Genomic DNA, 67643 nt, shown 5'->3' with positions numbered 1-67643 from the left:
AAGGGGCACGGGCTGGCTACGGTGCCCGTGCCAGGTGCAAGCCTGCCAGCACCCAGCTAGCAGACCCTGCACCTGGCACGGCACAGAGCCACCCACCCGATGCCCCCCAGCCCACCCCCTCTTGCCGGGACCAGGCTGGCGGCTCCCGGGAGCTTGCCCTGGACCGCAAGAGGCGGGCACCTTCCTGGGCTAGTGCGGACATCGTGGACCTCGTCCACGATCTCCGCACTAGGCACAGAAAAGTGGCCGTCTAGGGCAGGAGAGCTGCCAGCCTGGCCACCCAGGACCAGGTGTGCATGAAAATCAAGGGGGTCCACTGAGACCCCCGACACTGAGCCCTGAGCTTACAATGGCCGTACTGGGTCAGACCAAAGGTCCATCTAGCCCAGTAGCCTGTCTGCCGAGAGCGGCCAACACTAGGGACCCTGGAGGGGATGGACCGAAGACAATGACCAAGCCATTTGTCTCGTGCCATCCCTCTCCAGCCTTCCACAAACTTTGGGCAGGGACACCACTCCTACCCTCTGGCTAATAGGACTCCATGGACCCAACCTCCATCACTTTATCTTACTTCCCTTTAAACTCTGTTCTAGTTCTAGCCTTCACAGCCTCCTGCAGCAAGGAGTTCCACAGGTTAACTATTTGCTTTGTAAACAACAACAACTTTCTCTTACTAGTTTCAAGCCTGCTACCCATTCCTTTCCTTTGGTGTCCTCTAGTCCTTCTTTATGGGAACTCAGGAAGAACTTTTCTGAATGCACCCTCTCCACCCAACCCCTGCTTTTAGAGACCTCTATCCTGTCCCCCCTCCGTCTCCTCTTTTCTAAGCTGAACAGTCCCAGTCTCTGTAGCCTTTCTTCATCTGGGACCTGTTCCCAACCCCTGATCATGTTAGTTGCCCTCCCCTCTTCCAGCCTTTCTCTTCCCCTCTCCCACCTCCTTTTCCCAGTCTCCCCCAGTTTTGTTCAATAAAGACAGAGTCAATGTTGGAAGAAACGTTATCTTTATTTTGTACATCAATAAGAAGGGGGGCTAGGGAAGGGTAAGTGGAAGGAGGTGAGGGAGGAATGGGGTACGAGCCCCCGATGGGGAGGACTGGGCTGGCTCTGCGGGCTTCTGGGGGTGGAAGCTCTCCTGCAGCCCCCCAATTACTCCCTCTCCCCAGATGGCAGCCTGCGGCAAGTGCAGCCGGGCTGATGGCCGAGTGGTTTGATGTGCCCAGTGTGGGCACTCAGGGCACTCCAAGCCAGAACTTCTTTGCAAGCGGGGCACCCCTTAGAACTGTGTGTCCGGGGTGGGGGTCGGGACCCTTTAAGCGCAGCCCTCGGCTAGCCTGAGACAGCATCTCCATGCTCTAAGTCCTCCTTTTATGCCCTGCCGGCACTGCTTCCGGCCATCCTTAAGCCCTGTTCAGAGTCCACTCAATGTGGACTTACTAGTTCGAACTAGCAAAACGCTAGTTCGAACTAGTTTTTAGTTCTAGATGCGTTAGTTCGAACTAGCTTAGTTCGAATTAACTAATTCGAATTAAGTTAGTTCGAACTAACTTTGTAGTGTAGACATACCCTAAGCTATTTTGAAATTACCTCAAATTGTGTAGCTTATTTTGAGGTAAGAATGCAGTGTAGGCAGCACCCAAACACTGACGAGAATTGAAACGGGAAAAGTTCATATGTGGGTGTTTCTTACGGAGACGTTCTGCTCTGGGTGTCTGCGACACAGCTCATAGATCCCAGGGCCAGCCGGGACCACTGTGGGCACCTAGCCTGACCCCTCTGTGGAGCACACGTCAGGGAATCTCCCCAAATCTCTTGTAGGGCTTTCAAAATCATTCCAGGCATATGCAAGTCCCGGGGTGAGTCTGACGTGCGAACCTTCCTGGTGCCAGGAGTGTCCATGCTGCATTGTCCAGTAAGCAGCTCAGCATCTAGGCCTTGGTGCGCCCTGACAGGCAGGCAGGCACGGTGCGGAAAGGGGGGTTCCTGGGGGTTGCAGGACAGGGTGAGGTAGCAGATCCCTCTACACAGGGGCTCAGACACGACCACTTCAAAGGGAGAAAAAGTCGGTCGTGCTTAGATCCCAGGCAAGGCAAGAGTCCAGGTTCTGCAGATCCAAGGTCTGGGGTGTCCCGTCCAACAAACAAACGCAGGGCTCTGGGCCAGGCACAGTCTCTGTCTCTCATCGGGGCCCTGCTGCCATGCGACCCTGCCGAGCCGTTACTGCTGTGCTGTAAGCCCCACATGGACGCCTCTGCTCCCCGCCCTGCCAGGGGCCCCATCCCGACCCCATGTGTCTCCTCCAGGGCCCCCATCCCAACCCCACGTGTCTCCTCTACCCGCCCCTCCAGGGCCCCCATATCAGCCCCACGTGTCTCCTCTACCCCGCCCCTCCAGGGCCCCCATATCAGCCCCACGTGTCTCCTCTACCCCGCCCCTCCAGGCCCCCCCCAACCCCATGTGTCTCCTCTACCCCGCCCCTCCAGGGCCCCCATATCAGCCCCACGTGTCTCCTCTACTCCACCCCTCCAGGGCCCCCATATCAGCCCCACGTGTCTCCTCTACCCCGCCCCTCCAGGCCCCCCCCAACCCCATGTGTCTCCTCTACCCCACCCCTCCAGGGCCCCCATCCCAACCCCATGTGACTCCTCTACCCACCACGTAAACGCATCCACATTTCCTGGAGCTCTTCTCCCACTCTCTAGTGCCGTGCTATTCCCACTGCAAAACAGAATCCAGCCACCTTTTTCTTCAGCCTTTCCCTTTCTTGGCCAGGGATGTGAAACGTACCATAGGAGGGGACCTGTGGCTATCATAGCGGCTGCTCAGCTGGGACACGCAGTGGACAGAGGGCTGACGGCAATTCCCTGCTTTGCAGCTACAACACTTGGTTTACAACTTGATCTTGTGCATTCTTTTGACATTGTACCTATCCAAAAAGTATTTAAGCAATTATATAGCTTAGTATTTTCAGCTTCTTATTAATAAATTGTCTTTTCAATGTGTTAAAAATGGCAAGCGCTACGGTGCTTATTTATTAGCTGAACTTTTTTCTCATAATTTACATTAGGGTGGTAACTGGAATTCAATTAAACACAGAAAACAACATATGAAATTAGATATTATTTTACAAAACAATCCTTTCATGCAGAGCATTACCTGATTTGCCATATTTTATATAGTTTAAATTCAAAAGTTTAATATATTCCCCTGATTCTTTATGTTAAAAAGGCCCCATGGGAAGAAGAGGAGACGCCAGGGATTGCAATGGGGGCCCTGGAGGGGTGGGGTTGAGGAGACACATGGGGTTGGGAGGGAGGATCCTGGTGGGGGTTGAGGAGACACATGGGGTTGGGAGGGAGGATCCTGGTGGGGGTTGAGGAGACACATGGGGTTGGGAGGGAGGATCCTGGTGGGGGTCGAGGAGACACATGGGGTTGGGAGGGAGGATCCTGGTGGGGGTTGAGGAGACACATGGGGTTGGGAGGGAGGATCCTGGTGGGGTTGAGGAGACACATGGGGTTGGGAGGGAGGATCCTGGTGGGGGTCGAGGAGACACATGGAGTTGGGAGGGAGGATCCTGGTGGGGGTTGAGGAGACACATGGGGTTGGGAGGGAGGATCCTGGTGGGGGTTGAGGAGACACATGGGGTTGGGAGGGAGGATCCTGGTGCGGGTTGAGGAGACACATGGGGTTGGGAGGGAGGATCCTGGTGGGGGTTGAGGAGACACATGGGGTTGGGAGGGAGGATCCTGGTGGGGGTTGAGGAGACACATGGGGTTGGGAGGGAGGATCCTGGTGGGGGTTGAGGAGACACATGGGGTTGGGAGGGAGGATCCTGGTGCGGGTTGAGGAGACACATGGGGTTGGGAGGGAGGATCCTGGTGGGGGTTGAGGAGACACATGGGGTTGGGAGGGAGGATCCTGGTGGGGGTTGAGGAGACACATGGGGTTGGGAGGGAGGATCCTGGTGGGGGTTGAGGAGACACATGGGGTTGGGAGGGAGGATCCTGGTGCGGGTTGAGGAGACACATGGGGTTGGGAGGGAGGATCCTGGTGGGGGTCGAGGAGACACATGGGGTTGGGAGGGAGGATCCTGGTGGGGGTTGAGGAGACACATGGGGTTGGGAGGGAGGATTCTGGTGGGGGTTGAGGAGACACATGGAGTTGGGAGGGAGGATCCTGGTGGGGGTTGAGGAGACACATGGGGTTGGGAGGGAGGATCCTGGTGGGGGTTGAGGAGACACATGGGGTTGGGAGGGAGGATCCTGGTGGGGGTTGAGGAGACACATGGGGTTGGGAGGGAGGATCCTGGTGCGGGTTGAGGAGACACATGGGGTTGGGAGGGAGGATCCTGGTGGGGGTCGAGGAGACACATGGGGTTGGGAGGGAGGATCCTGGTGGGGGTTGAGGAGACACATGGGGTTGGGAGGGAGGATTCTGGTGGGGGTTGAGGAGACACATGGAGTTGGGAGGGAGGATCCTGGTGGGGGTTGAGGAGACACATGGGGTTGGGAGGGAGGATCCTGGTGGGGGTTGAGGAGACACATGGGGTTGGGAGGGAGGATCCTGGTGGGGTTGAGGAGACACATGGAGTTGGGAGGGAGGATCCTGGTGGGGGTTGAGGAGACACATGGGGTTGGGAGGGAGGATCCTGGTGGGGGTTGAGGAGACACATGGGGTTGGGAGGGAGGATTCTGGTGGGGGTTGAGGAGACACATGGGGTTGGGAGGGAGGATTCTGGTGGGGGTTGAGGAGACACATGGGGTTGGGAGGGAGGATCCTGGTGGGGGTTGAGGAGACACATGGGGTTGGGAGGGAGGATCCTGGTGGGGGTTGAGGAGACACATGGGGTTGGGAGGGAGGATCCTGGTGGGGGTCGAGGAGACACATGGGGTTGGGAGGGAGGATCCTGGTGGGGGTTGAGGAGACACATGGGGTTGGGAGGGAGGATCCTGGTGGGGTTGAGGAGACACATGGGGTTGGGAGGGAGGATCCTGGTGGGGGTTGAGGAGACACATGGGGTGGTTTGCCAACTCTCTGTAACTATGAGCATTTCTTTTGCTCTTTCGGAGCTCAGCGAGAACGGGTTCTCTCCCCACAACTCGCTGAGGACCCAGACCTCCTGCACACTCCATGCAGATGTTTTTGCACCACAGGGGACTGGAGGTGCCCCCTTGAGCCATGTGAGCTGCCGCCTTGTGCAGCCTGCTCTGAGGTTGCTTGAAATGCTGGCCATACAGGAAGGAAAAGTAAACTTTCCCAGGGCTTGCCTGTTCACCTAGAGAGCAAAAGAGGCACCAGAGCGGTCAGTGTGGGGCACTGTGGGATGCTTCCCGGAGGCCAAGAACCTCCACTTTCCCCAACACTGTGTCTACATGGCCATAAATTTGACCAGGCGAGGTTGGAAATTGCACTATTCCTCATAAAAGCAGGAGTACCCAAAATCGGCCTCAGCAGCCATTAAGGTCAATGGAATTGACACATCATTGGAAGAGTGGACACATCATTTAGAAAATCAGCTTTATGCACTAAATTCACTCTAACCTCCTAGTGTAGACCAGGCATTAACAGAGGTATTAGGGCAGGGGTTTTCAAAGCTGGGTCACGGACCCACCAGGGAAAGCCCCAGCTGTACCCGCGTTGAGCTTTATTTATTCTAAAGTTCCACCTCCATGGAGCCTCGCAGTTTTGCCGTTACCCGATCCCAGTGTATGCCGCTTCCCGCAGGTCCCAGGTTTGAAAACCACTCTAATAGGCTTTCATGGGTAAAACCCACTTCATCAGATGAACTGGAGTGGAAGTGTCGGGGACTCGAACCCAGACGGCTTCAGTTCGTTGTCTGACCGCAAAGAGACAGGCAACACCAGCAAGGTCTAATCACAAAGCTCTTTATTGAAGAGTGCACACGACAATAGAGAGCAGCCTGTCTCTACCAAGAACCAGCCCCCGATTTCTATAGCAAGTAGGGTTATATAGACAGTTCCGTCGTGTCATAGACTATTTACTTAAGCAACCCACCCCCCTTTGTTAGTTAGAAACTTCTAGCGTGGGTGCATACCTTGCCAACTATACAAGGTGTCCTTGATGCATTAGCAACTTTGGGTATGTCTACACTACAGCGCTAGTTCGAACTAACTTAGTTCAAATTAGTTAATTCAAACTAAGCTAATTCGAACTAACGCGTCTAGAACTAAAAACTAGTTCGAATTAGCGTTTTGCTAATTCGAACTAGCAAGTCCACATTGAGTGGACTCTGAACAGGGCTTAAGGATGGCCGGAAGCAGTGCCATCAGGGCATCAAAGGAGGACTTAGAGCGTGGAGATGCTGTCTCAGGCTAGCCGAGGGCTGCGCTTAAAGGGTCCTGACCCCCACCCCGGACAGACAGTTCTCAGGGGTGCCCCGCTTGAAAACCAGTCCTGGCTTGGAGTGCCCGGAGTGCCCACACTGCGCACATCACACCACTCGGCCATCAGCCCGGCTGCACTTGCCGCAGGCTGCCATCTGGGGAGAGGAAGCAATCGGGGGGCCCCCTTGATTTTCATGCACACCTGCTCCTAGGTGGCCAGGCTGGCAGTTCTCCTGCCCTAGACGGCCACTTTCCTGTGCCTAGTGCGGAGATCGTGGACAAGGTCCACGATGTCCGCACTAGCCCAGGAAGGTGCCCGCCTCTTGCGGTCCAGGGCAAGCTCCTGGGAGCCGCCAGCCTGGTCCCGGGAAGAGGGGGTGGGCTGGGGGACATCGGGTGGGTGGCTCTGTGCCGTGCCAGGTGCAGGGTCTGCTGGCTGGGTGCTGGCAGGCTTGCACCTGGCACGGGCACCGTAGCCAGCCCGTGCCCCTTTAAGGGGTCTGGGGCCAGGAGGGGGGCATAGAGTTTCCCTGGTGTTGGCCAGAGTGGCCACCAGGGAAACCTGGGGAAGGCTAGCCTCCCACTAGTTCGAATTAAGGGGCTACACACCCCTTAATTCGAACTAGCTAGTTCGAACTAGGCTTAATCCTCGTAAAATGAGGTTTACCTAGTTCGAACTAAGCGCTCCGCTAGTTCGATTCAAATTCAAACTAGCGGAGCGCTAGTGTAGCGGCTATGAATGTTAGTTCAAACTAACGTCCATTAGTTCGAACTAACATTGTAGTGTAGACATACCCTCTCTTATTAAGACAGAAGGCGAGTACCAGACAATGAGGAGACGGAGAGTTTTCTTATCAGTTTCTTAAGCAAGCTGTTCAGCTCAGCAAGTACAAAAATGCAGCTGTTCGCTTGTCTCATGTCCTTACTCAACTCATGTCTCAAATTTTGTTCAGGGACTACCCAGAACCCTTTGCTGACTCTTCTCCGTCTGTCTTAGCATAATCGCCCTAGGCCCAATTTTCTGTGGCCTAACAGAAGTAACAGAGGTAGGGCCTCAAAGGGAAGACGATCCTTGTACAAATTGCACAAGCAACTTTTTCCTTATATGTACTCCTTCCTCCCCTACACTTCCACTCCAGTTCATCTGATGAAGTGGGTTTTACCCATGAAAGCCAATGTCCTAATAAATCTGTTAGCCTCTTAATGTGCCGCAGGACTCCTTGTTGTTTTTGAAGACACAGACTAACACAGCTACCTCTCTGAGATGTTTCACCTAACATAAAGCTCTGTCTCCTATTCTTCACGGGGTTTTCCTGTATTCAGAGGTGTCCTGGCCTGTGTAGGATGAATGTACCCTCACCTCTTCTGATGGCCCCTCAGGTGCCTAGTTCTAGCCATAATACTTCTCCATGTCTTCCAGTAGTCCCTGAACATCTCACCAGCATTAATCCTCTTATCCTCAGTATTATCTCCATTGTACACATGGGGAAACTGAGGCACAAGCAAGGCCATGGGGCCTACAAGGAGTCTGTGTTGTGCAGGAACGTGATCCCAGAGCTTCTGTGTCTCAGGGTCATGCCTTCACCTCAGGGCTATCTTCCCTCTCTGGCTGAACGCAGATGGTAACTGGGCAGCTGTGTAGGAGATTGTGTTGGTGTTACATCTCTGAAGCACTCTCAGGTGCGGTCCCGTGAGCCACATGACAAACATTCCCTTTGAAACCAGGGTCTTAATTTGCTGATCTAGGAAACACTGGGAAAAGTCACCACTGTAATTAACCGCGGGGGCAGTGCAGGAGAAGTGATATAGCCCTGGACAAGGGACAAGGCCTACAACAGTGTTTCTCAACGAGTGGTACGGGTCCCCGTAGGGGTAATCGAGAGAAGTCTGGGAGGGACGTCAATACAACTGAAATTTGGAGAAAACTGAATTTTTGTTGTAAGTTTTACAGCACTTTATTATTTTTGTATTTTTTACACCCAAAAATTTAATCGCCCACCCGGCTATCATTAAGTTGTTTAAACAAATGTGTTGCAATGGTAGCAAAAAAAATTGTGTGTCTGAAAACTGTAGGTACTGGGGACACTTATAATTTTTAAGGGGGGTACTTTATTACAAAAAAGGTTGAGAAACACTGTCCAAAAACATTATTTCAAGACGAGAAAATGCTCAGCAAGTCGCTATGCCCGGGACAGGAGAAGGCAAGGAAAGAAGAACAGCAGACACCCTAAGGCAGCCAAGGAATGTCCATGAAGAAAGACACACTACTCCAACAAGAATGGAAGGTAAATAACCCCTCCCACTCTAACAGGAGCCTTTGGGTATCCAAAGCAGCACAATTCAGGCAAGACCCAGCCTGTGAAAGGGAATTATGCAAAATAGAAGCGGCACCTCTTGTGTTGCTCAGAAGCATCTCAGCATCCGAGCTCAGCCATGTCCCCGGCTATTAGCGAGTGAGATGTAATTGTAGATCCTGTGTGGTACCCAGATACCATGGGAATTCTGAGCCTCAGCTCATTTCACTTATAACTCTCAATTATTTGCCTAGGAGTGGGCACGGCACCCGCCTAGGCATCGTTCCTGAGACTTTTAATGGTATTTCAATACTGAGGCTACATCTAGACTGACATGATCTTGCTTTTGCGCAAAAGCATCCGTGGCCAGTCTAGACATGATTTTGCGCAAGATAGCTCCAGTGGCCATTTTCACCATCGGGGCTTTTTTGCGCAAAACAGTCCTCCCCTGTCTACACTGGCTCTCTTGCACAAATATATTTGCGCAAGAGGGATTATCCCTGAGCGGGAGCGTCAGTGTATTTGTGCAAGAACACTGACAATCTTACATTGGATCGTCAGTGTTCTTGCGCAAATTCAAGCGGCCAGTGTAGACAGCTGGCAAGTTTTTGCGCAAAATCTTGCCAGTCTAGACGCAGCTTGAGTGTCTTTGACTTATGCTGGGAATTGTGTGACTAAATCGTTTAGTGACTTGGAAAATGTTGACCTCTTGTCCTGCTCTGACTTCACCTGAATGCTGCTATTTCCAAAGGGATCGATCTCCCTGGGATGTGAGTGTTTACATTTTTGGGGAACCCTCAGCAGGTATACATGGCAAGTGAAAAACAATCCCACTGACTGTAAGAAATTGCCTTCTTCTTGAATCCCCAGAGTGGGCATCTTTGCTTCTGTGCTTATCTGAATTGAATATGTTGTATTTATTCTGTGAGCCTTTGGCAGGTCCCCTAACCCCACTGCTTGGCCAGAGAGAGGTTGGTGCTGTGTTAGACCCACAGACAGGCAATCACATACTCACTGAATGGTGCAGCGGTACCTGACATCCGTCCTTGGCATTGCTACACAAAAGCTCCTTCACACCTGCTCAGTGAAGGTCTTATCTCCCTATGGGAGACGAACAGTCCACCTGGTTTTGTGGGCTTCAGTCCCTCATCTTTGTCCCTTGATGGGGCTGTTGGCTTTTTAGAGCATGGCCTGGCCCTTGCACTGCTATAGAAACAAGGCGGGCGAGGGAATATCTTTCATTGCCTCTGCTGGTGAAAGAGACAAGCTTGAGACCTTGCACCACGTCGTTCCAATGCCTCACACGTGTGTCTTTCTCCAGCAGCCAACACAAAGAGACTCCGGCACAGGATAAGTTCTCTGCACGCTAGCACAGTGTGTGTCGGGGGGGGGGATGTCAAGACAAACCTTTTTACCAGCAAGTGTCAGTACACCTGACTCCCTGTGCACACCCAAACCGATGACAACCCCTCCAGTGCTCCAAGTAGAACCTCAGAGTTGCAAACATTTGGGAAGGGAGGTTGCTCGTAGAATCATATAATCACAGGGCTAGAAGAGACCTCAGGAGGTCATGAAGTCCAGCCCCCTGCCCTAGGAAGGACCAATCCCAGCTAAATCAACCAAGACAGGGCTTTGTCAAGCCGAGACTTAAAAACCTCTAAGGATGGAGAAAAAATGCTACTTTTAACCACCAGAATTTAACTGAAACAAGCACAGACACAATTTCCTTGTTGAGTCTGCTTGATAAATATCCCTTTATTTTTAAGCAGTTCACATTTCATAGAATCATAGAACACTAGGACTGGAAGGTCATCGAGTCCAGTCCCCTGCCCTCATGGCAGGACCCAGTATTGTCTAGACCATTCCTGATAGACATTTATCTAACCTGCTCTTAAATATCTCCAGAGATGGGGATTCCACACCCTCCCTAGGAAATGTATTCCAGTGTTTAACCACCCTGACAGTTAGAAACTTTTTCGTAATGTCCAACCTAAACCTCCCTTGCTGCAGTTTAAGCCCATTGCTTCTTGTTCTATCCTCAGAGGCCAAAATGAACAAGTTTTCTCCCTCCTCCTTGTGACACCATTTTAGGTACCTGATAACTGCTGTCATGTGCCCCCTCAGTCTCCTCTTTTCCAAACTAAAAAAACCCAATTCTTTCAGTCTTCCTTCATAGGTCATGTTCTCTAGACCTTTAATAATTCTTGCTGCTCTTCTCTGGACCCTCTCCAATTTCTTCACATATTTCTTGAAATGCAGTGCCCAGAACCGGACACAATGCTCCACCTGAGGCCTAACCAACACAGAGTAAAGGAGAAGAATGACTTCTCGTGTCTTGCTCACAACACTCCTGTTAATGCATCCCACAGTCATGTTTGCATTTTTTGCAACAGCATCACGTTGTTGACTCATGTTTATCTTGTGATCCACTCTGACCCCTAGTTCCCTTTCTGCAGTGCTCCTTCCTAGACAAAGCGACAAGGAGTCACGTGGCAACTTATAGACTCTTGGACAGATGTCTTGGAGCATAAGATTTCGTGGGCAAAGACTCACTTCATCAAATGCCACATCTATTAGTCTATAAGGTGCCACAGGACTCCTTGTTGCTTTTGCAGATCCAGACTAACACGACTACCCCTCTGATACCTTCCTAGACAGTCGCTTCCCATTCTGCATGTGTGAAACGGATTTTTCCTTCCTAAGTGGAGCACTTTGCATTTGTCCTTATAAACTTCATCCTATTTACCTCAGACCATTTCTCCAATTTTTCCAGATCATTTTGAATTACGACCCTGTCCTCCAAAGCACTTGCAATCCCTCCCAGCTTGGTATCATCTGCAAGTTTAATAAGCGTCCTCTCTATGCCAATATCTAAATCGTTGATGAAGAGACCCCTGTGGAACCCCACTTGTTATACCTTTCCAGCAGGATTATGAACCATTAATAACTACTCTCGGGGGGTATGTCTACACTACCCCGCTAGTTCGAACTAGCGGGGTAATGTATGCATACCGCACTTGCTAATGAAGCCTGGGATTTGAATTTCCCGGGCTTCATTAGCATAAGCGGGGAGCCGCCATTTTTAAATCCCCGCTGCTTCGAACCCCGTGTAGCGCGGCTACACGGGGCTCGAACTAGGTAGTTCGGACTAGGGTCCTATTCCGAACTACCGTTACTCCTCGTGAAACGAGGTGTACCGGTAGTTCGGAATAGGCACCCTAGTCCGAACTACCTAGTTCGAGCCCCGTGTAGCCGCGCTACACGGGGTTCGAAGCAGCGGGGATTTAAAAATGGCGGCTCCCCGCTTATGCTAATGAAGCCCGGGAAATTCAAATCCCGGGCTTCATTAGCAAGTGCGGTATGCATACATTACCCTCCTAGTTCGAACTAGGAGGGTAGTGTAGACATACCCTGGGGGTATGTCTACACTACAAAGTTAGTTCGAACTAACGGACGTTAGTTCGAACTAACTTTAATAGGCGCTACACTAGCGCTCCGCTAGCTCGAATTTGAATCGAACTAGCGGAGCGCTTAGTTCGAACTAGGTAAACCTCATTTTACGAGGACTAACGCCTAGTTCGAACTAGCTAGTTCGAACTAAGGGCTGTGTAGCCCTTTAGTTCGAACTAGTGGGAGGCTAGCCCTCCCCAGGTTTCCCTGGTGGCCACTCTGGCCAACACCAGGGAAACTCTATGCCCCCCTCCCGGCCCCGGACCCCTTAAAGGGGCACGGGCTGGCTACGGTGCCCGTGCCAGGTGCAAGCCTGCCAGCACCCAGCTAGCAGACCCTGCACCTGGCACGGCACAGAGCCACCCACCCGATGCCCCCCAGCCCACCCCCTCTTGCCGGGACCAGGCTGGCGGCTCCCGGGAGCTTGCCCTGGACCGCAAGAGGCGGGCACCTTCCTGGGCTAGTGCGGACATCGTGGACCTCGTCCACGATCTCCTCACTAGGCACAGGAAAGTGGCCGTCTAGGGCAGGAGAGCTGCCAGCCTGGCCACCCAGGACCAGGTGTGCATGAAAATCAAGGGGGTCCACTGAGACCCCCGACCCTGAGCCCTGAGCTTACAATGGCCGTCCTGGGTCAGACCAAAGGTCCATCTAGCCCAGTAGCCTGTCTGCCAACAGCGGCCAACCCTAGGGACCCTGGAGGGGATGGACCGAAGACAATGACCAAGCCATTTGTCTCGTGCCATCCCTCTCCAGCCTTCCACAAACTTTGGGCAGGGACACCACTCCTACCCTCTGGCTAATAGGACTCCATGGACCCAACCTCCATCACTTTATCTCACTTCCCTTTAAACTCTGTTCTAGTTGTAGCCTTCACAGCCTCCTGCAGCAAGGAGTTCCACAGGTTAACTATTTGCTTTGTCAACAACAACAACTTTCTCTTACTAGTTTCAAGCCTGCTACCCATTCCTTTCCTTTGGTGTCCTCTAGTCCTTCTTTATGGGAACTAATGAAGAGCTTTTCTGTATGCACCCTCTCCACCCAACCCCTGCTTTTAGAGACCTCTATCCTGTCCCCCCTCCGTCTCCTCTTTTCTAAGCTGAGAAGTCCCAGTCTCTGTAGCCTCTCTTCATCTGGGACCTGTTCCCAACCCCTGATCATGTTAGTTGCCCTCCCCTCTCCCAGCCTTTCTCTTCCCCTCTCCCACCTCCTTTTCCCAGTCTCCCCCAGTTTTTTTTCAATAAAGACAGAGTCAATGTTGGAAGAAACGTTATCTTTATTTTGTACATCAATAAGAAGGGGGACTAAGGAAGGGTAAGTGGAAGGAGGTGAGGGAGGAATGGGGTACGAGCCCCCGATGGGGAGGACTGGGCTGGCTCTGCGGGCTTCTGGGGGTGGAAGCTCTCCTGCAGCCCCCCAATTACTCCCTCTCCCCAGATGGCAGCCTGCGGCAAGTGCAGCTGGGCTGATGGCCGAGTGGTGTGATGTGCCCAGTGTGGGCACTCAGGGCACTCCAAGCCAGAACTTCTTTGCAAGCGGGGCACCCCTTAGAACTGTGTGTCCGGGGTGGGGGTCGGGACCCTTTAAGCGCAGCCCTCGGCTAGCCTGAGACAGCATCTCCATGCTCTAAGTCCTCCTTTTATGCCCTGCCGGCACTGCTTCCGGCCATCCTTAAGCCCTGTTCAGAGTCCACTCAATGTGGACTTGCTAGTTCGAACTAGCAAAACGCTAATTCGAACTAGTTTTTAGTTCTAGACGCGTTAGTTCGAACTAGCTTAGTTCGAATTAACTAATTCGAACTAAGTTAGTTCGAACTAGCGCTGTAGTGTAGACATACCCTGAGAATGGTTATCCAGCTAGTTATGCACTCATAAGAACATAAGAACATAAGAACGGCCGTACTGGGTCAGACCAAAGGTCCTTCTAGCCCAGTATCCTGTCTACCGACAGTGGCCAGCACCAGGTGCCCCAGAGAGGGTGGACCGAAGACAATGATCAAGCAATTTGTCTCCTGCCATCTCTCTCCAGCCTCTGACAAACAGAGGCCAAGGACACTATTTTATCCCCTGGCTAATAGCCTTTTATGGACCTAACCTCCATGAAATTATCTAGCTTCTCTTTAAACTCTATTATAGTCCTAGCCTTCACAGCCTCCTCTGTTCCACAGCTTGACTACACGCTGTGTGAAGAAGAACTTTCTTTTATTAGTTTTAAACCTGCTACCCATTAATTTCATTTGGTGTCCTCTAGTTCTTCTATTTAGGGAACTAATGAAGAACTTTTCTTTATGCACCCTCTCCACACCACTCATGATTTTATAGACCTCTATCATATCCCCCCTCAGCCTCCTCTTTTCTAAACTGAAAAGTCCCAGTCGCTTTAACCTCTCATCATATGGGACCCGTTCCAAACCCCTAATCATGTTAGTTGCCCTTTTCTGAACCCTTTCCAAGGCCAAAATATCCTTTTTGAGGTGAGGAGACCACATCTGTACACAGTATTCAAGATGTGGGCGTACCATAGTTTTATACAGGGGCAGTAAGATATTCTGTGTCTTATTTTCTATCCCTTTCCTAATAACTCCTAGCATCCTATTTGCCTTTTTGACCACCGCTGCACACTGCGTGGAAGTTTTCAGAGAACTGTCCACGATAACTCTAAGATCTCTTTCCTGATTTGTCATAGCCAAATTAGCCCCCATCATACTGTACATATAGTTGGGGTTATTTTTCCCAATGTGCATTACTTTACACTTATCCACATTAAATTTTATTTGCCATTTTATTGCTCAATCACTCAGTTTGGTGAGATCTTCTTGGAGTCCCTCACAGTCTGCTTCTCTCTTGACTATCCTAAACAGTTTTGTATCATCTGCAAACTTTACTACCTCACTGCTTACCCCTTTCTCCAGATCATTTATGAATAAGTTGAAAAGGATTGGTCCCAGGACTGACCCTTGGGGGACACCACTAGTTACTCCTCTCCAATCTGAAAATTTACCATTTATTCCTACCCTTTGTTTCCTGTCTTTTAACCAGTTCTCAGTCCAAGAAAGGACCTTCCATCTTATCCCATGGCCATGTAATTTATACAAGAGCCTTTGGTGAGGGACCTTGTCAAAGGCTTTCTGAAAATCCAAGTATACTTTATCTACTGGATCCCCCTTATCCGCATGTTTGTTAACCCCTTCAAAGAACTCTAAGGCTGTGTCTACATTGGCACCCTTTTCTCGAAAAGGGATGCTAATGAGACACTTCGGAATTGCAAATCCGCGGGGGATTTAAATATCCCCTGCAGCATTTGCATGAACATGGCTGCCGCTTTTTTCTGGCTCGGAACAGAGAAAAGCACCAGTCTAGACGCGATCTTGCGGAAAATAAACCCTTTTCCGGAAGATCCCTTATTCCTACTTTCAAGTACTTTCGAACTAGTGTGGTAGTGTAGACATACCCTAATAGATTAGTAAGACATGATTTCCCTTTACAGAAACCATGTTGACTTTTGTCCAACAAATTATGTTCTTCTACATGCTTCACAATTTTATTCTTTACTATTGTTTCGACTAATTTGCCCGGTATTGAAGTTAGACTTACTGGTCTGTAATTGCCAGGATCGCCTCTAGAGCCCTTTTTAAATATTGGTGTCACGCTGGCTACCTTCCAGTCATTAGGTACGGAAGCCGATTTAAAGGATAGGTTACAAACCACAGATAATAGCTCAGCAATTTCCCATTTAAGTTCTTTTAGAACCCTTGGATGAATGCCATCCAGTCCCGGAGATTTGTTAACATTAAGTTTTTCTATTTGTTCCAAAACCTCCTCTAATGACACTTCAATCCGGGACAGTACCTCACATTCATCACCCACAAAGGACGGTGCAGATTTGGGAATCTCCCCAACGTCCTCAGCCGTGAAGACTGAAGCAAAGAAATCATTTAGTTTCTCTGCAATGGCTTTATCATCCTTGATTGCTCCTTTTGTAGCTCGATCTGGGGGACCCACAGGTATTTTAGCAGGCTTCCTGCTTCTAATGTACTTAAAAAACATTTTGTTATTTCTTTTTGAGTTTTTGGCTAGCTGTTCCTCAAAATCTTTTTTTGCTTTTCTTATTACATTTTTACATTTGATTTGACAGTGTTTATGTTCCTTTCTATTTATCTCACTAGGATTGGACTTCCACTTCTTAAAAGATACCTTTTTGTCCCTCACTGCTTCTTTTACACGGTGCTTAAGCCACGGTGACACTTTTTTAGGTCTCTTGCTATGTTTTTTAATTTGGGGTATACATTTAAGTTGGGCCTCTATTATGGTGTCTTTAAAAAGTTTTCATGCAGCTTTTAGGGATTTGGCTCTAGTCACTGTGCCTTTTAATTTCTGTTTAACTAAGCTCCTCATTTTTGTGTAATTCCCCTTTTTGAAATTAAATGCCAGGGTGCTGGACTGCTGAGGTGTTCTTCCCACCACAGGAATGTTGAATGTTATTATATTATGGTCACTACTCCCAAGCGGTCCTGTAACGGTTATATCCTGGACCTGATCCTGCGCGCCACTCAGGACTAAATCGAGAATTGCCTCTCCCCTTGTGGGTTCCTGCACCAGCTGCTCCAAGAAGCAGTCATTTAAGCCATTGAGAAATTTTCTCTCTGGTTCTCTTCCTGAGGTGACATGTATCCAGTCAATATGGGGGTAATTAAAATCCCCCATTATTATAGAGTTCTTTATTTTGTTAGCCTCTCTAATCTCCCTCAGCATTTCTATGTCAGTATCGCTGTCCTGATCAGGTGGTCGGTAATATATCCCTACTGCTAATTTCTTATTATTGGAGCATGGAATTACTATCCACAGCGATTCTATGGAACATGTTGATTCACTTAATATTTTTATTTCATTTGATTCTACATTATCTTTCACATACAGTGCCACCCCACCACCCACCCGGCCTGCTCTATCCTTTCGATATATTTTATATCCCGGTATGATTGTGTCCCACAGATTTTCCTCATTCCACCAGGTTTCAGTGATGCCTATTATGTCTATCTCCTCATTTAATACTAGGTACTCTAGTTCACCCATCTTATTAGTCAGACTCCTAGCATTGTTGTACAAGCACTTTAAAAATTTGCCACTGCTTATTTGTCTGCCCTTTCCTGATGCATTGGATTCCTTTGTATGTGGTTGTTTGTCTGTCCTGGCCCATGGTTTGACCTCTCCCCTCCTCTCTATGGGTATGTCTACACTACCCCACTAGTTCGAACTAGGGGGGTAATGTATGCATACCGAAATTGCTAATGAAGCCCGGGATTTGAATTTTCCGGGCTTCATTAGCATAAAGCCGGCGCCGCCATTTTTAAAAGCCGGCTAGTGCGAACCCCGTGCCGTGCGGCTACACGCGGCACGGGCTAGATAGTTCGAACTAGCTAGCTATTCCAAACTATCTGTACACCTTGTTCGCACGGGGTTCGCACTAGCCGGCTTTTAAAAATGGCGGCGCCGGCTTTATGCTAATGAAGCCCGGGAAATTCAAATCCCGGGCTTCATTAGCAATTTCGGTATGCATACATTACCCCTCTAGTTCGAACTAGCGGGGTAGTGTAGACATACCCTTTCTGACTACAGCTTAGAGAATCTCTATCAATGGATTCTCCTCTAATAGAAGTCTCCCTCCGATTTACATGCATCTCCGCACCAATCGGCTTCCCCCCAGCTCTTAGTTTAAAAACTGCTCTACGGCCTTTTTAATGTTTAGTTCCAGCAGTCTGGTTCCACCCTGGTTTAGGTGGAGCCCATCCTTCCTGTATAGGCTCCCCCTCTCCCAAAAGTGTCCCCAGTTCCTAATAAATCTAAACCCCTCTTCCCTTCGCCATCGTCTTATCCACGCATTGAGACTCTGAAGCTCTGCCTGCCTACTTGGCCCTGCGCATGGAACTGGAAGCATTTCCGAGAATGCCACCATAGAGGTCCTGGATTTCAGTCTCTTTCCTAGCAGCCTAAATTTGGCCTCCAGGACATCTCTCCTACCCTTCCCTACGTCATTGGTACCTACATGTGCCATGACCACCGGCTCCTCCCCAGCACTACACATAAGTCTATCTAGATGCCTTGAGAGATCCGCAACCTTCGCACCAGGCAGGCAAGTGACCATACGGTTCTCCCAGTCATCACAAACCCAACTACCTATGTTTCTAACGATCGAATCACCCACTACTAACACCTGCCTCTTCCTAACTGGCATTCCCTCCCGCTCAGAGGTATCCTCAGTGCGAGAGGATACCGCAACATCCTCTGGGAGGAGGGTCCCAACTACAGGATGGTTTCCCTCTGCTCCTTATAGTAGCCCCATCTAAGTTGTATTTGCCTAGTTTATTTATAAGAATATCATGCAAGACCATATGAAATGCCTTACTAAAGTCTAGGTATACCACATCCACCGCCTCTCCCCTATCCACAAGAGTACTGAACTATATTTGCCTTTTGTTCCCTCTGCTGCTGCCCAATTCCATACTTCCGGTTCCAAATGAGGTGTATAGTTGACTGGTCAGTTTATAATCCTGCTGTTTGTAACTCTGAAGGATCTGCTGTAATAATAAACAGTCACGGGTGGGCACATTAAGAAAAAGTCCACTCAAACTTGAGTTGTTTGATTCAATGTTATTTACTTGGTGTGTTTTAACACAGAACAGTGACAATTTACCTCCTCATGGTTATAATTTTTCTGAATTTCAGCACTGATTGGCATTAAATAATTATTGTCTAGCACCCACATTTATCTCCCCCCTCATTTCCAGCAATGGTGAAAATTTAAATCAATAAATGTTAAAAAGTTGTTATAAATATTTTCCAGAGGAACCATAAATAATAAAAACTGAACTCTGACAAGTTGAAATAATAATAATAATAATTGAAACATTCAGCATCCAACTATAGTAGTAACAGTAGTCGTAGTAGGCTATGCCTACACTGCACAGTTATTTTGGAATAATTTTTTCTGGAATAGTTATTCCGAAACAGCTTATTTCAAAATAGCACGTCTATACTACAGGGAAGCCTCAAAATTAGTCCAAGGCCAGCAGGAGCAGATGAGAGTTTTGCGGGGCCCAGCACAGCACAATTTCGCGGGGCCCCCTTTTGGAGAAAAAATAGAAAAAGGTATCCCCCCCGTGCCCACTCCTTCAGTAGCCACACTCTGATCATGAGAGCTACCCCTCCTCATGCCCTCTCCTAACACCTCCCTCTCCACACCTGCCCTGCCTCTCTCCCCTGGTGCTGGTCCCTCCCCTGCAGGTGTCTGCCCTTCTGCTTCACCCCCAGAATCTCCTGGCACCTGCACCTTCCCTTAGCCCTGCCCCCTCCTGGTGCCTCCCCCTTCCCTCATTGCCCCTGTGCCCTTTGCCCTCTCTTTCCCTGATGCCCACCCCCTCACCACCCTCTACCCCCGTTCCCCTCATGCCCATGTGCCCTCAAATATGCCTTGCTCCATCCCCACCTTTCTCATGCCCACCCCTCCTTTCAAGCCTTCTCCCAGCACCTCCCCCTCCCCCCTTTAGCCCCCAATGCCCTTACCTTCTCCTCTCCCATCATCACCCTGTCCCCCCTCCCACTGACACCTCCCCTCCTGCCCTTTTCCTCATTGTCTCCACTTGGCTCCCTGGGATTTGTCTCTCCTGCACCCCTGTCCCTTGGTGCCTTCCCCTTTCTTCTCTTGATCTGCCCCCCTCACCTCAGCACAAGCCCCTTCCTCAGCCATCCACCTTCTACCTTCTAGTTTGCAGGGCGGCAGTGACCCCAGCTAAGGTTCCAGAGCATGTGCCGAACCAAGCAGTGTAACACTGGGCGGCACGGTTTTAAAGTCCCAGGCCGTGACTTCATGGCACGCCCGGGCATCTCCCCTCTCAGCTATTGTGTGGCATTTCAGCATGCTGCACATGTGCTGCCTCAGCCCCACATGGCCCGTACTGTCCGGCACCAGGGAATTTAAAGTGCAGGGCTATGGCGCCCAGTCACAATCCCCCTCCTCCTCCAGCAGCTGCCAGCTGGCCCTTCAGTGAATGGCCAACTGGGAAATACCCGGTATCCCGACGGGCCAGTCCCCCCCCCCCCCCCCCGGCATTGGCACAGGGCCTATTGAAGTATGGGGCTCGGGGCAGCTGCCCCGCTCGCCCTGCCCTATATCCGCCACTGAAGGCTGGCTTCCCTAATGTAGACATGCTATCTCAATTTAGAGCCCCAGGAGGAATAACTTAGAACAGCCCTGGAGAGGGGCTATTTTGAAATAGCAGATATGGAACAGCTACACAGCCCCTATGTAACTATTTCGGAATAGGTGTTATTCTTCATCGAATGAGGTCTACAGAAGTTGACTGGACTTGATGACCTTCTGAGGTCTCTTCCAGTTCTATGGTTCTATGATTCTAAGTGGGAATAAGCCATCCATTATTTCAAAATTAGATGCTTACACAGTTATTTCGGAATAACAACTGTTATTCCAAAATAACTTTGCTGTGTAGACACACCCATAGTAATATGCTGAATGTTTCAATCATTCTTTTCCTCTAGGTGAAGTTCATCTGGCAACAAAGTGTAAAGGGAACCAAACAGCCATCACAGAATTCATAATCTTGGGATTCTCAAGTTCTGAAAAAGTCCAGGTTATCCTCTTTTGTGCCTTTTTAGCCACCTACCTTGTGACAGTTGTTGGGAACCTCCTCATCCTGGTGACGGTGTTGGCTGACCGCAGTCTCCACACCCCGATGTATTTCTTTCTGGGAAATTTATCCTTCCTGGAGCTCTGGTATGCGACAAACCTTGCCCCCAGGCTGCTCTCTGGCATGGTAACCAAGGACAACACGGTATCGTTCGCAGGCTGCATGGTGCAGTGCAACCTCTTTGGTGCCCTGGCAGTGGCTGAATGCCTCCTCCTCACCGTGATGTCCTATGACCGCTATGTAGCCATCTGCCAGCCACTGCATTACATGGCTCTCATGGACAGCAAGGTCTGCACTCTATTAGCAGCTGGGTCCTGGGCCAGTAGCTTCCTAGGAACATCGATAATCGTGGGTTTGCTCTCTAACTTCCGTTTCAGTGGCCCCAATGAGATTGACCATTTCTTTTGTGACATCACTTCCCTGATCAAGCTCTCCTGCTCCGTCACGCGCCTGTTCGAGAGCATGGTTTTCGCTTTCTCTGCAGCCGTGTCACTGATCCCGTTCCTCCTAATCCTGGCATCCTACGTCTGCATCCTCAGGGCCATCCTGGGCATCCCTTCCACCACAGGCAGGCAGAAGGCCTTTTCCACCTGCTCCTCCCACCTCATCATTGTTAGCGCCTTCTACGGGACACTGATTGCAATGTACGTGGTGCCTCCGTCAGACCGCTCACTGGTGCTCAGCAAGGTCATCTCGCTGCTCTACACGGTGGTGACCCCGGCGCTGAACCCCATTGTCTACAGCCTGAAGAACAAGGAAGTTCAGGAGGCTCTTAAGAGGTGGCTTAGTGCAGTATCAGCTCCCACAAGAGCACTGTGAAGATGTCTTCTTGTCCCTTTTTAATTATTTTTAATCAAATATGGGCTCAATTAATATCTCTAACTATATATTTCCAGTTGTTATGAACTGCCCCTTCTATTAAAGTAAGTCTATCTATCTATCTATCTATCTATCTATCTATCTATCTAACCCCATATACCCCCTCTATCTATCTATCTATCTATCTATCTATCTATCTATCTATCTATCTATCTATCTATCTATCTATCTATCTATCTATCTATCTGTCTGTCTGTCTGCCTCTCTCTCCCCATACAATTCCGCTGTGTAGGAAAGATAGAAAATATGGCAAAAGACCAGCTTGGCTTAACAAGGAGATCTTGCATGATCTCAAAATAAAAAAGGAGTCATATAAAAAATGGAAACTAGGACAAATAACAAAGGATGAATATAGGCAAGCAACACGGGAATGCAGGGGCAAGATTGGAAAGGCAAAGGCACAAAATGAGATTAAACTAGCTACAGGCATAAAGGGAAACAAGAAGACCTTTTATAAATACATTAAAAGCAAGAGAAAGACCAAGGACAGGGTAGGCCCACTGCTTATTGAGGAGGGAGAAGCAGTAACAGGAAACTTGGAAATGGCAGAGATGCTCAATGGCTTCTTTGTTTCGGTCTTCACCGAGAAGTCTGGAGGTGTGCCTAACGTAGTGAATACAAACAGAGAGAGGGTAAGTTTAGAAGATAGGATACACAAAGAACAAGTTAAAAATCACTTAGGAAAGTTAGATGTCAGCAAGTCACCAGGTCCTGATGAAATGCATCCCAGGATACTCAAGGAGCTGATAGAGGAGGTATCTGAGCCTTTAGCTATGATCTTTGAAAAATCGTGGCAGACAGGGGAGATTCCAGAAGACTGGAAAAGGGCAAATATTGTGCCCATCTATAAAAAGGGTAATAAGAACAACCCAGGAAACTACAGACCGGTCAGTTTAACGTCTGTCCCAGGGAAGATAATGGAGCAGGTAATTAAGGAAATCATAGGCAAACACTTGGAAGGTAATAAAGTGATAGGGAATAGCCAGCATGGGTTTGTGAAGAACAAGTCATGCCAAACTAATCTGATAGCTTTCTTTGATAAGATAACGAGCCTTGTGGATAAGGGAGAAGCGGTGGATGTCATATACCTAGACTTTAGTAAGGCATTTGATATGGTCTCACATGATATTCTTATTGATAAACTAGGCAAATATAACTTAGATAGGGCCACGATAAGGTGGGTGCATAATTGGCTGGATAACCATAGTCAGAGAGTTGTTGTTAACGGTTCTAAATCCTGCTGGAAAGGGATAACAAGTGGAGTTCCGCAAGGGTCTGTTTTGGGACCCGTACTGTTCAATATCTTCATCAATGATGTAGATATTGGGATAGAGAGTACGCTTATTAAGTTTGCAGATGATACCAAACTGGGTGGGGTTGCAACTTCTTTGGAGGATAGGGACATAATTCAAAATGACCTTAGCAAGTTAGAGAAATGGTCAGAGGTAAACAGGATGAGGTTTAATAAAGAGAAATGCAAAGTGCTCCACTTAGGAAGGAACAATCAGTTTCATACATACAAGATGAGAAGCGACTGTCTAGGAAGGAGCATGGCGGAAAGGGATCTAGGGGTCTTAGTGGACCACAAGTTGAATATGAGTCAACAGTGTGATGCTGTTGCAAAAAAAGCAAATATGATTCTAGGTTGTATCAACAGGTGTGTTGTAAGCAAAACTCGTGAAGTCATTCTGCCGCTCTACTCTGCACTAGTTAGGCCTCAGCTGGGCTATGTCTAGACTGCAGGCTTCTTTCGAAAGAGCCTCTTTCGAAAGCATCTTTCGAAAGAGGCTCTTTCGAAAGAGCGCGTCTAGACTACAATGCGCGGATCGAAAGATCGATCCGCTATTTCGAAAAAGAGCGTCCAGACTGCTGGACACTCTTTCGAAATTCAAAGCCACCCGGAACTGCTTCTGCCAGGGCATGGGGGCAGCATTTCCTTCTAGGTGCTGCCTGCCTGCCCATTGCAGAGACGCGTGGTGAGAGGGACACTCCTGAACACCCGTTGCTCTGCTCCTGCAGCTGCCTTTGCTGTCCCTCGAGGAAGTAAGCAAGGCATTGCAGTGCTGCTTTGGAGTGCTCAGCTTCCTGGGACACCCCAGCAGCTTTTTTCTTTTGAGGTTTTTCTGCTTGCAGACCCTTATTTTTGGCATGGAGCCAGAGCTGCCCCTGGGCAGGCGAGGGCCCCACACCACCATACTGCAGCTGTTGCTGCATCTTCATGACACAGTCATGAGGCTCCTTCCCGAGCTGGACCCAGACCAGAGGGACGAGGGGTTCCTCCGTCCGGCAGCCACACTGCCCTTGCTCCGAACTTTTTCGTGGAAAGGCGTGTTTGGAGGTTTGACACCAGCTCTGAATGGTGGGACCGGCTCGTGATGGAGATCTGGGATGACCAAGACTGGCTACGGAACTTCCGCATGAGAAAGACCACTTTCCAGGAGCTGTGTACCTGGCTCGCCCCTGCTCTGCAACGGCAAGACACCCACCTGCGGCCCGCCATCCCCCTGGAAAAGAGGGTCGCCATTGCCCTCTGGAAGCTGGCAACCCCCGACAGCTACTGCTCCGTGGGACACCAATTTAGCGTGGGGAGATCTACTGTCGGGGCCGTCTTGATGGAGGTAAGTCATTGTCTGGGGACAATCACAGTTTGGGGTGGGGGGAAGGGAGACTGTCAGGAAGGGCCAAGTGGAGTGGGAGTGGGAGGGAGCTCCTCCACTCACCCTGAATTGTGTGGGGGGGGGGGTTCTGAGGAGGGGATTCCCGGGGTGTTTGAGAGGGAAGGTGGGCGGTGGGTTCTCCTCCTAAGAGATAAGGCACCCCTTCTAATACTTTGTTGTCTGTCTCGTTCTGCAGGTGGTGAGGGCCATCAATTCGGAGCTGCTCAACAGGCTCATCTGTCTACCAGATCTGGACAGCGTCATGGCCGGCTTTGCTGCCCTCGGCTTCCCAAATTGCGGAGGAGCGCTCGATGGGACACACATTGCCATCCGTGCACCGCCCCATCGAGCAGCCCAATTCATCAATAGAAAGGGCTACTTTTCTATGGTCCTCCAGGCCCTGGTTGACCATCGTGGACAGTTTTCGGACATTTGTGTTGGGTGGTCAGGGCGGGCACACGATGCCCGCATCTTCAGGAACTCGTACCTGTACCGGAGGCTTCAGGCAGGAACATTTTTCCCCCATCGCCAGTTTGCGGTTGGGGATGTGCACATGCCGGTGTGCATAGTGGCTGATGCCACCTATCCCCTGATGCCATGGCTGATGAAGCCCTACACCGGCCAGCTGGATGCGAGCAAGGAGCAGTTTAATGCTCGCCTTAACCGGGCTCGCAACCAGGTCAAATGTGCGTTTGGCCGTTTAAAGGGCAGATTCCAGTGCTTGCTCACACGCCTCGACATGGGGGAGACCAACATCCCCGAGGTGGTGGCCGCGTGTTGCGTCCTCCATAACCTCGTGGAGAGGAAAGGAGAGGCCTTCCTACCAGGGTGGGGGAGAGCTGCTGATGCCCAGGAGAGGCTCTTTGCCCAGCCCCAGACAGCTGCCATCCGCCAGGCTCACCGGTCTGCAGTTGGCATCCGGGAGGCCCTCCGGGAGCAATTCTCCAGTGGAGGCCACTGAGACTGAGTGCACTGAGGGGCTTCTGCCTGGGGACTGGGCCCTGGCCCAATAGAAGCTTCCCTCCACAACCCATCTCCTGACCCAGTTTGGACACATCACTTACACCAGGGTGTGTTTCAAAATAAAATGTTCTCTTTACTTGTTAGGTAATATGTACAAAATTATAAATGTTGCAAACATAACAAAAAAAATTTTCATTTTTTTTGTTGCCAAACTATATACAATAAAGAAACAGTTCGTTTAACCCTTTGTTTGTGCTTTATAACTGGGGTGATGGGGGTGATTGAAACCTGGAGGGGGGAAGGGGACTGGAAACCTGGAGGGGGGGAAGGGGACTGGAAACCTGGAGGGGGGAAGGGGATCAGGTTGAACGGGGCTTGGCAGATTTCCCTTTCCTGCCTGGGCCTCGTGTTTGGGGTGCTCCCCGGCTACGGGATCGGGTGGTGCACCTGTCGGTTGGCTGGCTGCTGGGGTGCTCTTGGGACGTGGAAGCCTGGGGGAGAGGAGGGCCAGGGGGAGAGAGGGGCTGGGGAACTGTGGGGGCTGGGGGAGAGGGAGGTCCAAGGGGGGAAAGGGATGCTGTTGTGGAAGGGGGGTTTGGTGGGGTGGGGTCATGGGGTGCTGGAGGAGCAGGACCAGGCACAGCAGCAGGCAAGCCGCTGACCTCCCTCAGGGTGCTGTACAGCACCGTGCGCTGCAGGACCAGCTCGTTCATGAGCCGGTCACGCCAGCGCTCCTCTGCCTCCGCCCTCTGTAGCAGGATGGCGTTCTGCTCCTGCACGGCCTCGACGTGCTGTCTGAGGATGTCCGCATAGACACGCCTGTGTCTGCGGCTCCCATGTCCCCGAGATGGAGATGGAGATGGAGATGGAGGTGGGGCTGGGGTGCTGCGGCCCTCTTCCACGGCTGGTCCGGCTGTGGAGGAAAAGAAGAAGACACAATCAGTCCTATAAACTGGACTCTGTAGCACTGAAAATACTAACAGGATGGTTTATTAGGGGATGAGCTTTCCAGGGCCAGACCCACTTCCTCAGATCAGAGTAACACGGCTACATTTCTATCACAATCAGTCATGTGTGCAACAGCTGTCCAAAAGGGCATGCCCTCTCCCTTGAGACAGGGGAAGCAGACATTCTGAAGGTCACACTGTGTGTGTGTGTGTGTGTGTGTGTGTGTGTGTGTGTGTGTGTGTGTGTGTGTGTGTGTGTGTGTGTGAGACCTGGGCATCAGCCTGAGCATGACAGGTTTCCCTTGTGCATCACCCACTGTGCACCCACCTACCTCCCCCCCCCCCCCCGGGTGTGACACAACCTCACTGTACTCACCTGCTGCTTCCTCTCCTGCGCCAGATGACGCCTGGGAGGCCTCAGAGGTCTGGGTGACTGGCTCCAGGGTGAGGGTCGCCGTCTCCTCGCTGTCCTCCTCCTCTGAGACCATGTCCCCGTCTCCAGACTGCTGTAGCTCCTGCTCTGGAGCGTCCACCACCGGGTCTGCCAATCCAGACTGGACGAACCGCCGTGGTGTGCGTGCTTCTGCACTGCCACCCAGGATCTGGTCCAGCTCTGGGTAGTAGGGGCAGTAGTGGGGGGCTGCCCCAGACCGGGAGCTCTCCTCCCTGGCTTTGGCGTAGCCCTGCCGCAGCTCCTTCACTTTGGAGCGCACCTGGTCCTGGGTGCGGGGGTAGTGGCCCTTCTGGGCCAGGGCTTCAGCCATGCGGCCATAAATTTCGGCATTTCGCCGCCGGCTTTTGAGGGCCTGTAAGGCCTCCTCCTCTCCCCACAGCTCCAGCAGGCTCTTGATCTCTGCGCCGGACCAGGATGGTGCCCGGCGCTTGGAGCCCTTGGCTGGGTCCCCAGAAGGCTCGGTGGAAGGGCCAGGATGGTCTTGGGGCTGGGACATGCTGCAGCAAGGTCGCCGTGTGCTCTGGCTCCTTGTCTGCAACAAGTGGCTGTGAGGGTGCCTGTCCCTTTAAGGAATGGCTGCAGCCAGGAACCACAGACGTGCAACCCATGGCCCAGATTGTCCACCAGGGCTTGTTCCTGGAGGCCAATAATTTCGAAAGAAAGGGCTCCCCCCGTCCAGACTCACGTTCTTTTGACGGATCTCCCTCGAAAAAGGCGTTCTTCCTCGTAAAAGTAGGTGTACAGCCGTCGAAAGAAAAGCCGCGTTCTTTAGATTTACTTTCGAAAGAACGCGGCTTGAGTCTGGACGCAGGGGAAGTTCTTTCGAAAAAAGGGTACTTTTTTCAAAAGAACCCCTGAGTCTGGACACGGCCCTGGAGTACTGTGTCCAGTTCTGGCGCCACATTTCAAGAAAGATGTGGAGAAATTGGAAAGGGTACAGAGAAGAGCGACAAGAATGATTAAAGGTTTAGAGAACATGACCTATGAAGCCAGGCTTCATGAACTGGGCTTGTTTAGTTTGGAAAAAAGAAGATTAAGGGGGGACATGATAGCGGTTTTCAAATATCTAAAAGGGTGTCACAAGGAGGAAGGAGAAAATTTGTTCCTCTTGGTTTCTGAGGACAGGACAAGGAGTAATGGGCTTAAAGTGCAGCAGGGGAGGTTTAGATTGGACATTAGGAAAAAGTTCCTAACTGTCAGGGTGGTCAAATATTGGAATAAATTGCCAAGGGAGGTGGTGGAATCTCCCTCTCTGGAGATATTTAAGAACAGGTTAGATAGACATCTGTCAGGGATGGTGTAGACGGAGCTTGGTCCTGCCTTAAGGGTGGGGGGCTGGACTCAATGACCTCTCGAGGTCCCTTCCAGTCCTATTATTCTATTATTCTATGATTCTATATACCCTCTCTCTCTCTCTCTCTCTCTCTCTCTCTCTCATAGATTTCAAGAAATTAAAAGACTATTGTGATAATCTAATCTGCCTGTTAAACTCAAGCCATAGAAATTCTTCGAAATGATTGCTAGAGCAGATATTGCAGAAAAAAAATGAATTGTCAACAATGGGAACTCCATCACCACCCTTGATAAATCGTTTCCATGGTTAATTAAAAATTAATTATTTATTTCCAGTCTGCCTCTATAACCATAGTGTGTGATGATAAAAAGCTATTCAAGAGAGTTCATTCCAAAGCAAAGTGCAAAGAGCTATAAAGGGATCTCATAAAATTGGGTGACCAGACAATAAAATAGCAGGTGAGACTCAGTGCTGAAAAATATAAAGTAATGCATACTGGAAAACAATTACACATATAAAATGATGGGGTCTGAATTACCTTTTACCACTCAAGGAAGAGATCTTGGAGTCATTGTGGCTAGTTCTCTGAAAACATCCACTCAGTGTACAGCGGCAGTCAAAACCATGAACAGAATGTTGGGAATCATTATGAAAGGGATAGGGAATAAGATGAAAAATATACCCACATCTTGAATATTGCATGCAAATGTGTTTGCCCCATGTCAAAAAAGAGATATTGGAATTGGAAAAGGTTCCAGAAAAGGCACACTATGATGAGGGGTATGGAATAGCTTCCGTAAGAGGAGTTATTACTCAGACTCTGACTTTTCAGCTTGGAAAAGAGACAACTAAGGGGGATTTGATAGAAAATCATGACTGGTATGGAGAAAGAACAGAAGGAAGAGTTATTTACTGCTTTTCGTAACACAAGAAATAAAGGTCACACAACATTCAGTCCATCTGTGGAACTACTTGCCAGATGATATTGTGAAGACCAGGACTTTAACAGGATTCAGAAAGAGTTTAGGGTATGTCTACACTGCCACCCTAGTTCAAACTAAGGTGGCTAATGTAGGCATTCGAAGTTGCAAATGAAGCCCGGGATTTACATATCCTGGGCTTCATTTGCATCTTGCTGCGCGCTGCCATTTTTAAATCCCCGTTAGTGTGGACTCCGTGCCCGCGGCTACACTCGGCACGGAGTAGGTAGTTCGAATTAGGCTCTCTAATTCGAACTACCATTACTCCGCGTGAGTTTTAGTTCTAGCACCTCTAGTGACTCTGCCAAGCCTGCCCATCGCTGTCTTAACAATGGATTATCAATTCCAAGGCCGGAAGGGACAATTGTTCCAATCTCGTCCGGCTGTGTGCATAGCGCAGGGCGTAGCACGTTCCCAGTGTCGGAGAAAGAGTCTGAAGCATGGACCTAATGCTTGAACCAAAGAGTTACACTCTGAGTAACAGGCCATGTCACAAGCAGAGGTTTCCCTGCTAGTAGGGCAGTACAGGGACACCCCTCTGAGCACATGATAAAATAGTTGGAAACAACAGGAGTGAAAGCAGAACAGGCAGTGAAGGCTTTGGACAAAAGTCCCAGGGAAGGTACCAATCGTACCATTAACACTTAAGATGAAACGTACAGTGTGTATCATAGATTGTGTATTTCTGTCCATAAATCTTGGGGCACCTCGATGTAACTCTTTGGCTGGCCTAGGGGGCGATAGTGAATCCATACTATGCATTAAGCCGTGTCCATTACAAACACGTAGGGGCCAGAGGCCATCTGGCTACCGCCTAATATTCACGTGCTTCATTCAACAATAAACCTGCCTCAGGTGCCTTTGTATCTTACCTGAGTCTGTGCTCTTTGGGGCTCAGGTGAGGTCTGTTCTGCTAGCCCCTGTGCAGAGCTGGCAGGACGTATTGAAGGAGCGCATGAAAACGCACCCAGCCGAACGTTTATCATCACTAATGGATCAGGAGACCTGTCAGGACACCGCACTGGTGAACCCGGAATGTATTGTATCGCTGTCCTGAACACTACGCCCAGAACAGTGCACAGAAAATTTGTCACGTCTAGGAGTTACCTACACCGGGGTGGGTGAATCTGGCCCCCCGCTTTTCAGGATCTGGCCCCTGAGGCTTCCCCTCCCCCCGCCAGCACTGGGGAGGTGGGGCTGGGGCTCCAACCCTGCAGGTCTCCCACCCCCAGCCCACTACTGCACCTCCTCTCTGCTCCTGCGCCCTCCCTCCAGCCCAGCCCTTCCACCCCCAGCCTGCTCCTGCCCCTTCCCACACTCCCAGAACCACCAGCCCCCAGCACCCTCCTGCCCCTCCCCCTCCTGCCCCTCCCCCTCCCAGCCTCTCCCACCCCCAGCCTGCTCCTCCGCCCTCCCCCTCCCAGCCCTTCCACCCCCAGCCTGCTCCTGCCCCTTCCCACACTCCCAGAACCACCAGCCCCCAGCACCCTCCTGCCCCTCCCCCTCCTGCCCCTCCCCCTCCCAGCCTCTCCCACCTCCAGCCTGCTCCTCCGCCCTCCCCCTCCCAGCCCTTCCACCCCCAGCCTGCTCCTGCCCCTTCCCACACTCCCAGAACCACCAGCCCCCAGCACCCTCCTGCCCCTCCCCCTCCCAGCCTCTCCCACCCCCAGCCTGCTCCTCCGTCCTCCCCCTCCCAGCCCTTCCACCCCCAGCCTGCTCCTGCCCCTTCCCACTCTCCCAGACCCACCAGCCCCCAGCACCCTCCTGCCCCTCCCCCTCCCAGCCTCTCCCACCCCCAGCCTGCTCCTCCGCCCTCCCCCTCCCAGCCCTTCCACCCCCAGCCTGCTCCTGCCCCTTCCCACTCTCCCAGACCCACCAGCCCCCAGCACCCTCCTGCCCCTCCCCCTCCCAGCCTCTCCCACCTCCAGCCTGCTCCTTCCCCTTCCCACACTCCCAGAACCACCAGCCCCCAGAACCCTCCTGCACCCTCCCCCTCCCAGCCTCTCCCACCCCCAGCCTGCTCCTCCGCCCTCCCCCTCCCAGCCCTTCCACCCCCAGCCTGCTCCCAGCCCTCCCCCTCCCAGCCTTTCTCACCCCCAGCCTTCTCCTGCACCCTCCCCCTCCCAGCCCTTCCACCCCTAGCCTGCTCCTTCCCCTTCCCACACTCCCAGAACCACCAGCCCCCAGCACCTTCCTGCACCCTCCCCCTCCCAGCCCTTCCACCCCCAGCCTGCTCCCAGCCCTCCCCCTCCCAGCCCTTCCACCCCCAGCCTGCTCCCAGCCCTCCCCCTCCCAGCCCTTCCATCCCCAGCCTGCTCCCAGCCCTTCCCCTCCCAGCCCTTCCACCCCCAGCCTGCTCCCAGCCCTCCCCCTCCCTGCCTTTCCACCCCCAGCCTTCTCCTGCACCCTCCCCCTCCCAGCCCTTCCACCCCCAGCCTACTCCCAGCCCTCCCCCTCCCTGCCCTTCCACCCCCAGCCTTCTCCTGCACCCTTCCCCTCCCTGCCCTTCCACCCCCAGCCTTCTCCTGCACCCTCCCCCTCCCAGCCCTTCCACTCCCAGCCTGCTCCCAGCCCTCCCCCTCGCAGCCCTCCCCCTCTCAGCCCTTCCACCCCCAGCCTGCACCTGCCCCTTCCCACACTCCCAGATCCACCAATCCCCCACACTCTAAGCCCAAATCCTGGCAGCCCCCTCCCACACTGAACCCCTCATTGGGCCCCCCCCCCCCCGAGCCTGGGGAGGCTGTGCGAGGGGAATGAGGGGAGGCTTCTGCTTCTCGGTCAGGGGGGTTTCTGTCTTGGGGGGGTTGCTTCTCCCTCCTGTGTAGCTCCTGACTGATTTTTCTGTGGCTTTGTGACCCCAGGCCCAATGAAGGTTTCTCACCTCTGACTGGACAAAGGCCAAGACTCCATTAAATGGAGCCAGGACTTTGCTAGTCTCATGGGTTTGCTTTTGCACCTGCTCACGTGGCAGCAACATGATGGGGACCCCGAGGGGTTTTGCACACTCAGAGCACATGGCGGGGGAGAGATTTACCCTGCAATTTGAATGCCGGCGGCCTCGGCTCTGGTGCGACCCTGTTCTCACACGCACCACCAGCGTGATTCCCTTGGGCGGGTACCTCGCTACACTCGCCAGCCACAGGGCCCCGGGGTCCCACCCACAGCACAGGCCGGGGGAGGCGGCGCTCCCTGATAAGCCCTGCCTGAATCCAGAGCAGGAGCCGTGCCCTGCTGTGTGATGCAAACAGCCATGACAGACCCTTCCTGGCAGCAACGTGCAGGAGTCTTTCCGGGAGCCCAGAGGATGAGAGGAGGGGAGGTCGCTGCTTCCCAATGAGGATTAAAGGTGAGTGAGACCAGTGACAACATGAAGCCTCGATTCTCTTCCTCAGCCCTTACGCCAAAGCCCTCTCCTCTTGGCTAATGCTCTTCCTCCCTGAAAGCTTCACCTCAATACCAACTTTGTTATCTCCTCATGACGGTCTGCCCGGGAAGCTATCTACCCCCCCAGGACACCTGCCTGGCTTCTCTTTCTCCAGCTGCTTCCACGTCCCTCTACTTAGCTCTTTCCTACACAGTGACAGAGCCCTGTCCTAAGCAATCCCTCCGTACATCACTCTTGGTTTCTATCCTCTGCTCCCTCACAGCCTTCCTGGAGAGTCACAATTTTCAAAAGCACCCAGCTTCCTTAAAACCCAATGATATCCAGCTCTGGGCACCACAGTTCAAAAAGATGTGGAGAAATTGGAGATCTAGAGAAGAGCAACAAAAATGATGAATGGACTAGAAACCATGAGCTTTGAGGGGAAGCTGAGAGAACTGAATTTGTTTGGTTTAGAAAAGAGAGGATGGCGGGGGGACATGAGAACGGTTTTCTAAAAGGGTGTCACAAGGAGGATGGGGAAAAATCGTTCTCCTTGGCCTCTGATGATAGGACAAGAAGCAATGGGCTTAAACCGCAACAAGGGAGGTTTAAGTTGGATATCAGGAAAAACTTTCTCACTGTCAGGGTGATTAAACACTGGAATAAATTGCCCAGGGAGGTTGTGGAATCTTCATCCCTGGAGATATTTAAGAGGAGGTTGGACAGACACTTGTCGGCGATGGTCTAGATGGTGCTTGGTCCTGCCGTGAGGGCAGGGGACTGGACAATTTATTCCAGTGTTTCACCACCCTGACAGGTAGAAAGTTTTTCCCAATGTCCAACCTCAACCTCCATTGCTGCAGTTTAAGCCCATTGCTTCTTCTCCTACCGTCAGAGGCTATGGAGAATAGAATTTCTCCTTTCTCGTAGTAGCAATGTTTTGATCCTTTTTAGGCTGTAAATAAAAGACTTTCTGAATTAAAATAATGGGAACAGGCATGGATGAGTCATGAATTAACTGTGTTGCCACTTTTTGGGTAGGTCTTAGGAATTCTCTTTCCCAATAAGCTGTGCAATGCCTGGGCGCCGTTCTGCATTGGAGAAAGGATATGCCGTCTAAGCCAAGTTTGCAATCTCAGTTTCGTAGGGAATCAAATGGATGGGAGTCCACTTGGTTTCAGTGTATGATTATTCCTTTTCTCAAATGCCAGATCCATCACACAGGGAACGAGAAAGGAGAAGACCAACGTGCACCTCATGGAGGAAGGAGAAGGGAAAAATCAAACACCAGTTTCTGAATTCATCCTTTTGGGATTTGGGAATCTCCCTGAACAGCAAATTATTTTTTTCCTCCTGTTCCTAGGGATCTACATTGTCACTATGTTGGCGAACGCGCTCATTGTATCTCTGGTGGTGGCTGATCAGCACCTCCACACCCCCATGTATTTCTTCTTGGGGAACTTGTCCTGCTTGGAGATTTGTTGCACCTCTACCATCCTGCCCCGGCTGCTGGCCAGTCTCCTGACTGGGGACCGGACCATTTCGGTGACCAGCTGTATGGTGCAATTCTATTGGTTTGGTTTCCTAGTGACGGCGGAGTGTTCCCTGCTTGCGGTGATGTCCTATGATCGCTACCTGGCAATATGCAGCCCCCTGCACTACGCCAGCCGTATGAATAGCAGGTTCTGTCTGCAGCTAGTGGCCGGATCTTGGCTGAGTTCATTCGTAATTCTCACCACGCTGATTTCCGCTATGTCACAACTAGCCTTCTGCGGCCCTAATGAAATTGATCACTTTTTCTGTGATCTGGCACCTGTGATTAACCTGTCCTGCAGTAACACCAGCTTGGTTACCTTGGTGACCCTCGTATTCTCCTCCATAGACACAGTCCCCCCATTCCTGCTGACCCTGATATCCTACGTGTGTATCATCGTCACCATCCTGAGGATCCCTTCCACCGCCGGGAAGAAAAAGGCCTTTTCCACCTGCTCCTCTCACCTCATCGTGGTGACACTGTTCTACGGGACCCTGATCACCGTCTACATGTTACCCAACACCGGAGCCCTGAAAGCCCCAAGCAAAGTGTTTTCTGTCTTCTACACGGTGCTCACGCCCCTGATTAACCCCCTCGTCTACAGCCTGAGAAACAAAGATGTCAAGGAGGCTGTGTGGAGAACCCTGCAGGAATGTCGGGTGTTCCTAGGAAAGGTTTGAAATGGGAATACATCAAAGAGCTAGTTAGAAAGGATCCATTGACGTGGTCCAAGTTTTTATCAGTGCAAGTCTCCCGCATTATAGGAAGGCGGCGCTGAGGGTATTGTTAGAGCTGTAGCCACCATTCAGTTGTGTTTCCTTAGGTCAATGGTTCTGAATGTGCATTCTAACGCACATACAGCAGAAACTGCGCTGCCTTTTTTTAAAGGAAACTTGATTGTTGAGGCGTCATTGAAACAGGGCTCAATCTTGTAAAAGATGTCTTTACAGAACTAGAGAAAGATTAGGGTCTTTTTTTCCCATGAATGTAAGAACGTCGGAAGGACATCTCATGTGAGAAAGTAGTTGAGTAGTCCTTGACTACGTGTGGCAGGTTTTTAACCCATTTCTGAGGCCATATATTCCTGCCTCGGTAGGAATACTGACATGGGACAATGCTGACATAGTGGTGTAGAAGTCGTGAGCACATTCTAAAGCACCTACCACATAACTACTGCTGCCCTTTACTGCAAAAGTAACGTTAAGTTTGGGGGTTGGGCGGAGTCATTGAGAACAGGCATCAATTTTGTAAAAGAAATGCCTCTAAACAGCTAATGAACGATTCGGGTTTTTTTCCTGCTCGTGAACACGTCCCAAGCAAATCTCGTGTATGAATCGAATTTTGCTGTCCTATAGCATCTGTCGACGGTATTTAACGCACCTTTAAGGACAGCTAAGAAATCCTCTAAAAACGTGTTTTGCTAGGATTACATCAAGTCCAGCCCCCTGATCTAGGCAGGACCAATCCCATCTAAATCAACCCGGCCAGGGCTTTGTCAAGCCGAGACTTAAACACCTCTAGGGATGGAGACTCCACTACTTCTCTAGGTAACCCATTCCAGTGCTTCACCACCCTCCTCGTGAAATAGTTTTTCCTAATATCCAACCTGGATCTCTCCCACCACAACTTGACACCATTGCTCCTTGTTCTGCCATCTGTCACTACTGAAAACAGCCTCTCTCCATCCTCTTTAGAACCTCCCTCCAGGAAGGTGAAGGCTGCTATCAAATCCCCTCTCACTCTTCGCTTCTCCAGACTAAACAGACCCAAGTCCCTCAGCCTCTCCTCATAAGTCATATGCTCCAGCCCCCTAATCATTTTGGTTGCCCTCTGCTGGATCCTTTTTATAGTGGGGGGCCCAGAACTGGACACAATACTCCAGATGCGGCCTGTAAAGACATCTTTTAAAAGATTGAGCCCTGTTTCAATGACGCCTCAACAATCAAGTTTCCTTTAAAAAACAGCACCGCAGTTTATGCTGTATGTGCGACAGAATGCTAGGAAGCCTCGTACACCACGTTGCCGAATGTAACTATTACTAGCGGACACAGTTTCACTCAAATTCTAATATGCCTCCAGAAATGCGCTTAAAACCGGGACACATGGACTGGACGACTGCAGAAGTACATTCGCACACCCCATTTGCTTGGGACGTTCTAAGATGAAGGAAAAGCACCTAATTCTTCATTAGCTCTGTAAAGACACACTCGCCAAGCTCGATGCTTGTTTTCAATGCCTCCTCAAAGAGCACTTATCCTCTCAGGCGTGACGCAGCACAGTCTATATTACATCTGTGTTAGAACGATATCCTACTTTTAAACCAATAGCTCAGCACTGCCCACTCTAAGGAGCACAAGCAGCATAGAATGCGCTCCGTTCTGCTTCAAAAGAAACTTGATGTATACGGAGAGGTGGGGGCTTTGATAACAGGATTGCATTAGTAAATCATGTCTTTACAGTGCTAATGAACGATTAGGTTTTTTTCGTGCATGTGAGAACTTGGCAAGGCAATCTCGTGTGCGAATGTAGTTCTGCAGTCTTCCAGCACCTGTGGCGATTATGTAGCAACTTTCTGAAGCCATATAAGAATTTGTGTGAAACGGAGTCTGGCTAGTAAGACTTCTATTGGACAATGCTGAGTTAGTGGCGTTCATGAAGTCAGAACATTCTAAGGCAGAAACTGCGCTGCGAAGATTTGGGACTGTAGTGGGCGCTTCTGTGAAGCTGCATAAGAATGGGCGTGAAACACTGTTTGCTAGTGATAGCTACACTCGGCTATGCTGAGCTTTCAGAATGCTGTAATTCGTAAATTGTTACCAATACTTGTACACCCCCATCTCCGTCTTGACCAATATCAGTTATCCTAGCAAAACACGTTTTTAGAGTGTTGGAAATAAGCCAGGACACTCTGGATGAAGGTAAAACAAGCGGAGGATTTATTATACACTGGTAGATGGAGTGACACGCACGGGTTACCCTTGTGAATACTGGTTAATTAACACAATACAATAGGTTATATAATTAGCAGGTGGAGGGAGGAAAAACTATTTGATAGGTCTAGCAGCAAGACGAAATGAGCACATAAGCCAATAGAACTACTAAAGATTTCATAATATCTCCGCCCATTGCAAAGTAACAACTCATTAATTAGTATACAGGTGGTTATTGTTCAAATGCCAAAACATGTCAGCAAAACAGTAATAACATTTTAATCTGCATAGATGATGCTGTTTCTATAGCAGGTGGGTATGGCCTTGAGTTGGTGCAGAGCTTGGTTCTCAGGATTATTATCTAGGAGTGAAGCAAGACAGGTTAAGCAAATTTTATGAATGTTATCTTAAGCAAAATGTGTCACTTACTAGCTGGGACCCTGTCGAGTGTTTTAGAACGTGGTTGCTATGGTGCCCAGGGTCTTTTACTGCCTGCAGCCCTTACCCTGACTGTGGTGTTACCAGGCTTGATTCCAGGATGGAGTCATGCTATTTAGAGGCTCACTAGCACATTTAGGGCTGCCTCAGTTTACCCTACAGTTCCCTCCTTTTGACCTTAGGGTTCTCTGACCCGCCAGGTCAAATACAGTAATTTCAAGGTGTTCATTTTGCGCTGGAAGCAAACAGCATGAATGTTATGATTGAAACTTCCCACATAACTTGGGAAAACAGTACCCAAATCCACCCCTAGGGTATTTCTTTGCCGGTGAAGGCGCTGCCCATGATTTAGGTTTGACCTCTACTGCCTGGTCGAGTGCCTCAGAGGTAGGTGTTTGGCATGGTCCACGGTGTTTTCCTCGATCTTTGCCTGCACGGCCACTAAACCTTCCTCTTGGTACTTACTTCTGCCGTGCCACTCAGGATCTCATGTTAGGTTACCTATCCCTGCTGAAGTGCGATAGTCAGGATCAACCGTCAGGATCGCCCTGTGAAGGACTGTTATGCACACAGACGGATATGTACAGGGGCAGGATGGAGTGATCTGTCTGGGTAGTCAAACACCAGTAGGTACCGTTTATTTGGACCAGCTCGATGTTTATTTGTTTCTCTGTGAGAACCACATCAAACCTAGGCAGATTCGTCATGGTGTTAAATGGGCAGGTACATAAAATTTCCTTATCAAAGTGGGTGCAATAATCCCTGGATACAGGGAGGATCCCACACCTTTAGAATAAGCAATGCCCTCTACTCTATCTGTATGCTCCTGCTTTGGTAGAGGCAGGGAGGTTACCATTCTGATCATTGTGAGTGAAGAATCCCCAGAGGAGCCAAAACAAACGGTCATACTATGGCCTGTCCAGGTGGGCCTTTGGGTCCTCATGAATTCTCTACTTCTCATGGATAGGCACAGGGAAGATGGGGACTCACCACTTCTATAAGGGCTGGGTGGTAGTGGCTAAGGCTTACCCTATTCTCAATACTGGCCTTTTAATTTCTTTAATTTAATTCCATTAATTAACAATCTAATTAGTCTCTGGTCCAAATATCTGGTTAGGTCTAGTGAAGTGGACACAGAGCTGGACAGATCCTTCAAACTATTTAGGTTTACCTGATTAGCTTGGCTGTCTAGGCCTTTACAGGCACTGGATATTACTGCATTTACCAGCTTGGATTTTATACAATTTCTGGGCTATGACGTAAGTGTTGCCGACAGAGTTTCCAGACCCAAACCAATCTGTGATGGTATTTGTTAAACCCCATTGTTGAATTAGGTGTTTACTAACTAATTAGCCAGTCTAGAACACAGCTGGTTTATACTAGGGTGGAATATTACTAAGGTAAGGACCATTGACAATTGTCCTGGTTCGGGGACAGGGGTCTGTTCAGGGCATGATGCACAATTGGGAGGCTTTACATTGTCCTTAAGGACCTGGTTAATAATACTCAAATGAGGGCAATTTAGCAATGGCCATTGTTGAACAAGTGACAAGCCATGCCTTAGGGGTTACCTTTGTTTGGGTTTTAAGTGGTAAGCCCCAGTGGCAGTCAGTAGGTCTAACTTCAGTGGCCTGATGTCAGTGTTTAGCTTCTTTCCCACAATATTCCATACAAACTTTAACTCAGAGGACTGTGTATTCTTTGTCCTCGTAGTGTTCATGTTGTTACAATAAATAAAATAATTATGTGTGAATGAGGGGCGGCCCAAGGCCGTGTATTTCCCATTGCTATTAGCGTGTATTTGTTCTATGTATGTGACTCGAAGTCTGGTTTCATTGACTAGAATAACTGTTTCTTTTATAGGACTAAGCATGGTTTACAGATGTTTAATTGTTAATAGGAACCTATGCAATTCCATAATTCTTGAGGCCTTTTAAGGCATCAGGTACCAATGAGTAGCAGGGCAAGTAGCTGTTATTGCAATGGTGAGGTTACTAGTTTCCTCATTGTTGTGGGCATCTTTACTTAAACATGCTGATGTCCCACTTGCCCGTGTTGTTTCTTATAGATTTTTTTATTATCTCTGGCTAAACCACTTTTATGGTTGGTGTGCAAATTTGCAGAAGCTAAATATTTCATTTGTGTAGCCATTAAAGCAAAACCAATCCGGTGGGGGAGGGGCTGGTATCCCTCTCCCAGTCCTTCTGTTCACGAGATGCACACCTTGCTTCCTTCCAGTTCCTTTTTTGTTCACCTGTGGAAACATTGTTAACATTCTCCTAGCCTAAACAATTACCAAACTATTATCCTTTCACTGAATTTTAAAGTTGCCAATTGATTAAGTTTAGAGTTGCCAAGTGATTGGGCCCAATTATTAATTTTGTTGGTTTAAATTTATGCTTCTGCTTTACTCAAATTATCCTTTCATTAAAACAATATCTTACACACAACAATTTTTGAATACGTATTACAATTAAGACACACAAGACAAACTTGGACAGAACACAAACTTATGATGTCATGACACAGAACCATGGCTTTTTGTTGTTGTTATTGTTTGTTGTTTTTCTTCAGCTGGCACCAGCGCTTTCTGATGATCTGAAAGACAAGAAAACATTTCTACCCACATTGGGGTAGTGCATTATATTTTAGAATACTTTTTCTTTACAGATGTTCTTTCCTAATTTTTATTAGCCTGCTGTTACCTAATGGTATGCTTTGTTTTGCACGCCAGCTTCAGAGGGTTTGAGTAAATTGCTTCATTGTTCAATTATTAAGTTAAAGATGACATGCTTCAGTTTCCCTTTTGTACTGCAGACCAGGCTCTTTTTTTTCTTTAATGTGTGAAGCTTCAAATAATTTACTGCTACAGTAACTTTTTCTTAGAACAAGGCACTTGCTAGTTACTATTTCAACAATCAAAAAAGGTTTTCTTTTCCTGAAAAGAATCATATACAATGTTACAGGCTTACTTATCGGGGACAGTGCCACCCTCCCCCCTTCTAGAACAGACAGGCAGTTTGCAGACACACACAACCTTGGATCTGAAAGCAAGCTAAAAGTGCTATCAACTCAGCCTTGAACAGAGACACAGTGAAGTTTCAGGGCTTGGATTCATAAAACAATGGTTTGTTTTCTTAGGCTATGTCTACACTACAAAGTTAGTTCGAACTAACGGACGTTAGTTCGAACTAACTTTCCTAGGCGCTACACTAGCGCTCCGCTAGTTCGAATTTAATTCGAACTAGCGGAGCGCTTAGTTCGAACTAGGAAAACCTCATTTTACGAGGATTAAGCCTAGTTTGAACTAGCTAGTTCGAATTAAGGGCTGTGCAGCCCCTTAATTCGAACTAGTGGGAGGCTAGCCCTCCCCAGGTTTCCCTGGTGGCCACTCTGGCCAACACCAGGGAAACTCTATTGCCCCCCTCCCGGCCCCGGACTCCTTAAAGGGCCACGGGCTGGCTACACAGTTTGTGCCAGTTGCAAGGCTGCCAGCACCCGTGCCAGCAGACCCTGCACCTGCCACACTATGAGCCAGCCACCCGAGGACACCCAGCCCTCCACTGTTCCCCACGACCAGCCTGGCGGCTCCCAGGAGCCTGCCCGGGGGCGCAAAAGGCGGACGCCCGCTTGGTCAAGTGCGGAGATCGTGGACCTCATCGAGGTTTGGGGGGAAGCCAACTTTGTAATGTAGACATACCCTGGGGGGGTTAGATGTTCTTCCCCCCCTCTTTCAGGCCTGCCTCATATGCTTGGAATCCTGACATGGGGCAATGCTGACATAGTGGTGTACAAGTCGCGAGCACATTCTAAAGCACCTACCCCAGAATACTGCTGCACTTTACTGCAAAAGAAACGTGAAGTTCGGGGTTTGGGCGGAGTCATTGAGAAACAGTGATAGCGGGCAGTGTCCTCGGGCTTCAGGCGGGACATTGGCAGGGACAGCAGGTTGTTGGGATTGTCCCTGGAGATGGTGAATCGGCCTTTGCCTGTGTCTGCGCAGCTTGAACCCGACCCACTTGCCGGGAGCCTGAGGGGCTCAGGTCATATTGTATCTGCTGAAGGTGACGCCGGAGGCTTTGCAGGAGAGGCGCAGAGAGTCTCCGGGCTTCTTCACATCCCCTCTGGACTCAACCAGCTGCACCTGGGATCGGACACCTGCGAATAAAGGGTTAGAAGAACCGGTATAAAACCAGCGAGAATTGCCTGGGCTTTTGGATCTGTCATTTGATTAGGGGCCCAAAATACCTTCCAAATCCGCTACAATGAAAACCGTCGCGACCCAAAGTCTCATTGTCCCTGATGCTGGAGGAAAAGTCTCTGCGGATTGTCTCTGTGGGTGCAGGGTGCAGAGAGAGGCACCGATTTAAACAGTAACCGCTCACCCCTATTTGCATGTCCCGCTGCTTAAAACAGACCCAAGCGCCTTTCCCCCAGGCTGCGAATTTCTGTCTAAGGGCCCTGGGCGAAGTCAGAGCCCCCGCCCCTCACTGTGTCTGTGAAGCGCTCAGACCCAGGGCGATGGGGTGTCAGGAGCAAACGAAGCAGCTGCTGCGTGTGAGCCCAGTTTCTTGGTGATGAATTCAGGGGTTGAGTTTCACCACCTCATGCGGTCCCGAGAGGAAGGTTTCGGGGGCCCCGCCCGTGCGGAGATGGGGTCAGTGTGGTCACAGGGTTGCACGAGGCTGGGGCACTCGCTGGAGGGTTACACATCAGGGGCTGGCGAGCTCGGTGTGTCCGGCAGACTTTCCCCAGAAGCAGGCGGGGAATGCAGATTTCGGATCAGCCCAGGAGGGTGACACACAAACCGCAGGCGAAGGCAGCAAGGCGGGGACAGCAGGACTCAGTGGAGCCGGGATTTGTGTGGAGGGGCTCGGTGTGGGAAGGTTCCGGGCGAGCTCCAGACAAACAGAGGCGGAGCAATGGCAGGGACTGTCCCCGCAACAGGGAGTGACAGAGCCAGGGGCAGATCCCCGCGTCTGACTCCCAGACCAGCAGCCTCACCCCCCAGTGCGCACGATGGGATCCCAAGGAACCCATCCCCCACAAAATAGGCAAAGCAAGCTATTTCCCTTCGTACCGTTTGGCTTTTCGAGTGTAGCGGGGGCGGGGCGGAATGGTATTTCCTAGGCCCCTTATTTTTCGTGGATAGAAAGACCCGGGACTCAGACTGTCCCTGCGCTCTGTGTTCTGGTCTGACAGACAATCGCCCCGCCCGGTCACTGCCCGACAGGAGCGTGTGGGCCGTTCGCATCCATCCCCGAGTGTGTCCTGATCTCTGAGGGGCCCCGCTCGCCCTGCTCGTCTGGCCTCCCCAGGCTGCTTAGACACCGCTTCCCCTTTTTGTTCAGGGCCCGCTGCGCTCCGTGTCACTGTGTCTCTGGCGCAGTAATAGGTGCCGCTGTCTGCAGCTGTCAGCGAGCGGAGCTGCAGCGAGACCTGGTTCTTGGCGGTGTCCCCAGAGATGGTGACTCGGCCTTGGAGAGACGGGGCGTAGCCTGTGCTCCCAGCATACGGATACACGTATCCCATCCACTCCAGCCCTTTCACAGGAGGCTGCCGGACCCAGTGCCAAGCGTAGCTGCTGTCACTGATGGACACACCCGAGACAGCGCAGCTCAGGGCGAGGGTCTCTCCAGGCTTCACTGTCCCTGGGCCCGACTGGACCAGCTGCACCTGGGAGAGGACACCTGGGGAAAGGGAAACAAAGGAGGAAAGATTCAGCCACCGAACCAACCCACGGTTCTGTCCCTGATTTCTCCACCTGCCCCGGTCTCAGCCACACTCACAGCCGGGGGTGGCGAGCAGGGCCAGGAACAGCAGCAGAGGTTCCATTCTCGTATCCAGGCACTGAGGGAAACTCCCCAGCGGGCCGTTCTGTGTCTGAGCAGAGACAGAGGCTCCTGGACCTGGGGGGTTGTATTTGAACAGCAGGGCCTGGGCAGGGATTTGCATGCGGGTTGCACCCAGCGGATATAAGGTGACAAAGGGACGTCTAAGGGGGGAGCGGTGTCTGCCGCAGCGGCCTCCACCACGGCATCAAGTACGGGCTGCGCTGGGGAGGTCACAGGGCTGTAGGATTTTCCCCCGAGTGCCACGTGCCTTAGGACTTAGTGGGCTTAGCGGGGTCGGTGGATCCCAGCCCCCCAGCAGCGGCTCCTGGGAATGGACAATAAACAGACACAGAAGCAGCCAGTCGCAATGAGCTGCCGTTGGGATGAGCGGAGGGGAAGGTGGATCCTGCCTGTGTAATAAACATGAAGGGCTCAGATCGCAGACACAGCCAGTGGGAAAAGTGGGCGGGGGGGGGGGGGCGCTGGTTGAGTTGCCGCTTTGGGGTTTATGCCCTGAAGAGCTTTGGCTGCACCCGGGGAGTGCGAAGGGAAACCTAGAAGGGACCTTTTCGATTCTGTCCCTTTCTCAGGGACCATTAGAACCGCTTCATCTGACTCCCCGCCTGGCACCAAGAGCGGGTTCCCCCGGGGGATTGCGGGACGCCGGGCCGCGAGCCAGCAGCGAGTTCTCGCAGACAGTTCCTGCCCCCTGCCGGAGGAGACGGGAATTGCTTTGTGTATGGGTAGGCGTGTGTGGGGCGGGTGCTTGTGTCCGTCACTGACGGTCCCGGTGGAAGGAGCTTAGCCTAGTTCGACATGTCTTTTTCTGTCCGTGTGCTGCCCCCTACTGGAGGTAGTGAGAGCTTCTCATTTTCTGTCTGTGTGTGCCTTTGTGTACCGAGAACACACCGACCCACACCCCGCGTGCTGGCTTTTCAGACTCTTTCTGTACCCACTTCACCTTTCCATGCCTCAGCTGTCCCTTATATTATTTCTCTTTCACAGGAGCCCCATGTCAGGCCGGGTTATACAAGCCCACGTGTAGACTGAATTTGTGTTTCACGCAGAGCTTTGGGACAGTATATTGTGGGACACAAGGCAGACCGTGGTGTGGAGAGGTATGTAGAGTGTCTGTTTGTGAGTCCATAGGCACGTGCCTCTGTGAGTCTGTTTGTTCAAGAACTCCTGCTAAGCCATTAGAGCCGGGCCACCAAATGCTCTCTCGGAACCTCGCTTAAACTGAGGTCAGGGTTTGGTTGTGGCAGGAAAACGGAAAGTGACTGAAACCCGATAGTTTCCCAAAACATGGCAAGGAACGGGCCCAGAGAGGACGGACACCATCCTTCAGACTCACCACTGGGGGCAGCGAGCACAGGGAGCAGCGGCACTGGGGGTAGCTGCAGCAGGAAGACAGTGGCCACATGGGAACGGGGCTCTGGACCCTGTCGGCATCCTGGTCCAGACTCCTGTAGGCACCTCTGGTCTAGGCTGTGCTGTATCTAGGAGAAGCAATCAAACCACTCTACGCTACTGGCTGGCGAGTCTCTTCTTGCTGCTATGGGGCTTCATGATCAGGGGAACCCCACAACTCGCAGTCACACTGTTCAAGAATGAGTTGGCGGAAATGGTGGGAAGAGCAGACACACTGGGCCAGGCACCACTGGGAGCTGCATCTCTCCTCTGCCCCCCCTCCGCGGGAGGGAAGGAGAGTCCAGCGGTAGCGATAATGCGGGTAGGAATATCAGTGGGGCCTCACCCGGCTCCCAGCGCAGTGTCCGGCCCGTGGGCAGAGCCGAGCCCTGGCGCTCAGGGCTCCCGGGTTCCGCTCTCGGCCTCGGTGTATCTGAGTCACGGGGGACGCTGGGCGAGGAGGGGCGGACGGGACACGGGCCGGGCACTGGCTGCGAGAGGCACCGAACGTGCGGGACTGGCCAAGCAGAGAGAACGCTGCGGGGGAAACCGGGCAGCGGCTGCTCTCGGCGGCTCGCACAGGAGGCTGCTTCTCCGCACGGCTGGTTTCTGTGCGGGCTCAGACAGGTTTCGCTTCGCTGTGTGTCTGGCGCAGCGATACAGTTCTATGATTCTGTGATTCTATGAGTGTCCTACAGACAAGGAAGAGGCAAAGGAACAAAAACGAGCTACGAGCCCAACCCAGCGAAAACATTAAACTGGTGTCACTTAACAAGAATGGTAAACTGAACCTCGAGTGCAAGTTTCAGAGTGGAAGGATGTGACGTAGTGGGGGCACCTGGCTGGTTCTCTGGGGTACAGACGACCTGTTCCTTGGTCTCGCCCCGTAGTTGACTCCATCGCTCAGCTGAGATCCGGTCTCTGCACGGTTCCCTTTCTCTCCGGGACTCCCGTTCACACCCGGACCGGCTCTCCGTGAACTCATCCGCCAGCCTCCCAGCCTCCTGGGGGGTCTCTGGTCTCCGGTCCTTGAGCCACAGCCTCAGTTTGGGTGGGCATGCTTCATAGAACTGCTCCATCGGGACCAGCTTGAGCAGCTCCTCTGCGGTCTGGGCTCCAACGCCAGACACCCACTTGCGGCCGTATTGCGACAGGCGGGAGGCCAGATCCACATAGGTCTCCCGTGGCTCTTTCTGTACCCCCCGGAACTTCTTCCTGTACATCTCGGGGGTCAGCCCGAACTTGCGCAGCAGGGCCTCCTTGACTCGGTTGTAATCCCCTGGCTGTAGGTCCTCCAGCTGACTGAGCACTCCGGCCGCCTCCTGGCTCAGTGCGGGGACGAGCTCCTGCATCCAGTCAGCTGGGGAGACCCGTTGCAGTCCACAGGCCCTCTCAAAGGCACTGAGGAACCCGTCTATGTCACCCATGTCCTTCAATTGGGCCACCACGGGCCTCTCCAAGCATCTGGCAGTCCTGGGACCCTGGGGCCCATCCGCACTTGGCGCAGCCGGTGCCCCGCCGGTTCTCCGCTCTGCCATGGCCAGCTCATGCTGTCGCTGCCTCTCTCGGTCCTGGTGGTCCCTTTCTCGATCCTGGCGGTCCTTCTCTCGGTCCTGGCAGTCCCTCACTAGGTCCTCTGCTTCCAATTCCTTCTTCCGCAGCTGGATCTCCAGCCGCCGCAGCTCCGCTGGGCTGGTCCCTGCCCTAGATGGGCTACGGCTTGCAGGCCTCCCGGGAGATGCTGTCTCATCTCTCCGGTGGGTTCCAGCGCTCCTCCCCCTCTCTGAGACTGACACACTCTCAGGCGGGGTCTGGCTGCCTCCCCTGGGGACAAGATCCTGGCCCTTTGGCTGGTCATTCTCTTCCAGCTGGGCAATCAGCTGGGCCTTGGTTGCTTTCTGCACAGGCAAGCCCCTCTCTCTGCACAGCTTCCCCAGCTCTGCCTTCAAGAGTCGGGCGTAGGCCATCTGCCCGCTGATCCCCTCAGTGCAGACTCACCAGTCTAGTGCTGCAGCGCCCCACGATTCCCAGGAACCGCTTTGCTCTGTCTCCAGCACGCCTGGCTCCAGGGCTCTTGCTTCTACAGCGCCTTGTCGCTCGCCGCTGGAAGCTCCATCCACGGGGTGCAATGCATCCCGCTCCTGACACCAGTGTGACGGCACGTTGGGGGTCCCCTGTCTCCTGCACCCTGAAATGGCACAAACCGACTGCCCCAGCCGGTGGAATAGAGGAAGTTTATTGCCTCTCCAGGATACAGCACAGCACAGATGTAATCTGGTCACAGAGCTGGGCTAGGATGCCTCAGGCCCCCTTGAGATGGGGGAGACTGGGCCCCTAAACTCCAGCCCCTTTCCCTAGGCTGTCTCCTCCATGCTCCCAGACAGCCAGCAACCCGCTAACTCTCTTCCAGCCCTGCCCCCCAGCCAGGGCAGCATTCCACCTTCCTTTGTTCCTCTCCATGGGGGGTGTCTGGCCACTGGTTTGCATAGTGACTCATCCTGTTTTACTGGGTCGTGGTACCCACGGCAGCCAGTGGGGGTTACCCCAGAGCCAGCAGCATAGAAACCAGCCAGGTACCCCCACTACGTCACAAAGGAACAGAACCCCCAGCATCAAACACTGCCCCGCTTTACGCATTCTGACAGGGTTTGCCTTTTGGGAAAATCTATTTCACAGTATTTAGCTGTATACATACAAGATAGGTAAGAATCATTGTTCTCGGTTTAACCCTGTATTTTCAGAACAAGGTTATCTTTCTTTCAACTACAAAATCAGGGGAAAGCGCGCACGCAGTCCCCCACTACCACAAATTGTGCAGTCGAGTTTCCTCTATTTGAGAAAATCGCTGGGGTCAGCGCACCCGCAGTGCTATGGATGGGCCTCACCCTAGGAAACCCACCTTCCTGAGCGTGGTATTTCCCCTGCCAGGTAAGTATAAGCTCTTGTCTCAGAGCCCCCGCCAAGCCTCAAGCGACCCGAACTCTCACATCACGGTGGCTCCCACTTCCACCTCCAAACAACCCCACCGACACCGCTTCCCGCTGCTGCCAGCTGCCCCACCCCTGTCCCCTGACCCCACCCAGAGCCCCGCTTGCAAATTAGGGCCCCGCTCGTCAGCCCGCTCCCACTCCCACAGTGCTCCGCTCGCGCACACATCTGCATATGTGCACACAGGGCTCCGCCCCTCCGGATGGGCCACGCCCCGACTGCCCTTGGTCCACACTCTCCAGTCCAGCCAGACCCGGCTCTTCAGCTGCTCAGCGCCCGATAGACAGAGCCCAGGACCCTCTCTCAAGTGCTGCCCGAGGGGCGGGGGGTTAAGGGAAAGTAGCAGGGCGGTGGACAAAGAGGCGCAGCAGGAGAGGATGCACCCGGCCACACGCCCGGGCGCTCACTGTCACCGGCGGGGAAGCCACGTGGACACAGGCTTCCCGCCTGTGTGGTCCTGTCCCCTCCCCTGAACGAACCAGCAGGGGAGCAGATGGAGCCGTGTTGCTCTGCTGCTCCCGCCGCGGCCAGTGAATGGTGGCGGGAGGTGCTGCGGGTGCCAGGCCCATCCTGCAATTACCAGGACGCTCAGGGATTCCGGCCCGGCTGGCTGCTGTCGGGTCCCTTGCTGCCCGGTGCTCAGGTACTCGGGCCCTGCCCCCTTGCCCATCCTGCCAGGGTACGGGGGCCCTGTGCCCCTTGTGGCCCCCACACTCCATCCACAGTCCGGTCTCTCTGAACCCCGCATTTCTGGCCTTCCCCGCAGAGCCTAGGAGCTCCCGGGAACTCGCATCGCCCCGGCCCCAGAAGAGTTTTTCCTGCTCTGCCTGCGCCTGTCACGTTCTCACCGCCAGTCCGTGTATCACGTGCTGCGAGTGGGTAACTGGCCCGACCAATCAGCGAGCGAGATCACCCGGGCAGGTTACCCGGGTTGGTAAATAATCCGCTTGCCCCGCGTTCTAACAGCACGTGCTGCAGAGGGCGGCGGGAGACGCGTTTTGGCGCCACCTGCCGGGCCAGCCCCGCAGTCTGAGCGACGCTGGTTTCAGCCGGGCTCTGTGGGAGACCGGGCCAGGCCCGATGCGCAGGGCGGAGCGTCTCAGTCAGACCCTCCGTGCGGGGCCCTGCTCCGAGACCGGGGATTGGGCTCCGCGGAGCTTGACTCGCCTCCTTTCCCTTCCCCTCCTCAGCCCCTCGGCCAGTGTCTCCCCGCTTCTGATGCAGACTGAGTGTGACCGGGCCCCAGTGACCCCAGACAACGCGCCTCCCCTTTCGCAGCAGCCCCGCTGCGCTCTGTGTCCCTGTGTCTGGCGCAGTAACAGGGGGCGGTGTCTGCAGCTGCAGGGAGACCTGGTTCTTGGCGATCTCTGCAGAGACGCTGGTCCGGCTTTGGAGAGACGCGGCAAACCACTTGCTCCAGAATATCCAAGCTACCCACTCCAGCCCTGTCCGGGGGAGCTGCCGGTCCCAGTTCCATGCGGAGCTGTTGCTAGTGATAGAGACCCGGTCACAGCACAGGTCAGGCTCAGGGTCTCTCCGGGCGTCACTGCGCCTGGCCTGACTCGACCAACTGCACCTGCGAGCGGACACGTGGGGACAGGGAAACAAGACCATGGAAGAAATGAGCCAGCCCACGAATCTCTGGCCCTGACCCTAGTTCTCCGGCTCCCGAACACACACTCACAGCCGGGGGCCGAGAGCGGGGAAAGGAAAAGCCACAGAAATTTCATTCTCGCTTTCGTGCACTGAGGGAAACTCCCCAGAGGCCTGTCCCGGCAGGTTTGTTTTTGTTCATTCCCTCTGGGGCACCTTGAACTGGCCACTGTGGGCAGACAGGACACTGGGCTAGAGGGACCTTTGGCCTGACCCAGTCTGGCCCTTCTCATGTTCTTACGAGACAGAATCTTGTGGCGGCGCGTATCACGGTGGGTCCCAGCGGGTGCAGTGATACGTGCCGGTGTCCCCAGCGCTCAGCGAGCGGAGCTGCAGGTAAAACTCGTTCTTGGCGTCATCCTTGGAGATGGTTGCTCGGGATTTCAGGGCCGCCGCGTAGTTTGTGTCCCCGGAGAAATGGACGCGCCCGACCCATTGCAGCCTGTGGCCGGGCAGCTCCCGCACCCAGTTCCACCAGGTTTGGTTAGCAATGGAGTCCTCGGATACGGAACAAGTGACTGTCAGGTCCCCGCCAGGGGCCACCGCAGCCGGGGTGGACGGGACCAGCTGGATCCCGGAGAGGACACCTTGGAGAGGGGAGAGACACCGAGAAGTGAGGCCTCAGGGAGAATCCAGATCATAAGCAACAAACAGAAAGAAGATGGAATCCCCTGCTCCCGCTCTCTCTCACACACACACTCACAAGGCCACAGCAGGGCTTGACGTTATATGTAACGGAAAGGTATATATATTGGGGTTTAATTGTTTTGTATTTGAAGATCCGCTTATGCTGTCTTTCCTTGCAATATTGCTCAAATAAATTGCCTCTGGCTACTTGTTGCTTAACACAGAGCAGAGTGAAGGCTTGTTTTCTTCCACAACATGTTCTTTTTTTTTAACTCCGATATAGTGTTGGATTTCACAACATCCGCTGGCGAGGAGTTCCACAGGTTGCCAGGTAGGGAAAGAGCCCCAACTTCAGGGTGAGGAAGGCTTATCTTAGACATCTGTGTGTCAAACAGCCTTCGCCAAGGGGAGGCAACCGGGTATAAACAGAAGACTCATCTGGGCCATGTGTCCAATGAGGCTGTGATCACATAAATGAGATTGGGGGAGGAATCCAAGGCTTCGGCACAGCTTCCTGCATCGTTGTAATCATTGGAGTGAGGGGGATGCGGGAAGCCGGGCTGGGAAGAGAAGGAGGGGGCTGAGTCCTATGCCAGGCACGGGATTGCGGGGAGCTGTGGTCGAGGGTTAGGAACTGGGCTAGGAGCGGAGTGGGGGACAGAGATTGTCAGGGATGACTAGGGGAAAGGAGGGGGGCTCACACCGCTGAGGGGCAGAGCTGTCTGAGGGGTGAGGGAAGTGGAAGAAACCGAGGTGGGCACAGGACCGCAGGGGGGAAGAGGTGGGCTGAGGGTAGCAGGGAGGGGAAGGAGAATGGGGAAGCAATTGGGGGTTGGGACTGTCACCTACCAGAGGGTTCTCTGACAGAGGGGTGGCACTCGGGGTTTCTCTGGGTGGGAGGAGGTTTGCGGCTCGGTAAGAGGGAAGGGGACAGGGACCCTTGGACTGCGCTGTCCCAGGGCCAATCGGGCCTGTCTGGCTAAAAGCCTTTGGCCCACCTGTCCCCTGGGAATTTCTCTGTATTCACTCCCCCCTGTAAAATAGGTTCTGTGCCCAGGCCGAGCCGGAGCTTTCAAAGGGCCCTTATTGTGCGTGTGGAAACCGCTTCCCATTTTTGTGCCAGGCCCTGGCGCTGTGTCTCTTTTCCTGGCGCAGTAATAGGTGGCGGTGTCCGCAGCTGTCAGAGCGCGAAGCTGCAGCGAGAGCTGGTTCCGGGCGGTGTCTGCGGACAAGGTGACCCGGCTTTGGAAAGACTCTGCGGCATAAGTGGCGGTGGCCCCGTCATAAACCCCTCCCACCCACTCCAGCCCCTTTCCGACAGGCTGGCGGAACCAGTCCCAGCCGTAGGTTCTGTGAGGGATGGAGACGGAGACACCCGAGACAGCGCAGCTCAGGGTGAGGGTCTCTCCGGGCTTCACCGTCCCCAGGCCGGACTGGACCAGCTGCACCTGGGAGAGTTCACCTGGGAAAGGAGAAAACAAGGAGAGACAATAGTAACCCCCGAACCAATCGGGCTCTGTTCCTAGGTCCCCTCTGCCCCACGGACACTCACAGCTGGGGCGGCGAGCAGGGCGAGGAACAGCAGCAGAGGTTCCATTCTCGTTCCCAGGCACAGAGGGAAACTCCGCAGCGGGCAGGGCCGGGCAGGTCTGTGTCTGGACAGAGACTGAGGCTCCTAGAAGCAGGGGCTGGTATTTCACCCGGCAGCTTGGGGCAGGTATTTGCATGCGGGTTCCCCAGCGCGTGTAAGGGGGAGTGGACAGACACACGCGCCTCGTCACGGCTGGGCTGGGTGAAGAGGTCACTGGAGGGTACAAAAGCCTTTCCACTGAACGCTGGTCCAGGACAGGGCTTACCAGGGTCTGTGAATCAGAACCTTCCACCGGCGGCTCCTGCGCAACGCGCCGGGCCTTGAGGAGAAATAGCAACAGTGCAGAGAAGCGTCACGAGAAACGCGCTGTCACGGGATCCAGAAAGAGGAAAAGGATTCTTGTTTAATAATAATACGTGATGCTGAACACCTCACATTGCAGAACTAGCCAGCGGGGAGGAGTGGAGGGTGGGGTCAGGGTCTGACACACGGAGCTCTTGGGGGGAAGGAGTAAAGTGGGTGTCGAAATGCTGTTGGCCTGCCAATACCCCGGGCCCGGGGACCTCCATCACTGTCCCTTTCCCTTTCTCTCCGACGCTCCCCTCCCGCGCTCCTTGCGGGCTGTGACTCACTAGCGCCCCCTGGCAGATCATTTCTCCCGCCGCAGTCTCAGGCGGGATTTGTCTGGGCCCGGCCTGGCTTCCCCGCCCTGTGAGCGTCTCTTGCTCAGTAACACACGGCGGGGCCCTCGGGATCGGGATGCGCATGCGCAGCGATAACGTGGCGCTGTCCTTGGTGGCTGCGAATCAGCCCTGCTCTGAGGCCGAGGTTTGTGACTCGTCTGAACCCTCCGCCAGACGCTCCCGTCCCTCCCCGGGCTCCTGCCTGGCCCCGCCCATCCAGGGGCTGCTGAGAGCAGACGCGTTGGGGTCGCGTTGTCTTAACACTGATTTTCTGGCTCGGGGCTCAGGGCGGAGTCAGACCCTCCCTCGCTGTGTCGTGGGGAGGGGTCTCCGGGGCCCTGCCCGTGCGGACATCGGGCCAGGGGGTCTGTACCTGGAAGGGGCCGGGTCACAGGGTTGCTCGCGGCTGGGACACTTACTGGAGGGTTACAAGTCACAGGCTGGCAAGCGCGGTGTCTCCGGCAGCCTCTCCCCCGGTTCGGGCGGGGAATTAGGATTTGGAATCAATCGGGGGGAGGGGGGGAGTGACCCGGGCTCGCACAAACCACAGGAGAAGGCGACAAAGGGAAGGCAGCAGGACTCGGTCACTGGATCCGGGATTAGTGCAAAGGGGGCTTGGAGGGAGAAGGCGCCGGAGATTTGACGGGGATGTTCAACTTTGTCCTGCAGGACTCTCACCAGGGACACTCAGACCTCGGGGAAGTGGGCGCGGGAGCTGTCTCGCCACATGGGCTGCAATGGGTCAGATGAGTCCATTTTTCCTGGGGCACAGAGGCCCTGAAACCCCGAGCGACCATCTCCGGGGATGAAGCCAAGACCGAGTTTTATCTGCTGCTCGACTCGCTGAGCGCTGCGGACACCGCTCTGTCAGTGCCCTCGCCGGGACCCACAGTGATATGCACTCCAGCCCCATGGACCAGAGTTTATGCACAATTCCCTCCCCAGCTGTGGCATGGAAGCCAGTGCCCAGTGTGGACGCTGGAGTGGGAGTAAGAAGACAGAGCACGGACCCGTGAGAAAGGCCTACAGGGCTTCCCCCTCCCTAGCCCGGACTGGACTATCTGAACTTAGAAAAACACTGCTGAGGGGGGTGATTTTTCTTTACAAAGCTATAGATCTAGTTGTGAATTGCATCCCACAGCAGCTGTCCGAGTGATTCTATTGCCCCACTACCTTAATCTCTGTAGAGTGTTCTCCCTCACAGCACCCTTGTGAGGCAGGAAGTGCTCTCAGCCCCACTTCACACCAGGTTGCTCACGGGACTGATTTACACAGGTGCTTCAGCACACAGAGCGGTACCTAACAGGCCGGGCCAAAGAGCCTGAGCGATGGAGCCCCGCTAACTCCCACTGCAGGTCAATGGAAATGAAAAATCTGCTCCTTCCATGTGTGAAATCCGCCAGGGCCAGGCTCTCAGCGCTTTGCAGGCCCCGGGAAACACAGACAGATGCCGAGGGAAGGTCACGAAAGGGACGTGCAGCTCCCAGGTAAGTCACTGGGCGTTAGTCGCCTGGAAAATTCTGAAAATCCCGCCGAAAATCCCTCTGGGTGGCCGGATACCTCTACAGTTCTGGCTGTGCCGGACTTGTCAGCGGTCACACAGGGAGGCTGCGACGGATCAGGGAAGCGAATCCAAGTGTCCGAGCCCCAGGCTGGAGCCCTTAGCTTCCTTCTCCCAGATACTCACCGGCTGGCGGCAAAGGCGGGCGGAGGGGAAGGGCAGGGATTCCTCATTGGCAGCGAGACACGGAACAGACGTGAATAGCTCAGCGGCTAGTGGGTCTGTTCTCTGGGTCCCTGGGAGCTGCTGTTTAAACAGGGCGCCCTGAATGAAACATGGCACAGGACTGTCTGTCTCCAGCCCAGTGGCGACCCAAACCTGCCCATCCCCCTCAGTGCCCACACACATCCAGTGTCTCCGACGTCTCCGCTGTGTCTTCTATCGCTTCCTTTCCAACTCGGTGGGCGGGGCGGATCTGCTCCATGGGCCCAGAGGGACTTAAACTACAACCAGGGCACGTGGCCGGGCAGTGAAAGGGTTAAAGCCCCGCGGGGTTTGTGTGTTATTTGCCTGGAGGCGCCTGCTCCGCTCTGTGCCCAGCGCCCGCTTGTTTGTGTCTCTGCTGCCCCCGCGTGGCGGCAGCGGGTTCTGCAGGTTGGGTTTTTGCAAGAGCGTCAATCGGTTTCATGAAATACAGGACTATGTAGCACTTTAAAGACTAACAAGATGGTTTATTAGATGATGAGCTTTCGTGGGCCAGACCCACTTCCTCAGATCAAAGAGTGGAAGAAAATAGTCACAACCATATATACCAAAGGATACAATTTTAAAAAAATGAACACACATGAAAAGGACAAATCACATTACAGAACAGAAGGAGGATGTGGGGGGGGGGGGGGAAGGAAGGTGAATGCCAGTGAGTTAATGATATTAGATGTGGGGAAGGGGAAATGTCTGTGAGTTAATAGTATTAGAGGTGATAATTGGGGAAGCTATCTTTGTAATGTGTAAGATAGCTGGGGTCTTTGTTAAGTCCCGTGCGGAGAGTGTCAACTTTTAGCATGAATGCCAGTTCAGAGGATTCCCTTTCAAGTGCAGATTTGAATGTCTTCTGAAGTAGGATGCAAGTTAGCAGGTCATTGAGACTGTGTCCTTTCTGGTTGAAATGACAAGCAACTGTTTTTTCTGTGTGATCCTGTCTAATGTCTGTTTTGTGGGCATTGATTCTTTGGCGAAGTGTCTGAGACGTTTGTCCAATGTACATAGCAGATGGACACTTTCGGCACATGATAGCATAGATTATAAAGTGCTACATAGTCCTGTATTTTGTTTCAGCTACACCAGACTAACACCGCTACATCTCTATCAATAGGTTTCATGACACTGTGTCTAGCACAGTAATAGCGGGCTGTGTCCTCGGGCTTCAGGCCGGTCATTTGCAGGTGCAGCAGGTTGTTGGAGTTGTCCCTGGAGATGGTGAATCGGCCTTTCACGGCATCAAGGTAATATATAGTACCCCCGCCGCTGCTGATTACAGCGACCCACTCCAACCCCTTCCCGGGAGCCTGCCGGACCCAGTTCATTTCATAGCTGCTGAAGGTGAAGCCGGAGGCTTTGCAGGAGAGGCGCAGAGAGTCTCCGGGCTTCTTCACATCCCCTCCGGACTCCACCAGCTGCACCCGGGATCGGACACCTGGGAACAAAGAGGCGATACGAACATCAAAATGTCAAACACAAAATCTCCATCCGCCTCCCCAGAGTGTTTAGCTAGAAAATACCTGGCAAAGCTGCCACCACGAACCCTAAATAGACCCAAAATTCCATTTTTCCCATTGCTGGGGGTAGAGCTGGCTGGTAACTGCACAGACACCGGGGCTACGGGGTGTCTCTCCGGGTGCAGCCTAGGGCGAGGGAGACACCGATATAAGCAGGCAGCGATCACGGCCATTTGAATATTCCCCTCCTCATCAGAGACACAAACGCCTTCACTTAACTACCGAGTCACTGCCAGGGAGTGTCCGGCAGAAGGAGTCTCTTTCCCCCTCCGGGTGTGTTTGTGCAGCGCCTGGCACAGCGCGGGGGGGTCCCGATGGGCTCTCACAGCGCTGGGGAGATGAGGACAAATGACGTCACTTAGCTCGCCATTCCTGTCTAGAGGTTGCCTGGGAATCGGCTGTGTGGAAGGGAAATAGTTTAATTGGCGCTAGTGGGTTTTAGCTCACGTGGTGCGATGGGGGGAATGCGATTAGTGAGCCCGAAGGTGCGAACATTTCTTCTCTCTGGTTTCATTCGATGGGAATTGCAGCTCCAGGCCTGGAGGTTCAAGATCGTTTAGTGCGATTCGGTGCCTGGATCCCACAGACGCTCAATGCGATTCCTGCTCCTTTACATCCCTTGGGATGCGCGAGCCCCATTTCGCCCCGTGTCTGTAATTTTCCCTCGAATCACTTTCCCGCTGCGCTCAGTGAGTGGCGATGCGGTGAGTGGTCGAGGCCGCTGGCCCATTTCTGGCCGCTCACCCAGGCTGGGACGCGCAGTCGGAGGAAGGCTGCCTGCAGGAAGCCAGGCGTATTAAACGCCCCCCGACTCCCCTAAACCATTGAGCGGGAGTAGGGGCTGTTAAGCTGCCATTTCCGGGCGCTGTGGGGGTTGTTCCCATGTTCTCTGTGCGTAGGGAGGGAGGGCAAAGTGCTGATGAGCCTGATCCGTCCTTCTACCCCCTCCCCTGGGCAGCCGGGAGCTAGCGGGAAGCAGCAGGGTCTGCAGCATTTTGCTCTCGCTTGCTGGTCACAGCCAACAGGGGCGGGGGAACGCAGCTGCAGCACCCCCATACTGCCCCGCCCTCACTCACCCCTAAACTCCCCAGCCCCCTGTCCGGACTTCCCCACCCACGTAGATAGTTTTAAAGCTCTTTGTTTTAAAGAGCTTAGTTTCCTGACGCGCCTGCCTAGTACCAAGAGAGCCTGGATTTGATTATCACTGCTCCCTTGTTGTAGGCCATGAGTGGGGAACCCAAAGGTGCCCCAGTTGGCTCTAGGGCCCTGCCCCACGGTGGGACGAGGATAAAAAAGTTTACTTGACTGCCCTCCCTGTGACGTAGTGGGGGGTACCTTGCTGATTGCTATGCTGGGCAGTGGGTTGTGAGTGACCTCCAGCAGGGCAGGGGATGAGTCATTATACAAGGGGGCTTTCGAACCTGCCTGACGAGTTCTTCCCCAGGGAGCGTTGGGTGGGCGGTGCACGGGTGTAACCTGGGACTGGCACCAGGATCTCGGCTCCGGCCCCTGGCCTGACACCCCCGTTTTCAAGATGACCTAACTAAATAGGAATGTTTCCCGGATTTGAGCTTCGTGCCGAAACGTGGCACTTTCCTGTCCCATGTGGCTCTACCTCTGTTACCTTGGTCAGCATGGAAACTGTTTTGTTCTCTTTTACCCCAAGGTTCATGTAACTTGGCCATTATTTTTTCATCCTGAAGGCCCCCGGGGTCTATTTGGGGCAGGTTTGTCTATTTGGTTGTGCCCTGTGTCCAGGATTGTCCCTGCACCCCACAAATCGCATCTTTCTTCCCACTCAGAAACGGGAGAGGGGGCGGAGGAGGGGGGGGGCGTATTGAAGACACGAAAGAGTTAATCTGTGACGTCAGCGTGTCCCATCCTGACAGGCCTTTGCTCCTCTGCGCTCCAGGCCGGGCTGTTTGGCGCGTGTCTCTGCTGCCCCCGTGCGGCAGACGCGGGAAGTTCCGCAGCTCTGCTTTGTGTACGAGCAGCCGCAGGGTTAGTGTCACTGTGTGTCTAGCACAGTAATAGCGGGCGGTGTCCTCGGGCTTCAGTCTGCTCATGCGCAGGCGCAGAAGGTTGTTGGGGTTTTTCCTGCAGATGGTGAAGCGCCCTTTGACTGCATCTGCATAATGTTGTTTTCTCTCATCCCAGTAAATAAGCGAAACCCACTCCGGCCTCTGCCGGACCCAGCCCATCCCGTCGCTGCTGAAGGAGAAGCCGGAGGCTTTGCAGGAGAGGCGCAGCGAGTCTCCGGGCTTCCTCACATCCCCTCCGGACTCCACCAGCTGCACCTGGACCGGGACCCTGGGAACAGAAACCCGAACATAACGGAATGTTGGGGTAGCGCTGCCAGGGACTGAGAGGAAACAAAAGCTTCAGGCGCCGCTGCCGTGACCATTAAAAGGAGCCAAAATCTCATTGTCGCTGGTGTAGGAGGGGCAGGGCCGGCCCCAGGCACCACCAAATCAAGCTGGTGCTTGGGGCAGCACATTTCCAGGGGCGGCACATTTCCAGGTAAGCAGCCGCCCCCGGCAATGCCCCGCTCCGCCCCGCCGATTTTTCTCGGACTGAATTTCCAACTTTTCCCCATCAACACGTCCATGTAAAACTCCATGTTTTGGTGCTTCAGAGGCATCCCAATGGTCTGACAGAGAAACGTTTGTTGATTTTGTTGCCTGGGGCATAGTCAAGGATCCGGAGTCGCTTTTGCCCGTCCAGATGGATGACTTCGGGGCTGGGGCCGGAGGAGCCCACGTGCGCCGACTTGAAGGAGTCCAGCCTCTGCCCGGGCCACGCGGCTCTCAGGGACTGGAGGGGGAACATGCGGTTGGAGTCGGACACGCAGAGCGGGGGTCGTCAGGGGGTGGCTCCTAGCCAGGGCTGTCTGCCTCCTCCGCCCTGCCCATCAGCAGCACCTTCCTCCGGGTGCACAGAAAATCCAGGAGCCAGAGCATCAGCGCGGGGAGCAGGGCGCCGGGAGGAAGCAGGCAGCGGCCTGGGGGAGCAGCTACAAGGCGCGAACCCCGAGGGAGTGGAGCATCGTGAGGGCTGCTGGGCTCCGGCTCTTGCCCCTTCCACACACGCCCGCCAGCGGAGCTCCCGCTTCTCTTTAGGCTCATTTTATAGTCAGGGATTTCAATGAAAAGTGACTCCAGCTCCGGCCGGACCCCGCCCCTTGGCACTGGAGCCTGGGGGTTACCTGCCCCTCCCCGCCAGTGAGCTAACAATGCACAGCGAGGCCGGAGGCTGGAGCCCGGCCGCGAGCTGCAAGGGACGTGCCACGGCGCAGGGAGTCAGGACGCGGCCGGACTCCAGAGGCAGAGAGCAGGCCCCACACCGGGCCCGGGACAGGGCAGCACTGGGAGGAGGGGGGCGCAGCGCACGTGTGGGGGCAGCGGGAGTGGTTGCCAGAGGCGCTGCCGGGAGACACGACCTCGCTGCCGGGAGGCAGGGCTAGTAGCTCCCTGCCTTGAGCGCGAGTATTGAAGCGTTTTCTCTACCTTGTCCCCTCCCCATTTCGGGACCCAGATGCTGCAGCCGGGCCGCCCAGCGGAGGCGCGGAGCAATGGCCTCCTCTTTGCCGGTCAGGGGATGGCACACGGGGGCTCTGCCTTGTCCGAGCTAGAGGCCTGGCCCTGGAAGGGGACGTCGCCAGCAGGTGCGTTTGGTTCCAGGGCGTTTAGCTCTTGCTCCGTCTCGATGAGCTGCGAACCAGCGCCCTGGCTGCAGCCGCCGGGGGGTCTGTCCCGGGGAAGGGCCGGGGGCGCTGCCAGGTTAGTGACCGCTGCTGCATCTCGCTCCCAGACCTGCTGACAGCGTGAAATCCGCGAGAGGGGAGCGAGACAGGGAAGCGAGTCCTCGCCGCTAGGGGTCGCTGTTGTCCGAAAGCGGAAAGGTCCCCGCTCTGCTGCGGGGCGAAGGGAGCGACCTTCCCTCCCCCTTCTCGGAGCCGAGGCCGCCTCTCCGATCGGAATCTCACAGAACCCCCGTCGGCTCCTCAGTCCGCCGCAGGGAGCAGGAGCCTTATGAAGCGAACCACCCCCTACCACCCATTCCCAGCTTCTGGCTAACAGAGACTAGGGCTGGGCTGGCCAGAGCCATTTCGGCACCCCGGGCGGGCCCCAGGCATGCACCACCGCCCTTAGGGGCACATGGTCCTGCCTCCGGGTGCACGATACATGTGCGGGTCCGCCCCCAGGGCACATGGGTAGACACAGTGCATGCTGCCCAGTGGGCCCAGCCACCGCCAATGGCGTGCAGCCCGGGGCCACCCAGGGGGGGCTGTGCCTGGCCATGCAGGGCCCTGCGGCCACGGGGGAAGGACACTGCTGGCCGGGGCTATGGGGGTTAACATGTCCCCGCTGCAGCCTCCTGGGAGCCGAGCACCCCCCCATATGTTGACGCCCGGGCAGCTGCCTGACTAGCCCACCCCTTAGTCTGGCCCTGGGCTAGGGACACCATTCCTACCGATCCTGGCTAATAGCCATTGATGGACCTTTCCTTTATGACCTTATCTAGCTCAATTTTGAACCCTGTTAAAGCCCTAATCTTCACAAGATCCTCTGGCTAGTAGTTCCACCAGCTGACTGTGTGCTGAGGGAAGAAATACTTTGTTGATTTTAAACCTGCTACCTATTCATTTCGTTTGGTGACCAGTAGCTCTTGTTTTGTGGGAACAAATAAATAACTTTTCTTTATTTACTTTCTCCACACCAGTCTTGATTTTATAGACTTGGATCATTTCCACGTCTTAGTTGTCTCTTTTTCATGATGAAAATTTCCATGAACTGAAATTATTAAAAAATTATTTGAGAACCACCATTTCTCAAAATCATTTGTCAGGACTCGCATTAATTTCAATAAAAGTACCATTGCAAAAAAGTTAGATCTTACTGAATGAATAAAAGGCTATGCAAGTCTAAAAACCAGAACAATTCAGTTCATAAACATTCTTTTTATTTAGGAGAAACTGGGGGTAGGGGAAGACACTAATGTTTTTCATTACAGTGTATAGTTGAACCCAAATAATTTGTAATTGTGATTTTGTTAAAATTAAATGAGTAAACTAGTAGGAAATTGTTTTATTTCACTAACTACAAATTATCTATTTTCTTTTTTAAAAAAATTTTAACAGTAAAAAACAAACCAACAAAATTGCAAAGATCAAATGTGTCTAAAAGCCAACAAAAAAGGGGCGGGGCGGCCAAAATGTGTTTTGCTTGGGGCAGCAAAAAAATCTAGAGCCAGCCCTGCTCCAATGACATCAGTGGGCGGAACCATCTAAGGGAATAAGCTGATCATAGAACAAATGGGGCTAGATTCCCGGCTGGTGCGAATCAGGATCTGGCCAATGGGGCCAGATTTCCAGTAGGCACAAACCAGGGCAGTTTAGTCCGAGCCGGTGGAATTGTGCGTATTTCTGCAGGCTGGGAATCTCGGCCACTGTGCGTAGCGCGGTAGCTAGCTCTGGCCCCTCAGTGCGGGGCCATGTATGTTTCCCGCAGGTTACTCCTGTAGCATTTTGAAGCCACAGGATGAGATCAGGCCTCCGTGATCTCAGCGGCCACAGACACCCCTAAGGCAATGAAAGCCGCTGTCCTTGGGATGCGCATGCTCAGAACCCATCAGACACCAACGGGAAGGGGGTGTCCGAATTCTCTGCGAGACTTGCAATGTGCCACGGCAGGCGGGTGCCAGACACACGAGTGTGCGGAACGTAGCTGCGAAACAAGGACACTGCTGGTTAGTGCGTGAAACGTGCAGAGTAGGGAGCAGCCCTGGTCTCCGGGGCTAGGTTGGCTTTTCATCTCCGTTCCCCGGGCGCTAAGGGAGTGATGGGAAAGTGTTTGCGCTCCAGGCATGGCTCCCACACCCGGCTGCTGAAGGGCGCTCAGAGCGGACTTGTTTGCATGTCGCTAGGCGCCTAGAACAGAAATTTAGCTCCCTGAAAAACTGATGGAACTAGCACACGAAAGAGTTAATCCGTGACGTCAGAACGTTCCATCCTGATGGGTCTTCGCTCCCTTGTGCTCCATTCACGACTGTTTGGCGCGTGTCTCTGCTGCCCCCGTGCGGCGGACGCGGGAAGTTCCGCAGCTCTGGTTTGTGTACGAGCAGCCGCAGGGTTGGTGTCACTGTGTGTCTCGCACAGTAATAGCGGGCGGTGTCCTCGGGCTTCAGGCCGGTCATTTGCAGGTGCAGCAGGTTGTTGGGATTGTCCCTGGCGATGGTGAATCGGCCTTTCACTGCATCAGCATAGCTGGGACCCGACCCGTCATTGTAAATAAACGCGACCCACTCCAACCCCTTCCCGGGAGCCTGACAGACCCAGAACATCCAGTAGCTGCTGAAGGTGAAGCCGGAGGCTTTGCAGGAGAGGCGCAGAGAGTCTCCGGGCTTCTTCACATCCCCTCCGGACTCCACCAGCTGCACCTGAGACCGGGCACCTGCGAGTAAAGACCGGTTATAAATATTGGTATCAACACAAGGGAGTTTAATATTCTTGCACTCCTACCGTTATTCCAAAGAAGAAAATACCTTCGAAAGCCGCTAAAGCCAAAATTCCAATTAGCCAAAACTTCATTGTCCCTGGTGCTGTATTGTTTGGGCACTGCACAGACGCAGGCAGCTGATAATTGTCTGTGCGGCTGCAGCCTGGGCAGAGGGAGAAGCAGATTTAAGCAGGACACTCAGTCCCTCATTTGCATACTCCGCCTTATAAGAGACACGCACTTTCCTCCTGCCAGCGATATGACTGACTCGCTGTACGGTTCCAGGAGTAGGAGTCAGACCTCTTCAGCCTGGGTGTGTGTACAGCGCCCGACATAGGGTGCAGGGATCCTCCTGACACGTCTGTATTTTTAAGGCCCTTGTCAGCAGACAGGAGCAACCTGGCTGGGTTGATTTAGTTGGGATTGGTCCTGCCTAGAGCAGGGGGCTGGACTTGATGAGCTTCTGAGGTCTCTTCCAGCTCTATGGTTCTATGATTCTATGGTAGATCTTGGAGCTTCTGACAGGGGATCCTGACTGGTTTGACCAAGAGGCTATGAAGTGCCAGGACTTCAGCTGCCCCTCCCCACACTGCTGCACATTTCCTGCCCTTTTCCTTGGAGCTGCCTCCCCCTCGGGAGTCTCTTGGTTGCCATGCAGATGACAGGGGAAGGAGAGGAGGGGTTGCTGATGTCAGGGTGCCCCCTCCCACACTCTATTGTATCTCCACAGAATGGAAGGGGGGCACAACAGGGTTTGGGATGGAGTTTGTTGGGTGCTTTTGAGAGTGATGCAGAGCCAGGTCAGGGGTGAGCCTGCTTTAGCCCCACTGCACCACCACCCTGGAGCCAACTGAGGTAAACAGTGTCCAGCTGGAGCCAACTCCAAACACCTGCCCCAGTCATGAACCTCCTCTTGCACCCCAAGCTCCTGGCCCAGCCTTGAGACCCCTGGACCCAAATCCCCTTACAGACTTTGTACCCTGAACCCCCTCCTGCACCCAAACTCCCTGCCTGAGGCTTAGCTCAGAGCCCCTCTCAATTCTAAACCCCTTAGCCCAAGACGAGATCTTGTGCCACAGCCCTGTGCTCCTGCCTGGTGAAAAGAAGGGAGGATGGGAGGAGAGAGGGAGGATGGAGTGAGCAAAGAGAAGGGGCACACAGGAGGCGGAGCAGAGGTATTTGGGTTTGAGGTAGATCCTGCATTTAAGTTCAAAAAGTGATCTTGGGCTTAAAAAGTTTGGAGACCCCTAGATTCAGGGGCATGAATCCTACAGCCAATATGCTTCCTCATACAGGGACTTCCCAGGTGAGAAAGAAAGAAAGAAAGAAAGAAAGAAAGAAAGAAAGAAAGAAAGAAAGACTTTTTAGCTGTGGGGCACGGTCTGGAGATGACATCCCGGAAACCCCTCACAGCCGAGGTGGTGGGCACTTGGCTGTGAGGCACAACATCTCCCTGGCAGTCCCTTCTTTGAATGTGGTGGGGAGAGAGGCCAGGCACTAAATATGATGTTGTAAGTTCCGTGGGGAGCCCAGCGTTCTAAGAAGGCGCCTCAGCCCTTTGTGTGACTCAAGCCCCCAGCGCTCTCCAGGGCACCGACACCGCCAGGGCTGCCCACCACAACATGGGGCTGGGTCCGCTGCTCTCAGTCTGAGCTGTTTGTGGATCTGCTGCCCTCTTGTGGGGAATGGGGAAAGGAGGATTCCTCAGCCCCAGTTTTTGTCTGACCACCAGCAGGTTTTGTGTCACTGTGCATCTCTCGCACAGGTAGGCTATGTCTACACTGGCAGGTTCTTGCTCAGCAAGGCCATTTTTGTGCAAGAATCAGCAGAGCGCCTACACTGCCCTCCCTCTGTTGGGCAAGAAGATTTACAATATGGCGCGGTAAGAGAGGGCTTCTTGCCCAAGAGCTACTCTCTTTTCTAACAGGTGTGAGCTCTCTTGCACAAGAGAACAGTGTGGCTGCCCTGTAGGGCTATGACTACACTGCAGAGTTCTTGCCCAAGAACATCTTGCACAAGGGTTCTCGTGCAAGAAGTCTTGCTCAAGAACATGTCCACACTGCGCACTATACATCTTCTTGCAGAGGAGCAAGTGGGCAGTGTGGATGCCCTGCAGATTATTGTGCAAAAACAGCCATTCTTGTGCATGAAGCCGCAAGTGTAGACATCTGTGTGTCGCACAGTAATAGCCGGGGTGTCCTCCGGCTTCAGGCCGGTGAGTTGTAGGTACAGCTGGTTGCTGGAATTGTCCTTGGAGATGGTGACTCGGCCTTTCAGGGAGTCTGCATAGTCCCTAGTGTTCCCATCCGTGCTAACAGAGGAAACACAGCCCGGGCGCATCTTCCCTACAGGTGGGTCAGCAGAGGACCCAGCGTCGCTGTTATTTATTCATAAACGTACCGCTCCCACCAATAACTCACAGCGCTTCCCCGAGTGGGCGAAGCGTCAACAAGCCACGTCCTACAAAAGGGGAAACTGAGGCTCAGAGACGTGACTTGCCGGAGTTCACTCGGCGGCCGGACTCTCTGCCCAGGCCGGACGGAGCCCTCCCCACCCACCCAGCCGCCCTCCTGCCTGCTTGCCTGCCTGCTGAGGCCTGCTTCCCTGGACACTGCTCCAGCCGCTGCTGCTGCTTCTCACCACCACCACCACCAGCTGCTGCTGCCTGACGGGAGAGGGGGGCCTGCCGGCTGCCCTTCCTCTCCCCTCCTCCACCGCTCCGGGGAAGGAGGACCCCACCAGCACCCACCACCCGGAGGCCTGCCCCACCTGGCTGCTGCCCGCCCGCTGTTGCTGCTGCTGACTACCTGCACCCCACAGAGGGAGACGAGGACCGCCTATTGGACTGTGGAGGGGGTTTGTTTGCAAGAACTGAGCTTTTTACCTGCTCCTGGGGTGGTGGTGACAGAGACACCAAGAGGGGGGCCAGGGGAGAAGCGTAGAGCCCTCCTCCTAGCCCAGCTGCCCCCCCCATGCCACCCCCCCACAACCCCGTCCACCAACCCCTGCACCACCAAGGAAGCGCCCTTCGGTGGGGCTGGCTGTTCCCCCTGTTTGTGCCACCTGGGACTGTCTTGCTGTGGCAGAGGGCGAGGACTGAGCCTCCCACAAACGCTCGTGGGCGAGCTCCCCTCCCCCCGGACTTGGCCCCCTTCCCTCAGCAGTGTTAGGTTGGGGGGCCCCCCCCTTACCTTTGGTTTCCTTGCCCTGTTCCCCACTCTGTTAGCCAGTTCTGTTCCCTTCTCCCCTCCTCAGTTTGCTGACCAGCCCCGCCCAGCTTCAGTTTGTTTTTCACTTGCCCCGCCCATATTCAGCTAGTGTGTTGTTTCCCAGTCCTTACTGCCCTATCCTGCCCTGCTCCCCCAGCCCCCCAGAAGTCCTGTAGCCCCACCCAGAGTTCCGCCCCCAGCCCGAGCGCTTGTGCCCCCTCCCTTTTTAGTTACCCTTCCTTCACATCACCCCTGCCGCTCAACAGCCCCATAGTCCTTCCTGTACCCCAGTGCAGCCGGAGGAGCCGGCCCCCGCCCTGCACCCACTACCTTGTTCATTGCCCACCCTGCCAGCACCCTTCTCCTCTGCTTCCAGCCTTGCAGGGAGGACAGGTCGCTGGCCTTTTAGGTTTCTAGTCTACTACCCCTGGTAGAACCCTCCCTCCCTGAAATCAGTTAGTGGGAGGGAGTGGTTGGTTTCCCCTCCTCCCCCTTTTTCCCTCTCTCCCCCCCAATTGTGTACCCCCCCTTTTTCCCTCACATGCCCCCTCCCTTGCAATAGCGCCCTCCTCCTCTGCCCTAGTCCTAGTCTGGCTGCACTTTTCCCCTCACCTTTTTATTTACGCACACCCAATCCGTGGCCCCACAAAGTCGTGAGACCTCCTCGTCAACCTCCTCCTGGCCTTAGCAAAAGCTGCCATCTATACTAGCAGGAGGAGGATGCTAGACGAGGGGGTTCTCTGCGACTGTGGGGCCTATTTCCGCTCCTCCCTCGTGTCACGAATCCGGGCAGAGTTCCTCTGGGCGGCGTCCACTGGCTCCATCGACAGCTTTGAGGAGCAGTGGGCGCTGTCCGGGGTTCTCTGCTTGGTGTCCCCATCTGGCTCCCTTATTTTAAACCTGTGACCCGCACTCCTTGACCCTGTTGTCATTTTTTGTCCCCCGGATTCAACTGAACATGGGTTCAGTGTCCCTCCCATAAGGTTGGGGAGGGGCTTTTAGAACGTGGCGAGAGACGCTAACTTGATCCGATTCCCATCCTACGCAGCATTCACAGTCTGGTTCAGCATGTCTCAGTCGCTCCCCGCCCTTCCAACAGCGCCTCCCCCGCCGCAGCTTCTCATCGGCTCCGCTGTGGTCAGTAGGCTGGGCTGTGCAGCTTTTAGAACATGAGAATCCTGGCAGTGTAAGTCCAGCCTTGTAATGATTGATGGAAAGAGTTTGACCTCGACAGATCTGTGCTATGAAGCTGAGACTTTCAGAAACCTCAGCAACGTTTGTGTCTCCAGTTCCGATTCATTCTGGTGCAAACTGAGTGCGCCTGTCCCTCGGGCAGCATTGAAAATGTCAGCCTGACAGCGAGGCAGACAGCTCGGGATTGTAGAAACATTTCTATGGCAGATAGAGCTCCAGAGAGATACATGGGGCTGTGTGGGGATGGGTAAAGGGAGAGTCACAACAGTCACCGAGGGCCCATGCCGATGTATTTATAGGTGAGTTTGCCAACAGACTCAGATGCTACTCCTGCATCTGCTGCACATCAATGTGCAGGCATCTGACCCCCTCTCAGTTTTCTCAGAGCCGCTTTCACCTCCTTGTTGCAGCTCCCATTGGCCGTGGATCACAAATTAATGGACAAGTCTTTCAATGTCTTTTATCCAATGCTTAGGGCTTCCCTAAACCCCTGGCTGTCAGAAGCTAGGAGTGGAAGACAGAGCTGGAGCGCTGCAGAATTGCCCTGTTCCGTTCGGTCCCCTTGGATCTCTGGTGCAGGACGCTGTCCCGGACAGGATACTGGGCGAGGGGGACCATTGTCTGAACCAGAGCGGCTGCTCGTGTCTCCAATAGGAGCTGGGTGTCTCACACTTTTGGGGCGGGTCCACACAGGGATACGCCCACTGCTGGCCTGGCTCATCCAGCGCAGGCTTTGGGCTTCAAAGCTCCTGGGCAGACATTGGGGCTGGGGCTGGGGGGTGAGCTCTGGAACCCTGAGGGGGCAGAGGGACCCAGACTCAATGTCTACTCAGCAACTTTTAGCCCCAGCCAGCTGATGCCACAGCAGCCTTCAGCTCCCTGAAGGGGGGTTGCAAAGGAATGGAGAGAGGCTGTTCTCAGTGGGGGCGGACGGCAGAACAAGGAGCAATGGGCTCAAGATGCCATGGGGGAGGTCTAGGTTGGATATCAGGAAAAACTATTCTTAGGAAAGACCCAGCCACAGTCATACCATAGGGCATTTATCCTCGTGGACACGGACCCTTCAGTGCCTTTCTGAATCAGGGCCTTTATCCCGATCCTTCCAGATGCGCCAAATTCTGGAGCTCTGTTGACTTCTACTTGCACAATCAGGGATTTGGGCAAAGGAAAGATGCCCAGGACGATACAGTAAGGAAGGGAGGTCTGGGGAGGAAGAAGAGGCAAGAGTAATATGAACAATGTCCATCTGTCTTACTGAAGCAGGATCCTTCTGGCGCAAAAGGACACAGAATTAGGGCAGGACAAAAACTTGTGGCCAAAGGCTGGACTGGGATAGGTCCCGCACTTCCCCTTGGTGAGCTGGGTTGGGGGGGGCACCCTTTGCCTCTACACTGGGGCGCTGTGAGCTTTGACTGTTCCCCTGCCAAGGTCGTTTCCCGCTCTGGCACTT

The 67643-nt window shown here is 53.2% G+C and overlaps 2 protein-coding genes and 1 non-coding gene across 3 annotated transcripts; 2 read left to right on the top strand and 1 right to left on the bottom strand.

Annotated features, from left to right (window-relative positions):
- The first annotated feature begins 8528 nt into the window (after positions 1 to 8528).
- Positions 8529 to 21610, top strand: LOC106731969 (olfactory receptor 11A1-like). Its single transcript, XM_014573218.3, has 2 exons — positions 8529 to 8631; positions 20643 to 21610. Exons 1-2 carry the CDS (start codon positions 8529 to 8531, stop codon positions 21608 to 21610), a joined length of 1071 nt encoding a protein of 356 aa, XP_014428704.3.
- Positions 21611 to 33557: 11947 nt separating this feature from the next.
- On the top strand, positions 33558 to 34543 carry LOC142821271 (olfactory receptor 1M1-like). The gene has a single exon (XM_075912111.1). The coding sequence runs from the start codon at positions 33587 to 33589 to the stop codon at positions 34541 to 34543; it is 957 nt and encodes a 318-aa protein (XP_075768226.1). The 5' UTR covers positions 33558 to 33586.
- A 12704-nt stretch (positions 34544 to 47247) lies between these two features.
- LOC112545654 (U1 spliceosomal RNA) lies at positions 47248 to 47411 on the bottom strand. Its single transcript, XR_003089187.2, has one exon. It is a non-coding gene; the product is annotated as a U1 spliceosomal RNA (small nuclear RNA).
- Positions 47412 to 67643: the final 20232 nt, after the last annotated feature.

Source organism: Pelodiscus sinensis, chromosome 30 (genome assembly GCF_049634645.1).
Source record: "Pelodiscus sinensis isolate JC-2024 chromosome 30, ASM4963464v1, whole genome shotgun sequence".
In the NCBI taxonomy this organism is placed as follows: domain Eukaryota; kingdom Metazoa; phylum Chordata; order Testudines; family Trionychidae; genus Pelodiscus; species Pelodiscus sinensis.
The sequence above is the reverse complement of the archived record's forward strand: the minus strand, read 5'-3'. Positions and strand labels throughout refer to the sequence as shown.

Coding starts and splice junctions, on each gene's coding strand:
- LOC106731969 (XM_014573218.3), top strand. CDS start 8,529: ATGCCCGGGACAGGAGAAGGCAAGGAAAGAAGAACAGCAGACACCCTA. Junction 8,632..20,642: donor TACTCCAACAAGAATGGAAG/GTAAATAACCCC, acceptor CTTTTCCTCTAG/GTGAAGTTCATCTGGCAACA.
- LOC142821271 (XM_075912111.1), top strand. CDS start 33,587: ATGGAGGAAGGAGAAGGGAAAAATCAAACACCAGTTTCTGAATTCATC.